Below are 54,251 nucleotides of genomic sequence, written 5' to 3' on the forward strand. Positions count from 1 at the left end.
GATCAAACCAAGCCCTTCTTCTCTGAGAAGCTTTAGAACTGAAACGTTTTCCTCCTTCTGTTCTTGCAGACTCTGGTGCAAAGCCAGAATAATAACAGGCGGCTGGTATGAAGCCAAAATTTAAGCCTTGTATCTGACGAGGCTATTATAAAGCTGATATGCCCTTGTTTGTATCCTTTTATATAAAAATGGGGGGAAATCTGGCAAATATTAGCTCATGGCATGTAAAGGCAGAAGCCCTGCTTCCAGAGATTGCATGTGTGATGTGCATGTTTATTTAGCGCCCACTGCCTTATTGATCTTTAGCATCGTGTTTTGATTTATTGCTTGTCAGTGGCAGCCGTATGGATTTACTGCAGGTGAATGCTACCAAGTGTTATGTATTTCAGCAGTGATTTATTTCATGTTCAAGTATGAAAAAGTAACATTGCCTACTAACTTAAAAAAAAAAAAAGAAAAAAGAAAAACAGAGCCAAGGAGGTGAAAACTAATATGACTGGAAATGTTATACAGCTTCTTTCTGAATTGCAATCAGGCACACCATTGTTGTTCCTATTTCATTTGCCCACAGTGATGAGGGACATCACAAAACAGCTTTGCATTCTTTGCCCTAAAGGGGACAACATCAGCTAGAAATAAGAAGCAAAATTGTGCATTTCATTCCTTTTCCTCATGCCCTCTGAAAACTGCATGTCAAAACCACGCTGTACCCAAGCCTGTCTGGCTGGCTCTGTTTCAGCTGCACCAAAGGGAAGTGTGTGTTCCATGGAGGCTGTAGATAGCTGGTGCAGGTGTGCAGAGAGATGTCTGCAACTCCCTGCATCACTGGCCCTGTAGGTGTTGCTTGTTGCAGAGCTGCACTGAAGCTGTGCCCCAGCCTGCCTTGTGCTGGTGATATGCAGCACAGAGAAGCAAGCCTAAAGGGTTTCCTCAGTCTCCCTCAGTTTACATCAAGTCAGCCTTTTGTGCAGTCATCTGCAGCCGAGGTTGCAAGTGGTACAGGGTAAGCTGGGGGGGAAGGCAGAAGGATGGATGAGCTAAGAGAGACTGTAGAGGTTCAAAAGAATGATCCCATTGCCCCATGTGTATGGGAGATTGGTAATCACAGCCTGAACCTCTGATTAATCAGCTGAGGCAAGTGTGGGGTCAGCTGTGGGAGCACAGGTGAGAGTGATGTAGCTGTGCTCCCGGAAGGGGTGGAGCTCGACTCCATCCCCTCTGAGACCTCATTTAAGGGTTGACTCCCACTGAGGCAGCATCTCTTGGAGATTGCTCTCCAGTGAGGACTGCCCCAGCTTCTTCAGCCAAGGCACCACCACCACTGGTGAGTTTCCCTTTGCTTATTACTTCTGTACATTTGCTACCATCTGTATATTAACAACCAATACACCCATGATAGCCACTTTGAGATCTTCTCTGCCAAGGTTTGCTACCTAGGAAAAACTGCCATGGACCAACAGCCTAGGTATGATTTTATTCATTTTGTTCAACTATGTAGGCTGCCCCTGTTTATTTCCATGGAAAATACAATAGTTGCAAGAAGCACAATAACACTACTTGATAGAACAAATTCTCAGCTACAAAACACTATTTCTCAGCATAGTCACCAGCATTAGCTGTGCATTTTTCACCAGCAATGAACAAGAGCCTGTGTGCTGGGCTCATACAAATCTGCACTAGCAGAGGTGAGCCACAGTTGCCACTGCTGAAGCGTGCCACCCACTGCCTCACTGTGCTCACATCCACTGCTTGGTCTCCATCAGCATTCAGCAAGCATCAAAGAATGCCAGTTGGTACCATTTTTTCCACGTAGAGAAACTGGTTACATTAAAAATTATCTATGAAGATTTAGGGAGTAGGAAAACCCATAAGCATAGGGTGAAGAAAATTGCAGCACATGTGCAGTTGTAACTCTGAGTGCTTATAGAGAAAAGCATTTAAAATTGTGGTTTTAATGTTGCTCATGACAAGTGAGTCAAAGCAGATTGACAGATGAGGTACTTAAAGAAGGTGATATGGATGCTTACTTTCATTTCGCTTTAATAAGTACTGGGAATCCCTCAGGATTTTCTTCTGCTCTCCAAACAAATTTAGTGTGTAGCAGCCATTGCTCTGGAAGATGAAGTGAATGACAAACACGGAGTGTCAGTGTTGGTCAAGAGTTAAAGTGATCTTGAAGCCCTCTAATGCTTTGGCAAGAATAAACAAACAATGGCCAAAGTGGAACACTTGATGGAGGCACCAATGACTTGAAACGATGCAGAGTGGAGAGGGGAGAACAGCTTAAGCAGGTGGAAATACCCTGAGATGATCAGCCTGAGAAGGACAGAACAGGAGGTTGGAGCTGTAGTGACTGCTGTTACTGCAACTTCCAACAGTTTCTTTTACCCTTGCGTATCTCAGCAGTCCTGTAAGAAGACATACTCTTGCCTGTCTCCAAAGCTCAATCTTCCCTCCCAGTTAACTCCAAGGCAGCAACAGACACTGGGACACCGACCTCCACAGGTGACAGTCAATTGGATGAGGTCTGTGTTAAAATACAGTAGTAATTTTAAATAGCAGATGCACTTACATGGGATTTTACCAAGCGCTTTGATAATGAAACTTAAGCAAGAATTATAGTCTTTTAAGTGAGGAAGACGAAGAGAGATGGCCTTGATCATGGATGAAACAGTTGTAATGTTTGTGTGGCTCTTGATACAAGCGGATTCTGTCCAAATGTCCAAGCTATCCCTCTGCTTCTCACTGTGGCTGCTCTGCCACAACAGAACCATCTGTGTTCTATCAGTGGGAGAGTCTGACAGTTAAAAATGATGCTTCTCCAAGCATACCCAGAGGAATTTATCCACTGCTATTAAAAAGTCACTGGGTTGCAAAATGTTCTGCTCTCCTACTACAAATTATAATTTTTAAGTAATTACAGGTCAGAATTTTATGTTATCTTTTGATGATGCTTTATAAAACCATGACTGTCTGGAAGTCGTAAAGTACTGTATTTTTGCACTTGATGCTGCTAATTTGTAAGCCAAAGACCAAATCATGAGGACTGCAAACATTTTGTCTTGTTAGGAACAGAATGTGCTGATGAAAACTAGTGATCTTTTTGCAAAAAGATAGTTCTGTTTATACAAATGAAACATGAAGAAGACAACAAATTCTGAGTAACATTAGGAACTGTGCTAGACAAAGAGGTGTGTTGCTCGCACAAAAAGCTTAATGAAATTGCCACTTCCTTCCTCTGCACAGCACGCATGTAGCAATGAGCAATTAACTTGATATCTTTGGACTACTCCCAGATTGTTTGCCTTCATTGCATACTCACAGAGGAATGAGTGCTGCTGCTTCCATCTGTACCAGGCATGTGTTGTCAGGTCCTATGCTGATCCTGTGGGTAACAGGCTGACCTTTCTAGGCTCTTGAATTGCTAGTATGCTCTGAAGATGTAATCTTCTCTTGCTCTCAGTTCCTTACAAGCGACCTGCCTCATGGTTTAAACTCACCTCCAGTTCTCTCTTGGCTGGAAAGGAGTGGGTAAACTCTCATTTCATAAAATGAAACCTTCAGAACATCTGGTCCTGGACTTCTCTGGCTATGAGCTGCATATAGGGACTATATGACTTTCTAACCCCAAAAGATGTGTAAGAGGCTGTCTGGCAAAGATTCAGGTCCTTTCTGTGCTATTACTTACCATACAAAAAGGGGGAAAAAAAAACCTGTCAGCAGATACTGTGACACTATCTGCTGTCCCAGGATCAGAAAAAGGATGACTGGATGAAACAGGCAAGATAAGAAACTGACCAAGTGATACAATCAAAAGACATAGAAACCATCTTGCCCCTGATCTCTGTGGTCAGTGACAAGTTAGCTGATTGACAGAAAAGAAAAAAGCCCATTTGCTCTTAAATCAGAGGAAATCCTAATTACTGTTACTATCAGAACTATTTCATTAGATGGATGTTTCCTGCAGTAAATGAAAATCACAAGACCTGGCACAAAAATCTGTATCCATGCACCAGTGTTCACTTTCAGGTAATTCAGTGTAGCTGTACTTGCACGTATCTACTTATGTAAGTGTGAGCATGGAGAGGTATGTTAAGAACTATGCAAATACCTACTTGTCTATATCGTTTCTAGACATCAAATAGGAAGCTTGCACTTGACCAAAACATTTGACTCATTTTCTAATGTTTTAAGCCTGGAAAAACAAAATCACAACTATCATGAATGCAATTCCTTTTGCACTTCATCAGCTAACAATCTTCCAGGGCCTCTGGTAAGAAAATACAGATTGGGCTGGTGTGCTGTTGGAAAGAAGGCATTTAGATTTGTCACACAGACTGCTAACATTGAAACCAGGGAAGTTCCTAGGAGGGGGAAAAAAAGAGGAAAACAGAATCACAGGATATCCTGCATTGGAAGAAACCAATAAAGATCATCATTGAGTCCAACTCCTGGGTCCACAGGACCAACCAAAATTCAAACCATGTTTTTCAGAGCATTGTCCAAATGTTCCTTGAGCTCTTGCAACTCAGGGCTGTGGCTGCTGCCCTGGGGCGCCTGTTCCAGGGCCCAACCACCCTCTGGTGAAGAATCTTTTCCTAATACTCACCTGACCCTGCCCTGACACAGCTCCTTGCTGTTCCCCTGGGTCCTGTTGCTGTCACCAGACAGCAGAGCTTAGTGCTGCACCTAGTGAGGAGCTGTAGGCTTCCATGAAGCCTCCCCTCAGCCTTCTCTATGCTGGGCCAAACAAACCAAGGGACCTCAGCCATTCCTCACACATTTTGTGTGCCAGACCTTTCCCCATATCCTTTGGACACTCTCATGCAGTTTTATGTCTTAAACTGCACACACTGCTTAAAGTAAGGCTGCACCAGAGCTGAGTGGGACAATCCATTCTCTCAACCAGCATTTAGATATTGTTTGCACTTCAGTAGAGTGATTCAGAAGGACATTTGACTATTGGGCTTCCTTATCTGGATCAGTTTGTCTAGCCTGTATGTTCATGGTTTAGCACAATCTAAAAAAATGCTGTGTAAGTTACTAAGAGAGATTCTCATCAAAGAAGGCAGACGCTAACTGATGACTGATGCAAAATTTCTGAGAGAAGAGAATTTAGCTCTAAACAGTGACTTAGTGCAAGAAGGGCAGTGCCAACAAGGGCAACAGGTGATGTGTGACAGGTGAAAATGTGAAAAGAGACATTTATCATCACCTGCCTATTCAGGTACCCTATTGACAATTTTAAGTGAGCATATCATGTATATCTTGATGTATTGCAAGTGGTGATTGTAAGGAGGTTGAAGCAGTATCTGCAAGCATTCCAGCTGATGAGAGGGGCAGCAGAAGGAATCTGAAGAAGTGCATCAAAGCAGGAAGGATGTCACAGCAGATAGATGTTTGCACTCCACAGACTTTTCTGATCAACCTAGGAGCTAGCAGTTGGTGTGAGATAGAGTGAGGCTGGCAGTGAGGCATCACAGGATGAATTATAGGAGCAGACCAAGACACCCTGATTTCATACACAGATAACTGGAAGACCCTGATTTCAGCTTCATGGCTTAGAGACTGGATTCCTCCTCCACCTCATGTCCCTCATTTTTTTTACTGAGCCCTCGAGGCCAGGAGTTGTGTTGCACACTGGCCAGCTGGGCATTAGTGTAACACAGATTATAATAACTACTGAGGTTGCACTGAGGTATGTTGTTGATTCGTGAAATCTCACCATTATGCCTGAAGAAAGTTCATATTTTCCTTAAACAAAAGTACATCTTTCCATTCTGAGAGCAGGACAAGGCTAATCACTGTTATTATCTTGTAAGGGAGTGATAAAACACAGTGACACGCATGAGGCAGCTGTCACAGCTTCTCTCGGGCAGCCCATCAGCCCTCTCTGCTTCTTTACAACAGATGTAATGACAGTGCCGTGCTGATGTCAGAGGCAGGAAGTGCTGTAGGTGGGGCAGAGTACCACACACAGTTTGTCCTGTTGCCCAAGGCGACTCTGAGTTTGCACAGACCTTTGCAAGCTGCATGAAAAGACATTATTTCATGGTCCCTGTCTTGCTTAATTATCACTTCAGCAAGATAATTTCATCTCTCTCCCCCCACCCCCACCCTCTATCCTTTATGAAGAGATCTGTGGAGCAGAAAAGGTCAACTATGGAAAAAAATCATAGCAGAAACTAAGGCTAAGTAAAGGTCAGGTGATTTGATTTGACTTCTGTGTACACAACAATTGTGTTTTCTTCTTTGTGATTTATGAGGGAACTGATGGAAACATCTATATTTAGATTGTCTGATAGATCTCATTATATTATGGGCTCTTGAGACTTCTCTGCTTGAATAAGCCTGATGTCTGCAGAAGGACTGACTGCCCTGTGGCTGCAGGATGCCTCTGCTTTGCTTATGAAGCCCTTTTCAGTTTCTGTCCATGGGAATGATTTGCATACCCAGAAAGGTACATGGTTGAACAGGCCTCCTCTTAAGGGAAAGAACAGAATGTCAATCTAACCAAAGTGATCAGTGATTTTTAAAGATATGTTAGCTCTGGATTTACAGGAAGATTACAGAAGAGGTTTGATTATTAAGAATTGCTTTATCTTTGTTCTCTGGCATCTGATAAATGTGAATTTTCATGATAGCCCACATTCCCCATTTGATCCCAAGTAGTCATTGCATCTACTCCAGATCTACATGGATATGGGTTAGGAAGAATATACATGTAGATACTAGGAGATAAAAATAGGAAGAAATTGTATCTGATGTTCTCAAAGAACAAAGAAATGCCCTGGAAAAAACAAAGTCGGAGTTTAGGTGGTGAACAGGAGGTGAAGCCTCCTGTTACTTGTTTTTTACCTAGTACAGACCTTATACCTTCCAGCCACTCAGCATGAGAAGCTGTAAGACCTAAGAATCCCTTACATCTCACTGTATGTACTTAGTGACAATGCTTGAACCAGCTGTCTCATCACCTTCCATTTGTTCTATTGAACCACACAATATGGAACTCGTCTGGCCTGTCTCCACTCCAAAAAGTCTGCAAGATAAAACCACTTTGGTAAAGGCACTATAAAATAATAATGCAAATGGAAAGTATAGGGGGCTGGAGAGGACAGACTTACAGAAACAAATTGGCCTACAGGGAGATTTGAGGTATAAGTCAGGAGGATTAAGGAATAATCATTTCAGTTGCAGTGAGCTGATTACTGCTGATGACTACCAGAAAGCCAGACATCTTTCACAAACAGGCTTTTGCTTTCTCCTTTATGTTTGTATGTGACACATCATATGTTCATGTTCATTGTGAAAGTGACCTTACATGAGAGAAAGGGAAAGCAAGAGTGAGCCCAACCACTGTGCTGCTCCAGGGCAGCCAATACACAGCCAATGCCTCATTGCTCAATTAAGCAATAGGCCAGGGTCTGTAACAGACATGGAATCAAGGCTTCATAAATCAAATTTCCTTGCAGCAGTAGAAGCTTGCAGGAAAAAAAAAGCAAAACTTGTTTGGGTTGTTTTGGTTGGTTGGTTTTGTATTTTGTTATTTCTTTTTTTTTTTTTTTTATTTTATTTTTTTTTTTTTTAACCATTCAGGGCTATTAGTAAATAGATGTTGCAGGAGACTTTTACTACATGGTAATGGAGCATTTATGCATTTGCATTATTACTGAAATATTTATTGAAACTAAATAGTACTATGTGTGCAAAAGCCATCTGCAAGAAAACTGAAACAGAAGCAGTATAAATGTTGAATCATAATTATTCCTAATTGCAAAATCTTTTAAGCAAAAAGGAATTGAATCCTTCTACTTGCCGAGCTTGATTTAGCACCTCATTAGTCAGGTTTTGAACCAGTTACAGAGATGATTTGGAATTCAGCTGAAGTAGCACAGTAGTGAATAATGGGCATGCTTTATGTATGTACCCCTCATGGAACTAGAGAATCTTAGGACTTCCGAAGTTCAGTTTTATTAGTCTGAAAACTGGACGGCATCTGAATTTCCTCTTAAATGGGAAAGTCAGTTCAAATTTACAGGTCAGAGGAAAATCAAAACATACAAACCCTCAGATACTGAAATAGAATCAAAATCTCTCACCACACAGTTCTGCTGGATATGTTTATATAGCATACTTTATTTGTAATATGTAAATGTTTCACTTATATCACATGTGCACCTGTCTTTAGATGTGTGCTTATATATCTGTATGACAAATGGCAACATTAAGTATATCCTAATATCACCACAAACTTTATTTGCAAGAAACCTGTACCCAAAGTCTCCTTACAGTGAGATTCCTGACAGTAAATCTGTTGGTGTATAAAATATTGTGGAATTACCAATGAGTCAACGACAAAGAAAGCATCCTTGTTTAAATCCTTGTGCAAATTCACAGATGTGGAATAAGGAATGCCTACCAAATGAGTTTACAGTATCCATCACAAACTGTATGAATCATTCAGTCTTTCCAGGAGAGTCTATTTTCTTCAGGCCACTGGTTTTATTGGTGTCTTGCTGCAGCAATAACCACTATGCAGTAAGATCCATGAAAATATTTCTTGAATCTTTCAAACCCTGAAAAAGATACCCTTCCTTTTCAATAGATCACCGAGCACTATGTCTTACTGTAGGAAGGGTTTGGCTTTATTTATAGAAACTGGAAGGCCAACTTCTTGTTTCTGAAGCAGAACTGAGAAACAATTGGTTTTTACATCAGCATTTCAAAGAGAAGTGACAGAGAACAAATGAGATTTTATCTATTGCTTAGGTATAGTTCCACAATAGCTTAGGCCAAGTCTATGACCTGAGGGCTTTGTTCCTGTCCCCACAATTCACTTTATGTGATGGTAGGCCTGTGGTTTAGGAGGCAGGGAAATCATGAAGTTCCTGAGGGAAATGTCTTGCAGGAGACTAGTCTAAGCCTGATCTCAGTGGCTATGGAGAACAAGCATACTGCTGTCCTCTATGGAAACAGGATTAAAACAAGTCAGTAAACAGCACATGCATCACAAGCAGAATCCACACACTGCTGATCTATATGGAAAAGCAATGTCACAATTACTCTACAAATGCACAGCATCTCTCTTTTGCATGAGAGATTTGAAATGAACTCATTTGTCTCGATTCACTTTACAATTCTCCTAAACTTCTAAAGAGCTTTTAAGATCAAGTGGGTATGGTATATCAAGACATGGCCTATGCAAGGGACTTTTTGTTAGAACTGCCCAAGTAATATTTCCAATTTACTTCCCCACATACAAATACAATGTTTTCTTAAACACATATAATTGACTGAATAGAGGAGCCTCACTAGGAGCATGTTGGGAAGTATGGCTGAAAACTGTATATACATGCCCTAATGTTGTTGTGAGACATTTCCAGTAGTTTGGATTTTTTTAGAGGGTGGATGTTTTTTCTCAATCACAGACTCAGTTCTGTTCCTTTGGGAATACTATGTGTCTCCCAGTGACTTTCAGAGAGAAATATATTTTGTATCAACTCTCCCTACCACAGGGATACATCTTCTTGCATCTCCTTTTCTCTTCAGTCTCCTTTCCTTACCAAAGGCTGCCCTGTGTCAAGCAGTTTTAAGAATCATAGAATCACCAGCACTGGAAAAGACTTCCAAAATTATCTAGTCCAACCAACCACGTACCACCAGTATTTCCCCTCTAAACCATGTCCCTTAGTACAGGCCCCAATACCAACTGCTGGGGAACACCACTGATAACCAAAAGAAATAGGAGTCTCAACTTTGACCAATGATCCAAAGAGCAGTTTACCTGGCCTGGCCTAGCAGTATCAAGACTTGTTTATCTTATGGAAGCACCCAAAATGTCAGAGAATTCTCTACCCTCACTGTCACAGTGTCTGAGTTTAGGTTATCTGTGTCATTTTCTTTGGAAAAAAAAAAAAAAAAGAGAGAGAGATACAGTGTGACTCAGGACACTGCTTGAAATGTCTGTTTCCAGGATCTGCTCCCGATACCATGACACACATAGCCAAAAAGGGAGAAGGCAACCTGGTTCCCTGTTCTGGTGAGCAAGAGGCAGTTTGTGGAAGCCAGAGAGAGAAACCTCTCAGACTGCAGGAGAAAACAAGCCTTTCAAGTCTGGCCTTGCTGAGGAAGTCCTGCTGTGTAGTATTGGCTTTATTCAGTTATATGTAACCAAGGTAGGCGGTATGCATGTCAAGACACTTGCCATTTTGCAGTTCTTATCATCACTGCAGTGCCCCTTAATGAAGGTCATGTGGCAGCCCATGGTAAATGAGGAAGCGCATACAAATTTCCCTGTGCCCTGCCACAGCTATCACTGGAGGTGGTGTGGTTAATCTGTGCAGTTGTGCAATATAAATGAACACAGGAGGGAAAATCACTTTCATTTCCCTACCTTTTTCTCATCAATCTCAGTAAATAAGCAGGTTTTTCTCTTCAATCCACTTTTCTCTTAACATAAGTAAATGAAATGAAGAAGAACCTGCCTCTCACTGTGTTCAGTTGAACGTGAGTCCCTCCTTAGCAATGGCACTGAGATCACAGAAGTGTCATCTACCATTAACCTAGACTGAGAGGACAATGGGATCCAGCTTTGATTACAGTTTTTAATACTCTTTGACAGATTCCTTAACGCAATCAAGATTTTATGTTTTCTTCCGTTCCCTACTTGCATTTCAAGAGGCCTGTTCAGTGCATCGGTGATATCCAATTTATTTTGCTAGTTGTAAGTAACATTCTCTGTTAGTGGTATAAATGGCACCCTCTGCCCTTGGCAGAATTCTTAACAATTCTCCTGCTGCCTATTAAAGCCGTTACATAAATAGATACACTTCATTAATATCAACTTTTTCAATGACTAATTGAATCTTTCCAATATATCCCTGAGCAGCCATTGAATTATTTAGCTAGTGGTGGATATGCGGAAACTCATGGGCTATGATGTTGAAGTCACCAGAGGCAGGAAAAGAACAGGATGTGCTTGACTTACATGTTAGCTGAGATGCTTCAGAAGGCTGTGTTCTTGAGAAAGCAGGAAAAATAGGAAGTTCTGATCATCACTGTCTTGCTGTGACAGTGATGCTTGCTTGTGGGGGGATCTGATGAGAATGCACTGGGAAAGATTAAGGCAAACCAGGGCCGAAAAGTGGAGGAATATCAATGGAATATCAAAATCTGGCATGCTATCCTGATAAAAAGAAAGGCATAGATTGTACCGTGGCCTTTAAAGAAACCTTAACAACACAAGAGGATCTGAGGATCTGGGAGGGATTCACTTTCAGTCTCTCAACAAGGATTAGCAGGGTTCATTTATTAAATTGTCAAGCATTCTGCAATTTATTCCAGGGCAAAGAATCCAAAATTTACTTGCTGGGGAAAAAAAAAAAAAAAAAAAAAAAAAAAAAAAAAAAAAAAAAGGTAGAGAAAGGTTGAGTAATATGATAATAGATAAGAAGCAGATTTTCTCCATATGTATACATCCATGCATGTGTAACAAATTCAAAGTTTATTATTATCAATTTTTATCTTTTTTTTTCATCTTGGCAAGGAGATAAGCCTACTGCCAGTAGTATCAAAAGCAAACTCTTTTGTCTCAGCTCAAGTTAATCTTGTTAAGACTTTTACTTAGACAAATACTTGGTAACCATTCTTGGTAATTACTGGAGTAATTTTTATCTTTGTCTGTGTTAAAGACTGATGCTGTATAGGGCTCAAGACAAGTTATGTTGGGGGCAGACTTTCCCTTGGAAAGCCTGCAATGAGTTTATTATTGGTTATATCACTGAAATGGCAGTACAACATCCATCACAGTCTGCTGCCTTTGTGTCCATTAGCACAACCCACTTAAAGACTACGCACAACCAAATTTCCTGTGCTGAAGAGAGTTCACAAACTGCTTTCCCAAAGAGCAACATGACCCTTTTTAAAGAAAAGCAGGAATAATGTGAAGTAACTGTGTGCTCCAATAAAATAGAAGCCATCCCAGTGGAATAAACAGCTTTGGTGCCTCCTGGAACAGGGTATTGGTGTATCCTGGGAATGGGGTCCTTCTGCATATTCATGAGAGTTAAAAGGAAGCTGAGCAAATACTACAGATTCCAAATATAAATCAATTTACCAAATTTAAATATTATAAATCTATTAGTAAATAAATCAGACTTTTACCAAATATATATATTCTTAATCAGGTTGATGATATTTCAGAAAATAATTCACTGCCTTAAAAAATCCCTCTGGTTTGAATAGTAAACTATTCTCAAGTAAATTTAAATGGCCACAAACCTCTCAAACATGATAATTTTATGTGAAGAATATGAGTTGTAGGTAGATATGTCAAAGTAAAGTGAGCAGGAGCAGAGTCGTATCCACCCTTTGCAACCTGGCAGTTAATATATTATAGCATTATGAAGATGGCTATGATGACTTACATCTCTCATGTGCATACAGTAAGCTGACTTTTTCTATTTCTGTAGTCCTTCAACTACCAAAAGTTTCCCAGAGAGCAATGCAGTTAATCTTTTGATTGAGGGCTAAGTAGGTGATAAGAATGTCAAGCCATATTTTTGCTTTTATTCCTCCATAAGAAGTAAAAATGATTTATATGTGGACAAAGAGCTGACATAAAAAGACCCCTATGAATTTAAAATGTGTTTTTTTTATTCCAGTGACATAAAAGTACACTGTTCTGCTGGAAATAAGAAATATTCTTTTTCTATGTATTCCAGAGGAAGCACCAAGTGAGAGTTAAAATTTCTAGTCATTTTTGAACACTCAGAAACCTTTTCTCTGTGGCTGAACTTAAGTTCTTCTGAGATCTAGGCTGTCTCGTGTCATTACTTAATTCTCAGGGTCTTTGCAGCTCTCAATAATCGGCAAAAGGAGAGGTAGTTTCATGACTACTTGATGTTGCAGTCATTTGCTTTGTATCTCAGGGCTTTTTGCAGCATCTGCTCTATCTGGCAATGCTGCCTAGTTCTAAGTCTCCAGAATGCTCATTTAACTTTGTTTTGTCAGCTTTATGACTGCTGAAGATTTATGTGTCATAGTAGACCCTTTAGATCAGCTTTAAGGTTTTATCTATTGCTGAAGGCAGATTCCTATCTAAATTGCCAAAGATCCATTGATTTCAGTTTACTTCTTTCAGATCTCTTCTTTCTGCATTACCAGTTGGCCTCATTTTGTTCAAGAACATAGCTCAGGAAAAAAAAAAAGCATACAAATCTCTCATTTAAATCCAACATAGTTATGTTTGGGGACTGAGCACTAAAGAAACAGAGAGGATCCTGCTCCTTTGAAGACAGCAGTCATGCAGCATTAAAAGTTAGTTGTGCAAAAACTTAGTCCAGGTCATATCCCCGAGTTTGTTTGTGTATACCCACAGAAAATATTGACTACGACTTCACTGAGTTTCATCTGAGATATGGAAGTAATGGAGGAAGGAAGACTGATTTCCTTTATTTTCTTTCAGCTTCGGCTTTGCATTCAGTGACCACATCTGGGATGTCACACCAGCTGAATGTGATGATGAGCAGGAATCAGCCCCAGGCTTTAAGTTTTGTAGTCTTTCCATCAGGATGCCAGGAGTAGAAGTAGCAGCTGGCTTGGAAATATTTAGCACAATTACAGAAAAGATGGGAGGGTGAAAAATACCATCACATGAGGCTTGAGATCATTCCCAATAGGAGCTTGGGGAAATGTGATTCAGTGGAGACTCATAAGGGTGAGGCCTGTTTGTATGTTTAATAGTGGGGTCAGAGCAAAAAAGGGGGTTTTACAGCTATTTTAGAGAAGGTAATGCCAGTTGAATTGAACAGAAAGACTATTTCTGGTACCTATGCATTTCCTTAGAAATGAAGGGAAAATGATTTCTTGCTCTGCAACCATTTCTTGTTAGGCTACTCTTGATCCAGCAAACCTTGCTTATCTCATGTTCTGAAGGGATGTCCCAAATTCCAAAGGAAAACAAACAAATACAACAAAATCCATACTATTTAAAGAAGGCATATGTTGATGCTCCTAATACAATTCAAACAACCAGAATGGATACACTTTCAGCTGGAACTTGCACACAGAATGGTGATGAAAATTCAACTCAAAATGCATTCCGTGTATCTGCCTGTCATAAAAAGCTGGAATTGTACAGAAAGGATCCTGCACATATCCCAGAGCAATTGGTTCAGTCCTGGCTTGAACAGGTCATGTCTGATTCTTCGGTGTTAGTGATAGATTTTGGACGTTGCCTGTAGCAAGGAAAGACTTTAAAGGAGCAAACAACTAAGGAACAGTGGAAAATCACCCTAGCAGAAAGAGTTATGAGGACAAACAGTGTGGGAGAAACACAGGAAAACCTTGTGCATTCAAGTGAAACTAAGCCAGTGTAAGCTCTATGGTTGAATAGTGCTGTGGTGGAGTCCACAGTGAAGGTGCACTGAGGTCACTTGGGCAGCCTGTGGAAAGAGACTGGCTGGACATGGGGATGAGGATGTCCAGTTTGAACAGCCTGAGTTGCTTACAGCAAGCACGAATGCTTTATTAAAAAATAGTCCAGAGACAGAGATGAAAAGGCCTGAGCTATTGCAAATTGCGGAAATGTAAAATAAGTTGGCTTGATCAAATGGAGATAGTTACTTCTGTGGTGAGAAAAAGCAAACAAGCAAAACAAGCTTTTTGAAAGATCAAGCTTGGCTTCCATACAGAGCTACATCGAGCTAAGTTTGAACTACAACTAAACTTTTTTTTTCCCCAAATATTTAGTTCCTTTTTACTTAGACAAATAGAAGTTATTACCAGTGTCTGGTATCAGTAATGTTATTATGCCCATGGCTGGGTATAAGATAAAATAGAGGCCTGAAAAAACAAAAAAGCTTGGAAAGGTTGAACGTCTTTATTTTAGATAAAATAATATAGTAGATGATTTATAGATAGATGATGATAATAGATGTAACAGCATTAAGAATAATCAAGAGAAAGTAAATCAATTTTTCTTTAATAATTCAAGAATAATTTCCACACAGACAAATTTAATGATACCAAGGAACATCACAATACACAAATACATTGCAGACACTTAATAGCGTACATTTGTAGGATTCTGGTGAGAATTGCTAAATACATACTGGAAACAGGAACATTTACTATTGCATTTTATAAACTATCTTGAATGGATGTGAAGCTTTCTGTTTTGGGGCAGCATTGAGGAATTTAGAGACAATGTTGATAGCTCATTTAATTCCAGATTTTTTCTTTTCTTTTCAGGCAGCTGGTTCTAGGCTGATATACAGTTTATGTCGTTGCTTTTATTATGTTTTTTTACATTTAAACAGGATATTCTGCTTCTCATCCGCTTTTTTTCATTTCCACTCTTCTGTTCACAGTACTTATTCTCCGCATTGACACCTAGATATCTTTTATCTGCTAACCTTGCAGCATCAATTATGTCTGCTTTTTATCTCCCCTGTAAAATGAATCAGCATAAAAACCCACATTGTAGGGAAGGGTACCATGAGTTATAAACTGCCTTGGTAGCAGCCTGGGAAAGAATCCTTTTGGTAGCACGAGGTTAGATACTAGGGGGAAATTTTTTACTCAGGCCTTGGCACAGCTGCCCAGAGAAGCTGTGGTTGCCCCATCCCTGGAGGCATTCAAGGCCAGGTTGGAAGGGGCCTGGAGCAGCCTGAGCTGGTGGGGAGCAGCCCTGCCCATGGCAGGGGGTTGGAATTGGGTGGCTTTGAGGTTGCTTCCAACCCAAGCCATTATTTGTGTGATTCTATGAGAAGCTTCCATCTTGTCTGACAAAATGTGAGAACACAAAAGTAGCTGCAATAACATTATCAAAGGATGTTTCCCTCTGGAGTGATGTTTCTCTACAGCCAGCTGATGAAATGCAGGGAAGTAGGCAGAACTAGACTGGCAGTTAGAACAAACGAGTACCTAAAATCTGTACAAATGTAGAAGCAACATATAGCAGTCCTGCTTCACAGAAATGCATTGGCAAGACTATTTAATTTCACTTTAAGTTTACCTGCAGCACTTACAGCCACTCCCTAGAAGATGCTCTGGCTGTTTTTTTTATTTCCTGAACTTCTGAAAATATCGAAGATATTTGGTATACACAGTTAACATAACATAACTGGAGACAAGGCTCTGAATCCAGAGCTCCCATGTATCTGGTACCACATTAGCTTAATTTATTGCTCACAGTAAGCTTCGGTTATCTGAGCAGATAGGTTTTTTAGTTGTATTATTTGACATCATTACTGTTGAATATGCACCAGAATGCCATGTGGTAAGTACGTAATAAATCAGCTCATTATGTCTATAATCATTATGATTATGTGTTGTTCCAGATCTCAGTTTTGTTGACATAAAAAGAGGTAAACAGTATAAATTACTGACTCATCAAATGGTAGTTTTAATTTGTTGAGAAGGCAGAGGGTTATTTTTATTTTTTTATTATTATTATTTATTTATTTTTTTTGCATGGCCTGTTTCACATTTAGAATCACAGTAATGAATATATAGAATATTTGTGAAATGGGAATAGGAGAGCGTGAAATTAATCATACCCAAATGTACTACACAGACACTAAGGGTGAAAATATTAGTGCCGCAACACATTGACCAAAAGCTTCCTGTCATTTGGAATGAATCAAAGAAACATAGAGTGGTTGAGGTGCTTTTTAGTTGATTGAGTAGCCCCAGTATATACTGATGCATGGAAATGTTCCTCCCTTGATGCAGGACTTTACATTTCCCCTTGCTGAACTTCAGGAGGTTTCTGTCAGCCCATTTTTCCAGCCTGTCCAGGTCCCCCCAAGTGGCAGCAGGACTGACTGGTGTGTCAGCCACTCCAACTTTCTGTCATCAGCAAATTTGAAGAGGGTGCTCTCTGCTCCTTATCCATGACCATGAACAGGACTGGACGCAGTATTAACCCCTGGGGGACACCACTTGCTACTGGTCTCCAACTAGTCTTTTTGCCACTGATCAGTACTGTCGAACTTAGCTGTTCAAAAAGCATCCAGTTCACCTCAGTGCCTACTCACCTAGCCCATACTTGATCAGCTTCTCTATGAGGATTTTAGGGGAGTCAGTGTCAAATGTCTCAAAACAACACTGAATTAAAGGAAGACCTTATCCTCTGCTCTCACTTCATCTACCAGGACAGTTTTTTCACCAAAGAAGTTCTTCAAGTAGGTCAAGCATGGTTTCCCTTTGGTAAAGCCAGGCAGAAAATCCTGAAGATTTTCAAAGGCATGTAAGAGAGGCAGTTGACTATCTGCCTCTCTTCCTAAAAGTCCAATTGCCGATAAAGGAAACTGCATCATTCAGCCTTTCTTCTTCTTTAACAAAAAAAAGGGGAAACTTTTCTATAGTAATATTAATGGCAACAGGATTAATTCTAGGAAGTCTAGAAATGTTTCTGTAAAAATTATGTCATTTAAGAGAATAACAAGAGGAGTTTGTCGGCCTGATCTGATTCCAGACTCAGAGATGACAAGGGTAAAGAGTAACTGAGAGTAACTCTGTAACTGTCCTCCGAAGCACTAAAAAAGGAGCAAGACTGTAACAAGAACAAAGTAGGGTCAGACTCCCAGGAACTGTCAGCTGTGCCAATGCCATCTGCTTTTCCAGGTGAAGTTTGACGCTCTCCCCACTCTCCCCCTCCAGTGAGGTTCCCAATGTTTGGATGTTCAGGCTCTTAAAACTACTGCTCTTTTTTATTTCGGCACATGTAAAGAAGCAGCTGTTGGTGGCAGTTATTGAAGATCTAGCTTAGATTTTCCATGGTTAAAGAGAGAAAGCCACATTCAGGCATGGATATTACATAAATACGTGCTGACCTCTGGCCAGTGTTGGGGGAATAAGTTGCAAACTCTATAGTAGGAAACATAAGAATTGTAGAAACACAGAATATCCCGTGCTGGGAGGAATCCACAAGGATCATCAAGTCCAACTCCTAGGCCTCCCCTCAGCCTCCTCTATCTGAACTGAACAAGCCGAGGGACCTCCGTTGATTCTTATGCATCTTGCCTTCTAGACTTTTCCCCATCTTTGTAGGCCCCCTTTAGATATTCTAATTGTTTCATGTCCTTCTTATTATTGCAGTGACCAAAACTGCATCCAGTGCTCCAGGTGAGGACACAACAGCACAGAGCAGGACAATCCCTTCCCAGGAAGTGCTGGGCCTGGTGCACCCCAGGGAATGGTTGACACTTTTGACTGCCAGGGCACTCTAATGCCTCAGATGCAACCTGTCATCAACCAGAACACCCAGATCCATTTCTCTGAAGCTGTTCTTCATCCTCTTGCCCCCAGTCCATATGTGTATTCAGGGATGGCCCATCCTAGATGCAGAATCTGGCACTTTTTAAACTTCATGTGGCTGGTGACTGCCCAGACTTCTGAGATGTCCAGGATTTCTTTGCAAGGTTTCTCTACTCTCAAAGAGAGTCAACAGTTCTTCCCAGTTAAATGTCTTTCACAAACTTGTTATTATACCTTTGAGTTTTGTGTCAAAGTCATTTGTTAAAAACATTAAAAAGAACTCACCCTAAAATGGAGCCCTATGGAACTCCATGAATCAGCTACCATCACGTAACCCACGAGTCAAAGAGATTTAGGATCAATAACTAAGCCTGAGGGTGTTTTTCTCTACAGTGAATAACATATGGATCCACTAATACAGATAAATGGTATATGATTTATTGATGCTTGGGATGATTAGATATCAAAAGATGGTTTGTTGTGTTTTTTAGCCCGCTGTGTTTTTTTGTTCCCTGATCTTTTCACATTACAAGACAGTGTAAAAACAGGAGCTCTCCTCATAGCTTCTCCTACAGTATTTCCATAAAGGAAAGTGGAAGAGTTGAAATCTCTTTGATTGAAAACCTTCACTCAAATCCCCTGGCACTGCAGACCCGTTTCCTGCAATTGAAGCAGATAGAATTCCACATTAGTGGGAATAGACTGCAATTGGACCAAAGATTTCCAGGCAAAGATGAGTCCAAGCACAAAATGTTTTCCTTGCTAATATTTTTGTGGGGATGTTGGGTTTTATTTGTTGTTGTTGTTATTTTTTTGTTTTTTTTGCTGGCTCGCCGCAGGCAGACCGGACAGCGCTTCACAGTGGCAGCTAAATTTGCCTATCAAAAACAACAATCCGAGCTGAAAGCGTGACAAGAGTCCATCAGTATTTGCATACGCTGCGATCCCACATGCAAATGTGTATAACCCCGCAAGCAAACGGCTCGTTAGGTGCCTAGATAGCTGTCTGGAGGCACACTTCCTCGACTGACACATGCAGGACAAGCACAGGTGGATGGGACTGGCGGATTTCCTACGTGCAGGTCTGGCTCTTCTGTCGCGGAGCAGCCACTCGGCTGCTTTTGGGCTGGGAGTGGGAGCCAGCCGGCTCGCGGGGCCGCAAGGCGGAGAGGAGGCGATGCGGTGCAATCCCCGGCGCGACCCGGGGACTCCGGCACGGCCCCGGGGCCTCTCGCTCGGCTCTACTCCCTCGACGGAGGGCAGGAGCTCCCCACGCCCCGGGCCGGCGGCTGGGGCGCCGTGAGATCTGGGTGGTACCCGCTCTTCCGAGCAGCCGCCCGTCCGCCACTACCGGCGCCGGCAGGGCAGGAGCGCGGGGCTGCCCCGCTCCGCCGTCGGCCGCGGGGGGGAGCGCCGCCCGGCCCGGCTCTCCGCCTCCCCGCGCCGGACTCCGGCCTGCAGCCGCAGCTCCGAGCGGCCCGGAGGTGCCGCCGCCCGCCCGTCTCGGTTCGGCTCGCGTTCCCGAGGCTGCTCCCGCCGCCGGTGCCTCCTCTTCGCCCGCTCCTGCTGCCTCTCCCTACCCTCGCAGCGGGGAGGGCAGCCCGGCGCAGCCCTCCTCCCTCCGCCCGCCCTCCCACCCAGCGCCGCGCACCCTGAGGAAGGGCTTGTTTTCCTGGCCCGATGATGAATTTCTCCGCAAGGTCATCCCTGCCCGCGGCGGCGGCGCGCCCGCGGCTCCCCGGGCGCTGCCGCGGAGGTAAGGGGCGGGGGGAGCAGGGGGGGAGCGGGAGCACCTCCACCCCCCGGTAGATTTGCCCGAGCGTAGAGCGAGAACGGGTGCCCGGGGCTGCCGGACGTGGCGAGGGCCGCCTGCTAGCCCTGCCCGGCCGGGTGCCCTCCTCCGCAGAGGAGCGGAGCTGCGGGCAGCCCTGGGGGCTCGCTCCCACCTTCTGCTGGTTGTTACCGGTGCTTTGGCTCCCGCGCTTTTATCGCGCCCAAAAGCGCGGAAAACTTTGATCGTGATAACAATTAATAATAATAACGACGTGCCCTCGCCCCACCCGCCGCGCCGGGTTGCGGCAGGCCGGCCCGGCCCGGCCGGAGGGATGCTCGGCGCGGTCGCCACGGCAGCGCTGCGGTCGCCACGGCAACGGCCCGCGGTGGCGCAGCGGGAGAAGACCCCGCGAGTCTCCGCAGCGGGTTGGGGCGGCCCGGCCACCTCACCTGCCGCCGCCCCGCGGAGCTGAGCGCCGAGCGGCGACCCCGCGGCCCGCTCCGAGCTGCCGCCGGGCCGCGGCGAGAGGTGGGCTGCAGCGCAGAGCAGGTGGATCGCGAGCACTCGGCTCCTGCAGCTTTGAACTCGGAGTGCCAGCCGGGGGGCTCGCCTGCTGGGTTGCATTCGGGTAACAGGGTGCGTTAAAGGCTTGGCCAGTGCCACTCACCCCTTTTAGCTAGCCGCCTAGGTTTGCTGAGAGTTTGCCTGGAGCAGCCTGGTTTGGGGTCATAAGTCTCCCCGACAGGCCTCTTCTTTCTGCTAACGAAGTTAGCAGCCAAACTCGGTGAATTTACCAACTGTGTGACTTCTGCTGTCCACAGCTCAACCTATTTTTGTGTTCTCTCCATGCAGGCCTTGGCTTCGTTAACACTTTTTTCCTTCATCCTTTCCTTTTCTCCCAGGGAAAGGCAGCAGTGCTGCCAGAGGGCTTAACGGAGTCCTGATGGTGATCCCATAGCCTAACCTCCTGTGTAGTACAAAACAGAGTGCTCCCCAGTGAGCTGGAGGTCTGGCCCACCAGCTTCTTCAAATAGCTGTGATTTAATGACTTCAAATGGTGGGAAATTTACAGCAGTCCTGGGTAACTGGCTCCAATTGTTAATCTCATTGTCAAACGTTTGCATTTTATTTCCAATTTGAACTTTTCTGACTTCATTTTCTGGTTATGAGATCTCACAGTGTCTTTGTCTGGCAGATTAAATAGCTCTCTAGTTTCAGATAGTCTCTCTCTGCAAGTATTTAAGGACGGTAATTAAACAGCCACTTAGCGTTGTCTCTGATGAGATAAATAGGCCGCACTCCTTTGGGCTCTCTCAGGAATACAAAGTCTCCAGTGGAAAAGCAGCCGCTCTTCTCCAAGCCCCCAGAGTGGCTGCCCGCAAAGTGCAGCCACAGGCACTGCACAGCGGCTTCCAGGAAGGCTGCCATTAATGTCACTGCAGAGAGAATGACATCGGGCGCAGTATTCCCCTGTCTATTCACCCAGCAGTACGAACTCTGCTTTCCCACGACCACGCGGTGGGAACTTGTGTGTCTGTGATCCCTGCATTTCTGGGCAAGCCGGCCTTTTCTCAGGAGTTGGTTGCCTGTTCTGGAAGAAGTATTTAAACTAAACTTTCCTACTCTGGATCTGCCCATATTCAAGCTTCCCCCCCCCCCCCCCCCCCCCCTCCCTTCTATCACTTCCAGCAAGTTTGCAGTGTACTAACAATAATCAAGTGCTGGTGTTTCTTCCTCTTCAAGTCAACTGAGTTTTTCCTCCATGCTAAAAGTGTCTTTTTCCTTCTCGGTCCATGTAACTTTTAAGTTATTTGAAGTTTGCTCGGGGAGAAGTTATGCTAAGTAAAGCACAAATGAAGAACTGAAAGTGCCCACTGCAGTGAATTGGTTTCATAGCTTCTTTCATTCAGCTGTGCCTCTAAGCGTAGGTGAGGGAGAGATCTGCTTTCCTGACTTAAAGAACAGTAAGGCCCTCACTCAGCGTGATGGCAGGGCCATGATGCCAGGGCCAATGCATGCATGGTCACTGTGTTTCAGGTCTTGAACTTGAATTGCCTGAGTTTTGCTTGTCCTAATTGCACTCCACCCTGGGTTGATGGCTTTCTTTAGAAAGCGCAGGGCATGACAGCATGGGCCAGAGGCTTCTGGCAGGGTGTTGTCAACGTGTCTGATAGCATGTAATAACCCAAAGGGGACTGAAAAGATGCAGGTGGGAGATGCTCTCTGAAATGATGTCTTTTGGGGTTTCTATAGGGGCAGAGTTGGCTTAGTAAAGCCGACTGCCATCTGCCTGTGGGGCTACCCGTGTGTCCTGAAGGAGGGCGGTGTCAGAGAGGCACAGTCAGGCAGCACTGTGCGGGTGTTGGTGTGTGTGCAGCTGTGCTGAACACAGCGCTGAGTCGGTCGCTTTCTAACTAACACCACTTAGAAAGTGCAAGAATCATTTCCTGTAAGCCTCATGAAGAAACAGTGAGACTACAAACAAATGCAGTGCTTGCAAAGCTACTGCCAGGCATGCCTATGGCACTTCCGTGGCACAGAAAAGCAGGGTATTTTCCCTTTTGCAAGCAGAGGAATAGAAAGGCCGCTTATCAGCGTAGTTTCCCGATATGTCATCTACTCACTGTTGTGGAGTATGGTGATAATACCATTACAGACCTTAGTAAGATAAAAGAAAAATTATCCTTAGGTTAAATACTGCCCCATCATTTCCTCCCTTGAGGCGTTTCAGTTTGCAAAATCCAAGTCCTTATCTATACAGGCAAACCATTACAGTAAGTGAGGTGATTCCTATGAGTAGCATTCGTTTGCATGAATAAATATGGCAGGTTTCAGTTTGAATGTCTTCAGTGGTAGAATTAAGAAAATGTAAATTCTGATCATGTCGTGGCTTAAGTATCAGTACAGTGAGCTCTCTTGAAATTCCACAAAGGATTATTTGTGGGTTTTTTTTTTCTCCTAGTCTGTGAAAATATGCCCATACAAAATGCTGCATGAGGTATTAACAGTGATGGATGAGGGAGGTGCCTATTAAAAGGGTAATAATAATTACCAAGCTAAGATATCAGAGCTGATGGAATGCAGAACTCTGTGAGTCCTTGAACTGCAGGAAATTCTCTTCATGTTGGTGTCAGCATCTTAGAAAGTGTTTATTGTGGATTTAACTGTAAATTTCTCCAGTATGAAATTCTAACTTTCTATTACCTGGACTGTAGCTTTTCCTACCCATTCAAAAGCTGTCTCTTTCTCCCAAACTGGGCTAGGTTTTTTTTTGTTTGGCTTGGGTTTTTTTTGCTTATAACTTCCTTTTCTCAGTGTTGCATCTTCTCTTCAACTCGTTTTGCTACTAGAAGAGCATATAGACCTCTCCATAGAGTGGTAGGTCACAAAACTTATCTGTTTTTGAGTTATGATGACCAGCTTGGTGTGGTGCATGATGGTTAACCCTACTAGTTGGTGACAGGCAGACCATGGCGTTTTTGTGAGTCTCACAGTTAGTGTCAGCTGAAGAGCACTCAGCAAGGAGGGACAAGTGGTGGGTTACAGCTAGGTTGATTTCATAAGAAAAATGTGATCTCAGTAGTAACATTTGTCAAATGGCCCCTACAGCAACGTTTATTTTTGAACATGAACAACATCCATTAGATGCAATCAAAACTAAGGGGAAGCTGACGATACTAAGAACAGTACCTGGCCTGTGGTTTGCTTCTGAAAGTGATGCAGGTGTGAAAAACAACATGCTTGCAATTTTACAGCTATAGAGCAAAATGTTGAAACTATTGTATGACTCTTCTAGATATGCATCATTCCTTAATTTATTACTACACTGAAGACAGAAGTGGCACGTAGGTTGAATCTGTTGCAACTGTAGATTTGAGAGCAGTCCTGGATGTTATGAGATGTAATGATTTCAGATCTGATAAAACTTTCCCATCTGTCCTATAGGGTTATGAATGCAAAATACTTCACAAATAGTTGTGTAGTTACAGTAAGTGAAACCCCAGCTTGTCTAGGTTTCAGGAAAAGGTTAGCTGAAGAGCCAGAGAAGCATTAGCCCTTTCCTCAATCTGCACCTCTGTGCACGTGTAAATAGCATAACTGGCCAAAAAAAGATGGCCAGTGTGAGGGGATTGTTGGCAGTAGTTTGGCATTATTATGGAAGATTAGAAATGTACCAAAATTCACTCACTATTGTTTATTTATTAATCATGGATAGGAGTTGGATGCACTGCCTGTAAGCACTGATGCTACGTGACAAGATGGCTAAGCTACTCTCATATTTGGGGATACATCAGTTCGTTCAGGTAAATGTCAACTTCTTAAGAGACAGAACATAGCAAAGACTGATAGTGTTTATTGGTAAAAGAAAGAAAAAGAAAAGCTCTGTGTACATTCTGAATCGAGTTAAATTACATTTTTGTAGGGAGAGCTTTTGAGAGTCTATCTGGCCACAGTTTATTTCTGCAAAGAGTATAAAAAGAAAATGGCTACATATATATTTTGTTATATACATGGACTTGGAATTCTTTAACAGTTCTACAGAAAGAAAGATTTGTACTGATTAATTTTTTAATCACAGATCAGTTATTAAAGTTGAGTGCCTTGTTTCTTGGAGGCAGTGGCTAAGTGTTCACATCTGTAAATCAGCAGCACATATGAAAGGGCAGAAATGTCAAAATGCTGCTGAGTAAATATGAGAAAAGCACATCACTGACACTTGCAACTGCATGCAGTGTGTGAGTGTTAGAGAAAATGGGGAGGATGGAGACCAAAACAGTTACAATTAGAAATGAGTCTAGTATCATTTTGAGCCCCACTTTGTCCTCTTCCGGCAGTGGTTGCATGTAAAAATAATAATAATAATAACAATAATAATAATAAAGTGGAGGGGAAAATGCCAACAATTAGAAATACTAAAGTGAATTACTGTAGTATCTTCTATAAAGAATGTCCACAGAGGACAAAGTGGATTCTTTTTTATTCCCCATCTCAACTCCACAATCCTACATTACCAAACTTAGTGGAAGGTAAGGAAGCTATTACCATAGCCAACATCAAACAAACACACAAGAAGGTTGTGTTATTATTTTTTTAATGACCCAGAACCAAGGGTTTCTATCTATAATATCTGTGGTTGTATTGTCAGCAATTCTTGTTATTTTTACTGTTCATTTTGTTTTTTATTTATTATAAGTTAGTGAAGTGTGGCATGGTTTGCTTGCTCCCTTTCGTGCCCCCTCCCTCAGTCCTCATAGAAGGACAGGAACCGAGGAAAACACAAGCCCTGGTTCTTTATTAATCTGTTAGTATCTGCAAATATGGTGCCTAGCACAGTGCAGACCAGATCTCAGAAGAGACTTTTGTAGCACTTGGAAAATGATGATAATTCATTTTCCCAACTGAGTTATATCACTGTTTAGCTCTGGAGATGAAACTGTTCTCCTGAGGGCATGGAGAAGAGTGTATTCTGAGCTATTTCTCATTACCTCAATAGGCAACACTCAAAATCACTACTAAGGAAAGAAAGAAAATGGTTATTTTATAATCTATTTTACAGATATTAAGTCTGTCACTAAACAGGAATCTTAATTGCAGACTGATGCAGTTCTGATCCAGGAAGAAGTAGCATTGCTTAATTTAAAATCACTTGTGTTGCACATGGATTAATCATAGGTCCAATCTGTTGGACATGGAATTTCCACAGCCAGACCAGAGACGTCCATCAGCACAAGAGTGACTCATCAGCATATTGCATGATGGGGTGAAGAGCACTGAGGAGGGAGCACATGCTGCAGGGTTAGCACTCTGCCAGTCTCTTAAGACCCGCCAGTTCTTGTGCAGACACCCCTGATTAGCAATTAGTTTCATGGTAACAAGTACACCTTTAAAAACGCACAGAGGTTTGCTTGCTTCCTCTTCTACCTTGTTTTTAATGCTTTCTTACCTGCTAGCAGCCACCTACTTCAGGTAAATCTGTGCCAATACACATGGTAAAGTGTCTGCCAAGTCTGTAGTGTGAAACACATCTGTCATGACTTTGCAGCCAACATCAGAGGCAAGAAGAAGAGAGAGAGAGCAGTCATCTGCAGGTTGAGCCATGGAATATCACATTGATCATATCTATAGATTTAATTTTTATATCAGTGATGTTTCATATCTAAATAATACAAAAGCATCAAACGTTACACAGTGAGTACATAGATTCATTTGTGGAATGAATGGAATGGCAGAAAGATCAGTATTCTCTGGAGGGCTGGTAGCTTGGCAAAGTCTGATGAGAACTGACAAAGATATTTCAGTTGCTCAGTTAGTTACAGCTACGTACATATTTGTTCAGATGAAGCACAGATCGAATAAGACCAAAGTAATTAACATGGAAGTCTGCTGGAAAGAGCCTGAAATTAGAAGTAATGTGTTGTTACTGGCTGAAAAAAACAATGTGCATATCATGTGCAGAAAGCAGTGACCAAAGATTCCATTTTGGAAAGGCAGGTCTCATTATTTGCCCCTTTTTCCCTGCTAAATGGCCCAATGTTTCTAGAATCTTGAAAAGTGCTAAATTTTTGCCTGAATTCTCTCTGTTTCCTTTAAATTCTGCTGCTTCTCATTGACAGTAGTCAGTATTAATAACTCTTCAGAATCATCATGCAATTATCAGCAGTTGGTTCTTTGTCGTGAAGATCAGGATGATTTTTGATATGCACGTGTAGTTTTGGAGAAAGTTGGAAAAATATTTGCTTTCTAGAGATGAGAAAGGTCTTTTGTTGTTGTTGTTGTTGTTCAAAACCAGTGACACTAACATGCAACCAAACAGCTCAGTTTATAAAAGGGATCTTGAAGTAAAAAGATGGAATATGCAACCTGTGCAAGGTGCTGTGCATTTTTTTTACTGTTCTTCATACCAAAAAAAAGAAAAAGGCAGCAGACTCAAATAGTGAACACGAGTGCTGTTTCTGGATGGGAGAGAAAAGGAAAATAAGAGTAGGCTAATTACTAATCTGATCTCACATGGTTTTGGGAAGGGATGGGTGTTCCTGTGTGTAGGGAGTAGAATAGGAATGTGGTTACTAAAGCCAGACTGACTGAAAACAATTCTCTACTCTTGTACAATCATTTTGCTTTTATAAAGAAGCTGTACATTTTTGAACTCAAGGGGCTATTCCTTTACCTCTGGTAAGCTCTTATTTTGTCAGTGTGATCTTAGCCCACAAAGCAGTGTGTCCATCAAGTACTTAAGGAATGGTACCTCTGCTCACATAAGGCCCCGGGACTCTGGCCGTGGACTATTTCCCAAGGCAGCACTGAACAACAGAGTAAATCTGTAAAGTTAGTAGAATGGACTAGATAGGAAATCTTCCACCCTTGTGATGTGTAACAAAGATGATACATGGGATCCTGCTGTGTTTTAGCAACTTCTGGTTTTCTTAGGCTACCAAAGTTGCAGGTCAGAGCAGCTTTTAGAGTGACCTTTGTGTGCTAAGGAATGAACTGGATATCACCAGTTCAGAAAGCGAAGAGGTACAAAAGTCCCGTCAGTCTTCCCAGCTCAGCTCTCCTGGAAAAGGTTGCCTAGCCCATAGGCTAGAAAAGACAGAAGGATAATCAGTCCTTAGTGTTTAACTTCTTGAATTTATGGGTCTCTGATGTTAAACGTCACTCCCTTTTCTCTGAAGCATCGGTTTCATGAAAAACTTCACAGTCGATAGGCTTAGCTCTAGAGATGAGTCATTAGGGAAATGATAAAACATAAGAAGCGTGCTGGGTGGCATTGGAAGGGGTAGAAGTAATGTGACAAAACATTTGTCAGAAAGATGATACTCTAAGAAGAGCTGTATGGAAACAAGATGACAGAATTATTCCACCCTGAAAGTCTGGTATTTCACAACAAGAGCTGAAAGTTTTATAACACTGCAGCACACTACAACATCTCCATATTTATTACAAGAAAATGTTAATCCTCCCCCTGGGGTTAATAATTAGGTACTATCTGTTAAAAGCCACTGAGCAGGCTATAAATATCTGCATACATTTATGAGAATCCAGATTTCTGCTCAAGCTAAGCAACAGCCCTACAAGATTGTCTGAGTGCTCTGTAACATAACTTCTATCTAATCCACAGGGATAGGTATTCCAATTACAAATGCAACAGTGATAACATTTGACAATTCTCAGAACAACAAAGACATTTTCAGACAAAGGGGAAATGGTATTTCTGATGGTTACCCCAGTCACTGGCGTGGCAGAATGAAGTGACCAGAATTCCAGGCCTCTGCCTTCCTTCCAGTCCTTATGTACTTATGCAATAAGTACTACAAATGGCAAATGTGTGTTCATCTATCTCTGCAGGGGCCTGAATTGAGTTGGAAGACCCATACCTGCTCATGGTGACTTCAAGCTAGGACTGTGCAAGATTGGTCCTGTTTATCCCACGCCTAAGAACCTAATATTCATAGGGCTAAATCCAGCTTGTAGTTCTGGCCATGTGCTAATGATGCTGGAAATGCATAAGGATGTGCTGCAAAATATGACTGAGGACCTAAATCTGTTTTTTTCATTTCCTGAGAAGTCAGGCAAGTTTCATCAGGAAATGCAGAGGAAAGTTTTAACAGATGAGGATTACAGAAGGATTAACTTCATTAATTTAGCTGCTTGGGCTTTTTGACACTCAGTAATGAATCTAGCCTTCATTTTTATTTTTATTTTTATTTATTTATTTATTTATTTATTTATTTAGTTTGTCTTAGTCTTGATTAGCTTGATGCCTAAGAAATAGGAGGTTTAAGCAGCTTCCTCCTGCATTTACCAGACGTACAGAGGTTGCCTTTGTTTTGGTGAGGAGAGAAGCCTTTACCTTACTGGCTAGGTTTGGTATATACATTAACATCAGGGGAACAATTCATACCTCAAGTCTTTGGGACACTTTACACCGTCCACAGAGCAATAAAGTCAACCAGATAATAGAATTCTATCATAAGGCATAGAAGGCTTCCACTGGAAGTATTCCTGAATTGTGTACTTTAAGAGTTGCTTCCAGCTGGACTGTGCTTGTGCATTATCACAGAAGTACGAGCAGCTGATACTGGGAAATAGCAGAACAATATTTATTCAATTCAAAAGATGTTCTTATTGTGAAGGGCCTCAGGGGAACATTGCTTGGGAAATGTATTTTTATAATAAAATGACCTATTTTAGATTTACAGTTTTCCATGCTGGAAGGTGGCAGAGGCTTGCCAAGGAGGCAGACAATAGGCACACTCATATTTGCTCCCAAACAAGAAAGCAAGTGGACTGACTGTATTAATCAGATAGCACACTGGGGGGGTGGGGGGGGTCCAGCTATGTTCCTACATGCAGGGTATGTGTAGGTGCCTATCACATCCAAAGCAACATGCCTGCAAGAACATGAGCAGATGTCCCTATCAGTAGCCAACCCAAATAGGCAGATGACAGGGAGAGAGCCCACACAGTTGTGTTTGAGCCACTCATCAAACAAACATAGGTGTAAGTAAAGTAACATTTAAAAAGGAAAAGCTAATAACAGGGGGGGTTTTTTGTTTGTTTTGTTTTTTTTTTTTAAGTAGCTAGCTATTCAATTTATAATATAATAATCACTGTAACAATAGTGAGCAGTGTAACCAATGCCATTCACTGTTTACTCATCAGTTGAATCTGTACTAATGTTATAAGACAACCCATGTGCTGTCGCTCCTCCAGTAACACAGCCTGCCTTCTAGTGACTAATGAGTCTCTCAGTTGTCTCTTATTTTGTCTGCTTAAACCTTTCATCTTTTTCAGTGTGGTTTATAATCCAACATCTGCAATCAAATTAGTCTTTAACTGCCACACGAGTTCAGCTAGTCAGCAATCACTGCCACACCTGCTAGTGCGGGAAGTACATTAGTCAGTGGTTTACATGCTGCTCAGAAAAAAGAAAAACACCAAACCTGAATTAGATGGGTGAAATTTGACCCTGTAGTAAAAGGCTGTAATTTCATTGATGAAAACCCCATCAACTGAGCTGCTGTAGTTTATATGAAATATAAGTATGGCCTTTTACCAGTAGTATCCTACCAGAGATGTAAAATTGCTGCAATTTTTTTTCCAGGCACTATAGCTGCCATTCTGACAGGAAGGCAAACAACAACATCCTTTCAGTCATCCAGTCTGTAGGCAGCTGATTCAGAATGAATTTAGGGCAGATGAGTTGGAAATGAATGAGAAGAAAATTTAGCAGTGATGCTTCATTCAGCCAGCAGAATGCTCTTCTAAATACTTGTGCTCTCCATTCCTTAGTGATGGTCCTGAAGTGTTCCTGGCTTGTACAAAGCAATGTTGCTATTCCAAAGAGCAGATAATGATGGCAATGAACTCACAAAAAAAGAAATGTTCAAATTCACAGGTGTCTGTGGCCAGCAAGAAACCACAGGAGTGGGGAAACAAATTGTGAAGGAGTTATTCACAATAAGTTGTGGCAGAAACATCAGTTGATTAAACAGTACAATAGTATTTTCCTTGCTATAGCTTTTGGCCTCTTCAAGGTGTTTCTTTCATAAAATCTACCAGGGATTTGCCTGTACAGAGTAGCTTTCAGGATGTGCTTTTGCTTGAGCATGGGGTTTTGGTCAACACTTTCTTTTAGCTTCCACACTTTGGTTGTGCCAGTGAATTCTGCAAATCTGGAGCCAGTCTCCAGTGTGCTTTGTATGGATAGACTACACTGTGTGAAAGCTTCAAGACCAGTTATTTCAGTGTGGTTTTTTTTTTTTTTTTGCAATAACTTATTGTTACGGCAAGACCTGAATGGTAAAAGCTTGCAAAGAAGACACCAAATAGGCCTTGTTATTACTTTCTCCGCTCTGTATGTTTGCAATCAGTTTTATGCATTCTTCCTTGATCCTTTTGCTGAGTGGTTAATGATTCAACTTGTCCTCATATCTTAAGTGAAAAGATTGCAAAAGTGCCTCTTTTCTAGAAGGCCATACTGAGGCTCTTCCTAAGATTTGTACAGTGGAGTTAAAGGCGGAGTTAAATGTGTTTTAGGGTAGACCCATTAGCTTAGTCTTGAATAGTATTTTGAAGAGATGTACGTGGCCATATATGTTACCCCTGAAGTAACACAGCGTTCTTTCATTTCTCTTTCCCCATCTTCAAGGCTGACCTTGTGTGTTCAGTGTAGAATGCTTCCAAGATGAACTCCATGACTAGGATTTAACAGGCATAAATGCTCCATAGGCACCCAGTTTTTATTTGAAATTCTTCACTTTAGACAGTTGAAAAGATCAGTCAGTTATAAATATTTCATGACTTATTCTGGCTTTCTTGAGGAAAGATTTCATGTTTGTGACTGAAAAGAAGACAGTCTTTTTGGGCTTTCCCCTTCTGTTCACATGCACTTTTCGGTTATGTCTACACTTTTTTTTAAATACTTATTGCCCTGCTTGGAAAAAATGCTTTCTGTAGAGTATGAGAGTTTTTTTTTTTTAATGGTTTTGCTTTCGGATGATTCAGTCATCTGTTGTGAGAGACAGCCCTAACAGACGACAAAAAAATAGTAATCACAAAATGTAGTGGAAATGCTAAGTCACAGCCTGATCCAGTGATGGAGCATCTGGTGGGAAGGCAGAGTCAACCCAGGGGAGCTCAGGTGCATGCAATGTGCCTGAGAGACCAGAAGGGGTGGAGCCAGGATCCTCCCCTTCCCAGGCCTCATTTAAGGGCTGGCAGTGGAGGTTGGGAGGTGTTTGTCTGGAGGTCCCTGCCTACCTGAGGCCTTTCAAAAGTAAGTAGAGTTTTGTTTTTTTCTTCTCTTTGTTTCTGTGTCCATGGCTGCTGCATTTGGGCTTGTCATCATTTGCTGTAGCCAAAGACTTTGCTGCCCTGCTCTTGCTGTACTTTTCATCACATTATTGCATTAAAAAAATTAAAAAAACACCCATCAGAGGCTTAGAAATGCAGGAAAATGCTTAGAACATTGAAGCTGAAGAATGTACAATGTGAGGCAGCAAGAAGTATGAGTATGGCCACCTTCACAAATATTTAAACAGTGCTTAAATTGTCTTTCAAATGACATGATGCAAAACACTGCTAAAAACATCCATTTCTTGTGAACATTTTCCTGGCCTTGAGCTATATGAAGCTGTGAAATACTCTGGCACAGAGCACACAGTGAGAGGCAGATGGGGAATCTGTGCTGGAAGAGCATTCAAGCCTAGGTCGAGGAGGCAGAGGGCCAGCACACTTCTTTATCACATGGATCAACCACCTCACTTCCCCCTGTATGTCTTTTCCTAAGCAAGCAGCCCTTACCTTACCATCTACTGCTTTTCCACCAAGCCAGAATTCGTTCTGTGGTTCTAGAAATAATCCCATGTAACAAATAAAGCAATTGAGTCCATGTGGAAGAACTGTTCCCAGAATGAGCAGTTCCAGACCAGGTTTGTTCTCCAGTTTTGTGGGAGAAGCTTAGAACTGAAGTGTGCTGACCTTGAAATTTAACACCTGAACAGCATGAGCTAGCTGCTGCCCAGGGAAAAGATCAGTGGGGCAGGTAACTGCTTCCCAAGGGTTCCAGCCTTTACCTGTAAACTTAGGATATAGTCTGTGCATAGTGGGAGAAAAATAGCAAGTTTTCTGCCTTCTGGGGAGAGGAAAAGGGTAAGAAGTTTGGAGCAGTGCTATGGGATTTTCCAGCCCATCTGCAATGCTGACTGAACATCTGTCTTTCTTTAACCACCTTCTGTGGTAGACTGCATTTGCAAAGATGATTATTTTTTCTCCTGTTGACTTATAATAGCATAAACTCAACAGTTTTCCATTGGCTGTTGAGATCTGTGGTTTGTAGCTGTTAATAAATTAATAGATTAGGGAGCAAAGTGAATAGAGCTGAGGCAGTGAGGATCAAGCTGTAGTAATTATCTGGCTGGAGCCGACCAGCAGCTGAGCAGGTCTGGAGGTGAAAACATAGGGTTGCAAGTTTTTTTTCTTGGATAGGTAACCTTCCTAGCCTGGTTCAACTTTAAGGTGGTGATTTTTGCTAAGGTCTGGGGGTTTCTTTTATTTTTGTTTCATCACTGTTATTATTTTGTTTTCCTTTGTGTAAATGGTGGCAGCAGCCTATTTTATACTTGTTTGTTTTTATAGATTTTTCTTGAGCAAAGATACCAAACTGATTCACCTCTTTATAGATTCAGGCCATGCTAAATGGCAGTAATCCAGCAAGGTGACAGCCCTTTTGATACCTTTTAGTAGTCTTTCAAAAGTGGATCTTCAAAGCCAGATTCCTACACTTAAAAGATGCAAAGAATTTTCAATAGTAATAATGAGATTATAAAAGAAAGCTCTTCTATATTTGAACCATTGGTCTCTGACTGTATCATTTTCTCAGTGTTCTTCATTTACAATATCTTTTAAAGAGGTAGAAAAAGTTTCCGTTCCTACCTTAGCTCTGTATTTTGCTTGCTTAAGCTGTAAATGTTTTGTATCCCTCTGCCTACATATACCATCCAGCAAAGTGGGAGAATATTTTGAGTCCTCCCAGCATTTTTTACATAAGAATGGGAAATAAAAAAGGAATTGTATCTTCAGAAGTACTGGGCAACTTTTGACTCCAACTGGCTTTGCTGGCATTTCTGATTATCCAGCAGTTTAGAGACTCAGACTTATTTGATTTCAGAGCCTGGCTTTAATTACCAAGATTATGCAGGATGCTTATTATTACATTAGCATATACCCAATTTTATTTATGTTTGTATGTCTGTCTGCAATCCTGTATGTATGCATAGTTTGAGACAGTAAAAACTGTGTCCATAAATAGGATGTCAATGAATATAAATTGTGATAGGAAGCCAACCATACATCCACAGCTGGTAAAGTATCCAGTGCCTATCTTCAAGGAGATCCCACATGGAAATAAATCACGTTGCCTGGATTTTCATTCTAGCTGAAAAGCTGCCATGTGTTTTTTCACTCCCTCAAGTAGACATCTGTGCATCAGGCATTGCATTCAATGCGAGTCCAGTAATCAAGCTCTAAGCTGTGAGTGATGGGTTTTCACGCCCTCCAGATGACTTGGAAACAAGGGCAAAGCTGTTGCAGAGCCCTTCTTGCACACAGCTGTGCCCTGGAAAGGAACAGCCTGACCTCCACTCGCTTCTAATATCTGCAGTTTAAATTCCAGGCAGCCTGAGCAAGGGCAGATGAAGCTGCCCTGAGGAGGAAGGGAGAGGAACACTGACTGATGCGAGGAGTAGGGTGATAGGTGATAAATTCAATAATTGCCTGGGACTGTTCAGTCTGTTTTGTTGGTTTTATTTTTCCCTTTCAAAGCTTGGAGGTGTGTTTTGCTCTTGCAGTGTGCAGCAGCATGAAATGTAGAACTGTACATGGAGGGCTACGTGCGATGGTCAGTGCCAGTCCAACTACCCAGAACTTGGTCTTGAGCAGGTGGTTGTGGCATCAGCTTCAGTAAACCTGAGGTTCTGTTAAACCCAGGCGAGATATATCTTGTTTGAGCTGTCACTGCAATTAATGCTAATGATAGTCATTAAGTAATTTTGCAGTCATCCTGAGGAATGGTAATTCAAGAATTCACGTCAAAGTTAATGTCCTTTACTGGTGCTTCCCCCACAGTATGTGTTGCTTCAATCGTGTGATAAATGAAAAGGTAAGTACAGCTGGCTCAAATGTAGAGAAATGAGAAGTCCAGAATCCTAGCTCTGGAAGCCCCTGGCCCACAGCAAGAGTAGGAGTGTCATAACAGTTCATGTAAGCCCTTATGTCCTTGCAGAGGTCCACACTCACAAAGTTTTGGTTTATGTATGGCTCCAGTAATTGACTCCTGATATCATTATTAGCTTTGAAGGGAATTACAAAGCAAGACATGCTAGGTCTCTGTTTCCAGTGCAGTTAAATGAGAAATACCATAAAACAGCTGAGAGGAGAGTTTTTTATTGAACTAATGTCTGAGTTTAGCTGTGTTAAGGAAGTGTTTCTGGTTTTAGTTGGGTTCTGACAGATGAGGTTTACCAAATCTTGGACACCAGGGTTTGTCTTATAAACTTTGTGACTTCTGAGAATTCAGAAAAGGAGAATAAAATTATTCTTAAGCCCATGAAAATACACATTTAAAACATAGTATAAAAATGATATGCAGCCTTAGCCACACTCAAAGGGGCTGGAAGGATAGAAGAGTGATGAATCCAAGGATATAAATACATGTTTTGAATAAGCCTTTATTAGGGACCAATTCTAATAGAAGAAAGGAGGGCAATTCCTGAAATTGTTAGTGGGAGAGAATTTTACACACACCTGTGTTGGCTGCAAGGGCAGTTCTGAAAAGCTATTACCATCAGACACCTGTGGGACAAACTATCTATAATCAGCTGTTCCTAAAATAGGCCACTGTGCAGCACAGCTGTTGGTGCTTTTCTAGCTGCGGAAAGATCTCATGTTGGCTCCTTCATCCATGGAAACCACTCTGCAGTCTCTTTGTTCAAGCTTATCCACACAGTAGACTGAGAAGGCTTAAGGATCTCTCTTAGTCTTGAGGAACTCTCTGGTCATGCAGAGAACTTCAGGATTCTAAGTTAGTGAGGTGAGGTTTGAGGCTTACTTTATAGAGATGATAATGGTACCCAAACTTCCACTTTCACAAGGCAAGAGCCAGAGCAAAATTCTTCTCTCAGGTTTACCTGATCAGAATTGCTGTGGTGATAGTTGCTGTAACCTGGGCTGTTTCTCAGATGTGCCTTTTAATGCTGTCTGTAAGCTCTGGGTAGAAGCTCAAGAAAACACGGTGTAGTTTACAGGTATAAGATTTTACCACCATGTTCCTATCCAGCAATTACCTTTATTAGAGTTAGGTGAGTGGAAGCCCTTACAGATGCCCTGCTGTGTGTGATGTTAGGCTGCTCCACCATTTTTTGATATAAAGAACAATGGTGTCACTGACTATCAGCTGAATGTGACAAATGTTGTTTTCCCAAGCATTGCAAGGTGCCATTTAGTGTGTGTCATCCCATGTCTGGTTGGTTGATACCTCCTGCCTTCCCCGTGTCCTGAATGCAGCAGTACCTCATTGGTTAAAGTGATGATAATGAATGAGGCTATCTTGCTCTTTTCTGATTTGCTCCAGTTTCACCTGAATCAGTTTTTGTTTGTGTTTTGCTTTTTTTTAAAGCATACAGCCTCAAGTAAAGGAGTCTGAGACTTAGACAACAGTTTCTCATGTAACAGTCCCACCTGCAGCTGTACTGTGAGCTCATGTGGCTGAGGTGAGCAGTTTACAGTCCTCAGCTGGATGTATGGGTTTGTGTCACTGCCCTCAGAAGAGCATTTACCAGCATTGTAAAAGATAGCAGTGAATTGCTCCGATTTTATCTCTCAATACCAAAGGCTTCCAACTTGCCACTGTTTGGCTTCCTGCAGAGCCTCCGTACAGCAGACAAGAAGTGGCTGTAGCACAGTGTCTCCTCTTGTGATTTTTCAGAAGGTGTTTAGCAGGAGGTGGTTTACTACAGAGATTAATTTGTTCCTTTCACTGCGTTTATTGTCCAGGACAGGCAGCAGCACAGTAGAGTGAGAACACAAAAAAAGAACAGGAAGCAACTGTGGAGGTGGAGGCAGAAAGAATGGAAGGTATTTTTAACTTAAAAAATATATATATAAAAAAAGCCACAGCAATTGCTGTTTCGGCTGCAAGCCTCAGTTATTCACATTAGTTGTGCTCTTTTAGCCAGGAGGCAAGAGTAGATATGGTGAGATCATCATCATGCCTTTCTTAGGTTAATCACACACTACAGCAAATTTCTGTTACTGTAATGACTGGTTAGACTCTGCATCCTTCTTCTCTAATTACATGCCATTTGGAGTAGTTCTTTTCCATTAGGATGATGCTTGTAAGCAGCAATGGGTATATCCTTTTGCCAGCTCCTGTTATGTACAGAACTATTCTCCTATATTGATCCCAGTGCCTTCATTAAAATAATATGGTATATGAAGAAGGCTTAATTTCCCAGGGGATAAGAATTAAAAATTATAGTTGGTTCTTAAATTATGCATATATATATATATATCTTCCTTCTGTAGGCTCATCCAAGGCAAAATTTCCTTACTTGCTATGTTGGCAAATAACCACGCTACTACAATAAGCTTCTCTGGATGCCAATAATACGGTTAATCAGCAGCAAATCAGGCCTAATTAACCAGTGTGCTGCCACCACTGATGGGACTGCTTCTGCCACAATGATGGTGTTTGCATGCAGTGTGCTGGGCGAGTGTTCTTGAGGAGAAAGTCGTCATGAAATTCAGGAAACTTGCATTCAAGGAACCAAAGTGTGTTGATAACATCCTTTGTCCCACAGAGCCACCCTTTCTCCAAGCCAGACCTGCTAAGCAGTAGTTATGTTTTCCTGGCTGCACAAAATGTGGGTTTGGTTTTGAGCCAGTTCCCAGTAGATGTATGTCTACATAAACCGCATCGTCCTGGTTGCCACTAATTAACTGGAAATCCTAGCAGAGAAAGCAAGAATTGCATGGGTGCTGAGCCAGCAGTACGCTTTCACCTCTGAAGGTGATCATCCTGCTTTGAAACAAAGTCATGTTGGTATTGCTGTGTAGGGAGAAGGCATTTATCATTGGCCGTTGTTAAACTGCTCTCTCAAAAAAACAGAGCTTTTGTTTGGCAGCAGTCAGTGTTCAAAGGCAGTCAGTTGTATGATATACATTAATGAGGGGTTAGATTTTCATCGTGGTTTTATCAGGCAGAAAAAAGATAGCAGGATATTTGGGGATGGAAATTTCCCCTTAAATGATGGGCAGTCATGTCACTTTCAATATCAAACATGGGAGTGGTGTTTGAAAGGTTCACAGAACCTTCCTGGTGTCCTTCAAACACAGCTTACCATTGAGTAACAAGAAAGTAGAAGAAGCTCAGAGTGGCAGTGAACTGTGTGAAATGCAGTCACCTGCCTGACATGGACAGCAGGCTGCAGGCTTCCTTCCACCTGCACGTGTGTCAGGAACATTCATTCCTTGTGAAACAAGGCTTACCCTTGAGATCAGGCTGCGCGTCCTTAGAAGTCACCTCTGGTGTCAGACACTGAAGTTCAAAAAACACTCTGATAAATAATGAGATTAAACATAATAACATGCAATTTAAAAAAAGGAAAACATATAGCCCTGTGGGTTTTGTCAACATCTTGTGTCCCCTCCGGAGTGATCCAGGATATGAGCTGAGAGTGTGGCTGAAGCTTATATAACTGTTACAGTTGACTGCCAGCTAGGGTAGCTGCTGTTTGATTTGGCTGTTTTCACAAACCCATTTCTCCTTCTCTTTCACCTTGGAGTAGAAGGGCTGCCAGGCTCTTGGTAGCACTGTAGCAAGCTTGCTTTCCAGCAGGTAGTTATATGTCTGCGCATGCTTGGCAGAAGGAAGTGTTTTGCCTGGTGCTATAGCCCTTGGAGGAGACATGACAAGAGTCTAGCTGCCCATGGGGCCACACGTGGGGTGAGGGAGGATGTGCAGGCGCAGAACAGCAAGGAGACAGAGAGAGGACAGCACTCAAAGGTGGGTCAGGCTGGGACAGAGCAGGCCATTCTCTCTGTGCTGCCACCCTGCTGCCTTTGTGAGAGGCTGAGGAGGGGTGGCCAGGAGATGCTTCTCTTCAGAAGAGCTATCCTAGCCTTGCAACTCAGTGCTGGGGACCTCTGAGTGAGGAATGCTGGTATGGCTCCTGCAGCTGTAGTCACTGAGGTAAAGAGCCCATAATTGCATGTCTTCTGATGCAGTTATTTGCTGACAGAGATTAAAAGCAAAGTGAAACCAGGAATGAAGTCTGAGCCAGACATGTGTGCAGAAAATCTATATCATGATGCTGCTAGCAGCTGTTATCATGGCCCTGTGGATGTGCACTGGGCTGGAAGTGGTTGTTGCATGAATCTCCTGGCAGAGGCAAGTTGGGTGCTGCCCACAGAGAACAGATGGGTCGCAGGCTGGAACACAGAGTCTTAGAGCAGGGCTGCAGTCATCCTTCCTTTTAGATGGAAATCTTTGTAATTGAAGGAGTAGGTCATTATTTTGCTGTCAACAGCATGGTGGAGTTGAATTGGGCTTACTGCACTCACACTGCCACAGATCTTGGACTGATTTGGTCCCTTTGGCAGGAAGTTAGAGCAGAAGTGTGCCCAGATCTGTTTGAGCTCTTCCTGGGTACAATCCTTTTATCTCAATCCCAGCCCACTTACTCTGATACTGATTTTTTTTATTATTATTATTTTTATTTTTCAGTCTTGAAGTCATGCTTGGGTTGCTATGGACTGATGCTTGCTTCTGAACTAGGGTAATTATTGCAGTATCAAACTTACAGTAGTGAACATGAGGGATTGCCTAAGTACTAGAGAGTATTTGAGATCCAGCCACTGCAAGCTGCTTCTGCAGCCTGCTGGGTACAACACATTCTGGACCCCCAGGAGTTCAGCAAGGATCTAGAGAGTACAGGAGCTGTAGATTTATAGAGCAAACAACCAATACCTACACTCAGAAACAAAATCTGACAGTTCTACCTATATTGTGTGTGACTATTTCATTTTAAATATTAGATTTGAAGTTGTATTTCAAATTAATTGGAATTGTGTTTGCATACAGTTGAGTAGACTGTAGCATTCCCAGTAGGTTTTCTGTGGCCTTTTAGAAGTGTGTGTTTAAGCTCTGGCCAGCAGCTCAATGGAGTGAAGGAGGATGCAATGCAGTTTGCATTGCTTTGGATCGGGCCCAGAGACCTCTGTGGCATTTGGCAGGACTGACTTTACTCCTGTTTTCATTTGCAGGTTGTGGGCAGCAGGTTGAGCTGTGCTTTGCCCTTCTGCACTTTGCAAAGTTAAAGAGGCTTTTCAGGGAATGGATTTGTCCAAGTAAAGCACTGGTTTTTGCACCAACATTCTTATATGCTGTGATATGCGTCGCCACAGGATTTTATCTGGACCAGATACACAAAGGGGCGTAATAAACAAGTGTGCATTAATTTCCAGTAGTGATTAAATAGTGTCCTTCAATTTAGAATATCCTTAAGCTTCTGATGTCCAGGAACTGGAAGGACATAAGAGGGATCAAATGTGTTTGTGTTAGGACTTAAGGCTGGCCAGAATGAATGTGACATTTTTCTAAAGAAAACTTCTCTCACACAAAAAGGAGCAAGAAATAAAACCTTTCAGAATAAAACCCCAGACACCTAGAGTTGAAAGCTCATGATTTAGGAATGTACTTTTTAACAGAGATAAAAATAAAAATTAATAGGCCAGGTGCAAGTCTTTGCAGGCAGGTCCTTGCTCGTGGGCATGGCTACAGCCAGAACAAAGGTTTCTGACTTACAAGGCCTCTGCAGGGGCTTCACATCCATTTCCTCCTCATCTTTGGGGACCACTGTGCCAAGCTGTCTTCCCTCCTCCTTCTGTAGGAGCACAACTGACCCAGCCAGCCTTTAAGAGAATGTGGCAGTGCATGCCCAAGTAGAACACATGCCATCTATCAGATCTTGCCCTCTTCCGTCCTCAGGGCAAATGGGATAGAGCCAAACAAAGCTTTGGGCTGGCCTAGTATGACTTTCATATAACAGCAAGCCATAACAACCAGCTCTGGGCCCAAATGCTACAACAATAGAGTTGTAGGGAGTGTGTTGCAGCCTGATGGCATTTAATGTGTTGCCTCTGCCATCCACATCCCTATCTGCCCAGGCACAGGTTCCTGCTGCGTTTGCAGGTGTGGTCTGGCAATTATTTGGAGCAGCAGCATCACAGAGGGGATGCAGTGACCATACCTAAATGGCCTCCATATCTTTGTGATCTCCAGAGCAGTCCCCTGGGTAAGCCTGAATCCCGTGCATGTTTTCTGCTGTGTGGCTGCCAATAGCTATGTGCTGGGCGTGATGTACTTATGGTTGTGTTCATTCATCTGAATGAACAAGGTGGAGGAGAGACGTATTCATGTCAAAAATCTGTTCCTATTACTAAAAACCGATTTTGAGCTTTGTGGAGATACTAACATCTCTTTCTGATGAAAGCAATTTTTAGTTGTTTGCTCCAGGTCAGGCATGTAACACTTGCAAAACGTACCAGTGATCTTGAATTGTCTTGACATATTTTTTTGACCAGCTTCTGAGGTTTGTATTTCTTTTTCTTCTAGGTATTTGCTCGCAGTCAGTGTTGTTTGTTTGTTTGAATCCTCACTGTTTTGGCAGTGGAACAGCATGCATACACTGTGCCCACAGGCCTCACTGTTGTCCTTTACTCCTGGCAGTCATAAAAATGCCTTTCCAGTTCTGTAATTAACTGCTTTTGCTGGTTTTTCTCTTGCATAAAGCATTTTGATTTTTACTAATTTTGAGAAAGAACATAGACAATAATTACCACATTTACTTATGCAACTACAGTGTTGTTGGCTCCTGTCATCGGCCTCGCTTAGTAAAGAGTCTAACCATAACAAAGCTCCCGTGACTTTGACAAGGAAGTTTCTACAAAGACCCTGTTCTCATAAAATTATGTATATTTCAGGAGGATGGCCTGGCTCCCTACCCTGTGTTCTGATATTAAGAGAAATGTCTGGGTCATGCTCTGTTACCCCGCACCAGGAATATGTGGGTTTATTAGGGCAGACTTTCCTCTTGGCACTATACGTCTGGAGATGGGTAGCAGAATAACTTGTAATTAGCGCTTGTGGTCATTTAAGTGTATACATCAAAAATAAGCTTTCTTAAACATACTTTCTAGTGATGCTGCTGAAGAGACTCTATAAAGAGATGAGGGATTCATGTGGGAGTTCTGGTCAGAACTGATCTACTTAACTGAAAAACAAGGGATTATTCCCCCTTTGAGTGGGTTTCAGTTATGGACAGTGCTCTTCCAGTATGAGGAATTCCTGTCACAGCTGCTTCTAGCTGCAGCACACAGACCTGTGCTGGCGTCTCTGCTGCTGTGGGATTTGCACAGGCAATTTGCTTCCATCCGGAGTGTTTGATTTTTATGTACCGCCCTCTCTGAGATTTTCATATAGTGGAGAGGCAAACAGATCTGCTCTACCTTCTTTATTTGTTCTGAAACTATTCCCCAAGTCATATGTCTCGTCCTAAGAACTGGTGTGGTTTCATCCCAGGTTTTGTTTAGTTGGTTTTAAAGAAACTCTTGACCTAAGAACAAAATAATGTGACCCGCCCAACTGTATGTTCTGGTTTGTTTTGCATTGACATTTGGAAAAGGAAAGAAGAGGCTACTAGAATTTAGAAAAATAGATGCCCTGAGCCATCTGCTGCTCTGCTCACAGTCATTAGACTTTCAGTCGTGGTACAACAGCATGAAGTTGGATGGCTTTCCTTCTTCAGGACTGCCCTGGTTGACACAGTGAGCATAGAATGAAGCGAACATGTCTTGTAGGCAGTCACAAAGTTGTGCAACTTTGCAGTCTGTTTTACATAAACTCAGTGCGTCTCAAACAGCTTAGCAAGCGTTAGCCTTGGAGCAGACCCACTTTGAAGCGATACGGGGCTGCTAACACAGATTGCAGCTAAGTCATTCGGTATCCTATAGGGGCAGGATCTCAGCTCCCTGGAAGGCTGTGTGCATCTGTGGTTGGATAGAGCCCAAAGATAGAGGATAAAAATAATAAATTATTAATATCTGGAAGACATAAAGGTTAATGAATAAGTAATAAGTTGCGGTGTTTTTCTTTTCTTAGAAAAAAAATATAGTGTTGTTCAACCCATCAGCAGCTCGGCGCTACACAGCTATTTGCTTGCTCCCCCTTCCTCCCAGTGGGATGGGGGAGAAAATCAGGGAAGAAAAAGCAACAAAGTATAATTAGTGAGATGGGATAAAAATTATATACTGAGAGAGAAGGAAAAAAAAAAATAGCAATGATAATATATATTTTACAAAACAAGTGAGGCACAGTGCAATTGCTCACCACCCACTGATCAATGCCCAACCAGTCCCCACACTATGGTTGCAATTTATAATAAGAACAAAGTGGGACTTGATTACTGGTTCACCACTGCTCTGCAAACACAGAGTGGGGTGGTACTTTGACCTCTAGCAGGACCTGAGCCGGGCAGTGCTGAGTGCTCTTGAAGCCCCCAGCTGAGAAGCACGCTTTGAGGTCATCTTCTGCTTGAAGTGACAGTTTCTCTGCAGTCCTGGCCAGATTTCAACCTGGACAACTCTGTTCCACCTGGTTAAAGTCCCTCCCCACTGTTTCACTGGCTGTGGCATTGGCTTTGCGGCACAGTAGCTTCTCTTGGCATTCATTCATCCATACTACTCAGCAGGTTATCTTCCCTCTGTATTCTTTTTATCAGAGAGTAACTCTGTGCATGTTAGTCTGAGCTGGCCTGTTGCTTAGTGTGAGCATTTTCTTGGTGACAGTGGAGGGAGGGAAGGACTCTGTGAGTGGAAGGGGGTGAGGATGGACAACGAAGGAGTGAGACTGTTCAGGTCCCAGGGATCCAGGGAAACAGATCCGATCTTTACCTGCTCACAGCAGGCAAGGTATTATTTTTCATCTTCCACAGACAGATTGATAGAGGATTTCACCTCAGAGTTTATTTTGTGGCCTCTTGTAGCTAAGTATTTTCCCTCAGACTTCCACATCCATTCTGCCTCCCTTTCTGCTCATCCCTCTTTCTCTTTGTCCCTAGCATTGTCTTAGAATTACAGAATGGGCTGGGTTGAAAAAGATCGCAAAGCACACCTAGTTTCAGCCCTTCTGCCACCAGCAGGGCTGCCACTCACCAGCTCAGGCTGCCTAGGATCCCATCCAACCTGGCCTTGAGCACCTCCAAGGCTGGGGCATCCACAGCTTCTCTGGACAGTTGTGCCAGTGCCTCACCAGTCCCTGAGCAGAGCAGTTTTCTAACATCCTAATCTAAATCTCATCTCTTTTAGTTTAAAATTGTTCCCTGTTGCACTGAAACCATTCTCTCTTGTTCTAATGGATGGAGAAGACATCCAGACCTCAGAATTGAGAGAGATTTGAAATCTGAGTCTTTTTGTGTGTGTGTGCGTCTTTAAAGCAGAATTAGGTGTTTTTCTTTCTACCCTACCTACTAGTACTTATTTCCAAGCTGTCAAATAAATATTTTTAGTACTTTTTCTTCTTAAATCTGAATGTGGCTAACACTACATTTCTTTCATTGACAGGTTAGTCCTTCCTGTGCAGCAAAATACTGCTGGTAGCCTGCCCGTTGGACCCACTGTCCTGCAAGAAGGCTCCCAGGAGAAGCTGACGGCGGACCCCATACCTGAGGCAGTCCATGGGGACTGTACCACATCCCCTGGGACCTGCCACGCTCTCCTTGGTCACTGCTCCTGAAGATAAGGACCACCTGGGAGACCTGCCACCTGCTAAGCAGCCGCCTAAGGCTCATACTGCAGAGAGGGCCAGCAATGGCTACCCCTGCACAACGCTTGGTTCTGCAGCCTCTTGCACCTCTGATCTGAAGCACACTGACACCCAGAGGCCTGAGGATGACAGCCTTCTTTCCAGGCTCTCCAGCCAGGCTGCAGAAGGCCCTCAGGCAGCTCTAGAGCCAGCCCCTGTTGCAGCAGCCTGCTCATCAGGGTGTGGACCTGACATGATGCCGGCCCCACAGAACTCCCAGCAGTTCATGCAGGGTGGCCAGATGAAGGTGAATGCTCTGGTGCAGGTGGAAGACTCTGCTGTGAAGGCTCAGAGGGCTGAGGAGCAGCCAGTGCTACAGGTGACCCAGTGTCCTTCACCAAGCAGCCCAGCTGGGGGTAATGAGTCCTGTCCTACTTCTCAGGCAAGTCTTCTGCAAAGAGGAGAAAAAGGCAGGAAAGCAGAAGAAGCTATTACTCAGCCTGCCTCTCCAGCAAAGGACACAACCACTGATCCTAGGAGAGAACCACAGGAGGCTGCGGATGCAAAAAGTAGGGCTGTAGGCACTGAGCAGTTGCATCCTGCTGATCAAACTGAGATAAGGCAGAGCAGCCAGTCGCCAGCCCAGCTCAGCCATGAGGGGACGCATTCTGTACATGATGGCAGTGTTGAGCCAGGGAACTTGGGCACAACCCATCTCTCCAAATTCAGAGAAACGGGTACAATGACAGTTCAGTCTGAGTGCAGCACTTTAACTCAGGAAGCAGCAAGCAGGACATGGAGAGATGCCGAGGTTCAGGCCGTGGCTACTGTGGAGAGCAAATCGGCCTCTACCAGCCCCAGCATCCTTGCTGCGTTCTTAAAAGGGAATCCTCCTCCTGAGGATAAGGAAGAACTGCACATCATTTACCAAGCCAGTGGGGGACTGAGCCAGTCTAACCTTGTTGACAGCTTCTCCTCAGAACAGAAGTCCCCACGTTCTCCTGGTACTGTGCTGAAATCAACCATTGGTATGGCTGTGGCTGCTACAGCCCAAAGCCAGCCTGCTGGGCTGCCTGCAGTCTCACCTGATGCATTGTCTGCTGAAGCTGGGCAAAATGCAGAGCCCACCTTCCCCTTATCTTCAGCAGCTGCCACCTCCCAAGCGACGCCTGTGGGTGCTGCTGAAGGGACGGATGCAGCCAGTGGTGATAAGGGCAACACTGCGCTGCTGGTGGATGCTGCAGCCCTGCCAAAGTCAGTGCCTGCCCAGCAGCTCGCCATTCACCCCCATCATCAGCCTGTAGCTGGCAAAGAAAACACTGCTTCTGCCTCTGGAACTGAGAACAAGGTGCAGTGCCTTGTCCACGAGGCAAGAAGCAGCCAGTTACCTTCACTCTGTCACACACAGGGTGAAACCAAGCAGAATGAAGTCCTGGGCAGCTCTGAGCAATGTCAGAGTGGAAATAAAGCAGAGGTGATTCCTCAATCTGTGGCAAGACCAAAGGAGGATGACTTGGTGCTGGATACCCAGGGAGTGATAAATACAAGCAGTGAGCCTGTCAGCAGAAAGGCTCACACAGGGAAGGCAGGTGGGGAGCAGCAGAGCAGAGGCCAAGGAGAGGCAAAGCAGGCTGCAGGAGCTAGCGGGCTGCAGGTGGGAGTGACGGCTGTGCCAGGCTGCAGCTCTGGACATGTCAGCCCTCACCCAGAAGCCTCAGCAGCTCCCCAGCAGCACGGCCTTCAGGCCAAGGAGACTAGGCCTGAGATTCATGTCACGACTTGTTCTTCAGCTCAGGCCTTGCTAAAGCATGAGGAAAACAAGAAGCAGCCCACCCCGGCCACGGAGGCGAAAGTGCAGGTGAAGCAATCCAAGCACATCAGGGATGTTGTCTGGGATGAGCAAGGCATGACGTGGGAGGTCTATGGTGCTTCCCTCGATCCCGAGTCGCTGGGAATCGCTATCCAGAACCACTTACAGAGACAGATACGAGAACACGAGAAACTGATCCAGGCTCAGAACAGTCAGAACCGGAAATCCATTTCCTCAGATACGTCCTCAAATAAGAAACTGAAAGGGAGGCAGCATAATGTATTCCAGTCCATGCTGCAGAATTTTAGGCGTCCCAATTGTTGTGTCCGACCCGCTCCGTCATCTGTGTTAGACTGAAGCAGTCTACAGGGGTGGGTAGATTTCTGCAGTGGTAGCGAGAATCCCTCCCCGAGTCTCGAGTCCTGCTGTTCAGTTGTGTCATTGGGGTTGCAATGCAGCAACAGTGGAAATTATTCCCCTTTGTTTTCTGAGTAGGCACTCTCTCCATCACACCTTCATCACTGCCACAGCTGGTGTATTTCCACATGATGCCCCATCCCGATCACTGTCAGATAAAAGCTAGGCACTTAGCAAAAGCACAAATAGGAATTACCACCTTGCTGCAGGGAATGCAGCACCTTCTGATAAAGTTAGAAGCAGAGAGATTATCAGGATGATTGTCAGAAATTATTGGTATACAACACAAGGCCTTATGCAAGGGAAAATGCTGAGGGGGAGCTGGATGAGGTGAAACTAAGGTTAACAGCTGTAAACACCTGGAGCACCATAACCTTCCTCGTTTAAGTTGCCTACACTGAGGCAAGTCCATGAGATGGTTACAGATACTAGGCAGGCACACTCCTGTTGATGCAAAGGGGCTCAGATTAGGTGAACCTGAGAGAGCTGGTTCTTTTCCCATTGAAATGGAGGACTGAGGAAAGAGTGAAGATCAGGGATGAAGGTTTCTCTCTGGGAGAAGAAGCTGAGTAAATGGGATTTTGATGAGGGGATGAGAGAGGTGTGAGTGTGCTTGCAAGCAAGCGGTGCCTTCAGCTTGGGTCAGACACGTGAGCACACATAGCAAGGTTTCCTGGCATGCCATGTGCCAGCCCAGCAGCCCTGTGTCACTCCCAGCCTCCAGCAGTGCTGAACGCTGTTCCTGTAAAGCACTCTTTGAAGCAGTGTGGGTCTTTTTGCTTGCTTCAGAGATGCATAGTAATATGTTAGAGTAGGAGCAGGCTGTGCTGTGAGCCTAGGTCCATGAACCGAAGTGTTTAATGTGTTGCGCTGCTCTCATTTATTTTCCTTGTAAGTCCTTATCTGAATCTATTTATTTACTTTTTTCCACTATTTTGATGCTTTTCTTGCTGCCTTTCATAAACTTGATACCGTTTATTAGCCTGTGCTTTCCTTGTTTTGCCTAATGCTCTCTATATTACAAACCCTTATATTGATAACTTGAAACATTTACTTTGTAGAAGTACCAAAATCTTGAGACAATTTTAGTGTATTTCTAATATTAGAGAAGTTGTAGAATCTGCTAATAAGAAGTAGCTTAGTGATTATTTCTCCAGGAGTGTTCTATATTATAATGTCTCAAATGTACGTTTGTCACATTTCTCAGCTTAGTATTTTGCAGCCTAGGAGATGTGTTTCCCACCAGCTTTTTGTTCTGTCCATTGGAGTTCAGGGAAGACTGAGGAACTCCTGCACTTTGTAGGAAGTATAGTTTTCAATTCTGCAAAGCACTGGGGATTTGGGTATTGTAAACCTGCGGAGTTCTGCAGTTAAATAGGAGTTATTTTTTATTCCATTAAAGATTTTTTCACAAATCATAATGATAATTTATTTGTCTGTAGTATAATACATCAGACTTACTCTGTAGGTCTCACACGTGTTAGTATCCTTTCTTATCTTTTTGTCTATGAAGTAGCCCTGAGGTGGTCATCTTTTATTTAGAAGACTAGATTTTCTGAGTGTGTCAGCTGCCAAGACTTCAAAGCAGCTGTTGAGGCACCTTTTTCCCTACATAGGGGGTAAAACACTGTAAGGTATATATATTGGACGATATTTTAAACTCGTTCAGTGAAAGCTGCTGGCTTTGGCACTGAATTGGCTCCTAATTTTCCTCCGGTGTTTATTTGGGTTTCTGTGGCACCTCCTCATTCCATTTCTGTGCGTTATTTCATCTCCCATCTGATGCTGAATTGTTGATCTGAAATACCGCATCAGAGTGTCTTCCCACATCTGTCTACTAGGAGGAAATTCTGTCTTTTTGTTAGTACTGCTGTTCACATCACCTTCTTAGCAGTGTCTGAGATGTGAGATTTTGTGTGGGTTTAATAGCAGCAGTATCATTAGGTAAGGTTAGTTGATGAGTTCAGTGTCTCTTACCACGTTGTGTCTGTGTCAGGCTCTGATTCCCAGAGTTCTTGGCAGTGTTTGCTGTCTCCTGTCCAGGCCCAAGGCTTTGTGTGGCTTCTTCCTACGCTTTTGCCTTCTGCCAGCTCCCTTTTAGCTGCTGCCAGTCCTGTCCTCCTGTGAAACCGTGTCCCCTGACTGAGCTCACATCCTTTCCCTTTACAGCACTGTGATCTGACATGCTCTGAGCTGTCCCTGTACAAATGTCCTCTTCTAGAGGAGAATAAACGTCTGTCATTCACTCACCAACTTCCATGAACTTTATCCTTTAGCTCAAGCACTCCAAAATGTTTCTAGAATGTGGGTATGAATGATTTGATTGAGGCTGAACTGAGCTTAGCAATCAATGCGTGAGCACTGGAGTTAACACTTCTTCAGGAAGAATCTCTGGATACCCTGCAGCTGCTTCCAGCCAGGAGTCTTCACCAGTCACTCCACCCCCTCTTTTCCCCACCAAGCAACCTTTCTTCCAGGAAAATTTCACCAATACAGACATACAGCAAAACGTTGCTGGGTAGATAACCAAGTGGATGCATCTGAACAACTGCATGGGCATAGCTGGAAAAAACACGTTGGTCAGCAGAGCATTGTGCTTTTGCACACTGTGAAAATACTTGTGCGCAGACAAACTGCAAAATGTCAGCAACACGGAGCTCCTGCAGGCGTGCATTTGAAGCCAAGCAATAATGTGCCAAAACAAACACACAAAAATGAATCGATAATCACCAGCGCATCTCATGTAAAATACTTTGTGTTTCTACTGTGCCCTACTAGGGCAGACTGTAGGCAACCTGGTAGCTTAACACTGGCAATTTATGGTTTCTTGTGCTTACAGTATCTAGATGATGCGGTGAACCCTCAGATGGATGATGTATGTTTATCAGAAGGAAAACAAAACCATGTTTTGGGTAGCAATTTGCAAGTTCATGTGTGATTGGCCTTTTAGCAGCCAAGGAAGACTGTTATTGGTGTTGTATCAGCATCAAAAATGTGCTTGGAGTAGTATATGGCAGAGCATAAAGGGAGATGATCCATGTGCCTTCATCCTGCTCATCTTCCCTACCCTGTGACTCAGCATCACAGATTGTTGATTGAATAGTTAACAACCAAGGAAGTCCATTTGGGATAATAAAAAAAAAAGGGTATGAAACAAAGGTTACTTTGTCCTTCCCAAGTGTAAATCTATATAGGGAAAAACAAAACCAGAGGAAACTGTGTTGCAGGCTGATTAGTTGAAGTAACTCTTAAATTCTGTTTGTTGGAAGATGAGACAAGGGAAACAAGTTAATTGTAAGGAAACTGTCAGAGCTTCTGGAGAGACTGGTGTGGCCAGAACCGAGACCAGAACAGTTATTGAGAATGCAATGTTTACTTCTGTGTTTCAGTGTTTCCAATACAAAAGCTGAATTGAAAGGGAACCCTGCTGTGGGCAGTTTGTAGTCTGGCCTGGGTTTCATTTGAGGCTATGATGACTCCCACTGTCTGTGCACTTGGTTGATGTCTGCTGGTTTCACATTGCCTTGGGCACAAGTGTCAAAGTCTTGCCTCATTTCTGTTGACTTGGTTCTTCTGACCTCTGCTGGCTTAGAAAAACAGAGTGAGGAAAGATAAGGAGGCAAGGAGGAAAATACCTGTCTTCCCCATTCCAGAGGTAGGAAACCTTCCTTGGAACAGTTAAGAAGGGATTGCTGAGAAAAGTGGGGAATGAAAGACCAAATGACAACTAAAACTTAGGTGATATGTGTTCCTCATGGAGATATTTCTGTGTCCTTAAAGTCAATGTTTTGCTTAATTTTTGTAGTTATCCCACTTGTTCATTCTGAGCTCACGCATTTTTTTATGTTCTAAGTGTCCCATGGCTATTAGGAAAATGAACTATTGAAAAAGCTGTATATTTTGCTAGTGTGTATAGATATATGCAAATATGATTCAATAAAACTGATCTTATGAAGTAACTGGTGATATCAGTAGGTGAACAACCTCCATTTATTACTGCTACTACCACGTAAGAGCTTGGAAAATGTGCTGTTTGGAGAAGTACCTTCAGGAGATTCAGAAAAAGGAAATATATGCTCTAAAGATAATGCTGGCTTTTATCTTCAGTGTCGTGACTGCTTTGAAGTGTTACAGTTAGAAACGGAAATGCAAATGAAAATCGGTGTTGAAGTTGATGGAAAATTCCTTTTGGAGGTTTGGTGGAATCTACCATATCAGTGTTTTACTACTTAGCAAAGTTTTTATAAGTGTAAAAGTGTATAACTGAAAATCTTGCTAGTTTATTAGGCTGATTCTCCATTGCCTTGTTCCATGTCTCTTCCTTTACACCTTTTAAAAATGAATGCAGAAGGTTACCAAGGCATGGTAAGCCTTTCACAGTCAGCCTATGGAGATGATAGCTCTGAATGCAAGATAAGTGTTCATCAAGTTCCAAGGCCTGGAGCAATATAGAGCATCTTGCATTCAGTGCTTCAGTTCCATCATTTAGAAAGGTAAGGGCTATGTTCTGAAAGAAACCCTCCCTCCTTTTTTTAAATCTTTTTCCTGTTTTAGTAGCATCTCAGCCTTTGTTTTATTTTTTAGAGTTGTTATTTTAAGCTTTTTCTTAGTCTGGTTGATGCTTGTGTGAGTAGTTGCTGTTTTCAAAGTAATCTCAAAGGGATACATGTACCTTCCAATCCAAATGCTGCACACTACCAAGTGTCTCCGGTGTCGTGGGGTACTGCAGTAACCAGTGGGCTTGAAGATCAAGTCCTGGACATTGGAATGGCTGAAATGTTCTCGTAGGGGCCTAAATCTCATTATCCCACCGGAGTTAGTGTAGCTATTTAAAAGAAAGAAGCGTAACAGCTGAACTGATCCAAAGTGAAATGAGCATCATTCATTTTTCTGATGCTCTGAGATTTATTAATTTGTCTGCTGTGTTCTTTTCTGAGCAACTCTTCTTTCACAGCATGTATGATGTGGATTTTGAATCAAATCTTGGAAAGAAAGGTTTTGCAATGTGAATCTTATCTTTCATCATTCAGGATTCTTTACAGAAGAAGCTGATAGAGCCCCGCCACACTGAGAGGAAATACTTTTTCCTCTAAGAAAGTTTGTTGTAGGTGTAGCTACATTGTGTGCATATGTTTAGAAGAGCTGCACACATGTGTAGTATTCATGCATTGCTCATATTCTGAGGTCTTTTTTCCCTTTGCAGTTTTTAATTGAGTGCTGCAGGCTCAACATTTTCCTCAACTTTAAGGCAAGTTTAGATCATTCTGCAGTAGTGAATAGAAACAAAGGTTTTATCTGGTCTCTAAATTTATTCCCGGAGCTCTAGCTAACAAAAGTCAATTGGCCAAGCTCCGTGTTGAGTCTGTCAACAAAAAGCAGAGTGGCTGACTTCAGAGCTTTGTGGAAACCGATACTTGAATATACAAATGGGTTTCTTCACAAAGGCTGTGGGTGACAGCAGGCGTCTGAGCTCATTAGGGACAGAATATGAACTGAGTCGCTTTGAGGTTTTGTTAAGTTTCTGCATAGAGTGATGACCTCTGGCATAGAAATAAATGACAGCTCTTCCAGCAAAGTCTCCAACAGTTGTATGCTGCAACATACAAGTCTCTCAGATGCCTCTTAGCAACACCACTACAACAGTTGATCCATCTGTTAGCAGATTCTCCCCAAAACACATCCTGCATCTCAGTTCATGATGAGTAGTTTCAAGTACATTAAACCCAGGTTTAGATGCTGCCATGAGAAGTTTCAGTAATGGGGAAAAATAAAGTCCAAATGTTCCTGGTATATACAATCAAGCCTCAGGTCTGAAGTTAAGGTCTCAGTAGCACACTGAAAAGGGATGGGAGTTTGTGTACAGAGCTAAAGGGAGAGGGGATGAGTGAACTCTGAATTCCTGGCCGTTGCAAGCACCATAAAACGGATGGCCGTAAATCAGTCGGCAGAAGAAGAAAAACAGTTTTGGTGTTTCTAATGATGACTAATGTTATTGTGGTTTTATTATTTTTATAGTTTTACTGACTGAATGTGATGTACTGTACAAAGTAAAGCTAGTTTTAGGCTTCCAGATGTACCGTGGCGTTTATTTGAGACATACCAACAGAAGTCTGCATGTGAAGAAGTCGTATAATGATATAAAGCAGTGTTGCTCGCCTGATTGAGTTCCTTAGGAATTTAATGTTTTGCTGTTTTACATTTTCTGGTCTCCATGCTGAGTACAATAAAATGAACACTGTCTTAATTATTCTGGGTCTCTGTTTGTAGGCTGGCATATGGACAGAAAAGGACATCCCCACATCCAAGGTGCATACACACAACAAATGGTGTGAGGTGCCAGGAGCATCAGCATCAGAATAACTTGAACCTCCTCTGCACCTAAGAGAAACAGAAGTTTAATCTCAAGGTATGAAATGGTGTAAGATAACAGACAATGGCAGCAAAGTATTTTGATCCAATGATGTTACAGGTGCAGTATTTCCACATTTCTATCTACTGCTAGAGGACATGAGTGCTGTATCCAGGCTTAATCTTTTCTATGGCTATAACTTGGGGAATATAGAAAATTTCCTACCTTCCTACCTTGCCACACTCAGAGAAGTGAAAGAAGTGAAATGGATCTTTGGGAAGTGTGGTTACATAGTGACTCTTCTGCAGTGCAAATTGTGGCTCTCTTTCCAAAGTTGGAGCTGTCTTCCCCAAAACAATGATTAGCTGTTTTGTTAAACGTGCTTCTGAACTCATTTTTATACTTGTGGTTGGCTGTGAGGGCTCCAATTGCTTCAGCTCATTGCCCTGTGCAGGGTATTTTATTAATGAACTTTGCTGGATTCCTCATCGTACGGCTCAGGTTCCTGCATGCCAGTGATTGCCAAAGATTGGTCCTGACTGCAGCCTGCCAGGAGCATGGTGTTTCCCTGCAGTGGGTGGATTCACCATCTGCATGCTGCAACTGGCAGGCTGCCTTAGGAGGCAAGAAAGCCTCTGAAAGCTCTTTCTGCTTCATCCTTCTAGTCTTACTGCAGCAAGGAAAAGTCCTTTAGATCCTCTACCTCAGCAGAAAACAAACCAGTGCTCACTCCTGTGAAGGAAAAAGAGCTAGCATCTCATCAAACTCAGTGTCACCAGTGCACAGTTTCCATCTGATACAGATTTTAGACCATCTAACAGATTTGTTTCAGTGAGGTAGTGCCTGCAAATGTAAAGGATATGTCTAGCTTCTGGTTCATACATGAATTGATTTCCTGAGGGGGGTCAGATTTCTGACTAGCAGCACGAGATCCCAGGATACCTGCTCAGCTTCTATAACCAAACAAGGAAACAGCCCCACCTTTGGGGATTCAAACTCTATCAATAACACTTTGCAGTAAGTAGTAGAATTGTGAGTGGAAACCTTAATGCTTCCACATCACATTTCAGAGTGCTCCTTTGAGAACCACAAATCACTAGTTTCACAAGCCAATGTTTTAAAATGTAGGCACTTAAATCTGCAATCAAGTATTTAGGTAAATACACCCTCATCTGTGAAAAAATGTGGAGTGTTCCTTTTTCCTGCTGAGGTCAGGCCATGGAGACCTATGGATGCTTGATAGTTCTGCAAAGAAAGCCACTGTTATTTAGACATC

General features: G+C 42.8%; 1 protein-coding gene across 5 annotated transcripts; it reads left to right on the forward strand.

The window, feature by feature from the left end:
- The first annotated feature begins 19,056 nt into the window (after positions 1–19,056).
- GPRIN3 (GPRIN family member 3) lies at positions 19,057–52,867 on the forward strand. Of its 5 annotated transcripts, none has more exons than XM_072335206.1 (2): positions 19,057–19,346; positions 44,219–52,867. In XM_072335206.1, exon 2 carries the CDS (start codon positions 44,332–44,334, stop codon positions 46,564–46,566), a length of 2,235 nt encoding a protein of 744 aa, XP_072191307.1. In that variant the 5' UTR covers positions 19,057–19,346; positions 44,219–44,331; the 3' UTR covers positions 46,567–52,867. The 5 variants fall into 5 exon arrangements, with proteins under 5 accessions (XP_072191307.1, XP_072191310.1, XP_072191308.1 ...); XM_072335209.1 differs by having other exon boundaries at positions 19,057–19,314; XM_072335207.1 differs by lacking the exon at positions 19,057–19,346 and adding an exon at positions 19,371–20,020.
- The last annotated feature ends 1,384 nt before the right edge of the window (positions 52,868–54,251 follow it).

This window comes from Excalfactoria chinensis, chromosome 4 (genome assembly GCF_039878825.1).
Source record: "Excalfactoria chinensis isolate bCotChi1 chromosome 4, bCotChi1.hap2, whole genome shotgun sequence".
NCBI classification, from domain to species: Eukaryota; Metazoa; Chordata; class Aves; order Galliformes; family Phasianidae; genus Excalfactoria; species Excalfactoria chinensis.

What these genes read in the sequence shown, in the direction of transcription:
- GPRIN3 (XM_072335206.1), top strand. Translation starts at nt 44,332, where the DNA reads ATGGGGACTGTACCACATCCCCTGGGACCTGCCACGCTCTCCTTGGTC.